Source organism: Akebia trifoliata, chromosome 4, assembly GCF_017979445.1.
Source record: "Akebia trifoliata isolate Shusen 1 chromosome 4, ASM1797944v1, whole genome shotgun sequence".
NCBI lineage: Eukaryota > Viridiplantae > Streptophyta > Magnoliopsida > Ranunculales > Lardizabalaceae > Akebia > Akebia trifoliata.
In genome coordinates this window covers 27,056,869-27,128,957 of record NC_141378.1, presented here as the reverse complement: position 1 = coordinate 27,128,957, position 72,089 = coordinate 27,056,869, and the positions used below count along the sequence as shown (strand labels likewise).

Below are 72,089 nucleotides of genomic sequence, written 5' to 3'. Positions count from 1 at the left end.
ATATGGGACGTGTATGAGAGTGGAGTCACAACTGGAATTCAGATTTATTTCTTTATGTATTTACCAATGAACTAGCAATATAAAGGTAGTCGTACAAGAATGGGGATGTATAATGGGAATGACATGCACGCTTGATAGGCATAGACGAAGATGATTGATCAGTGATCACTAACAATTTATAGTAGTCGAACATTTTTACATATCGAAAAGAGACCCATTGCTTATGGTCACATCAAACGACTAGCCTGAGCCGAATAAATGGTCACCTAAGCGTGGTAAGTTGTAGCGACCTGTCACAAAATCAAAAACTAAAAACCAATAAAGTATTCCAACAACATGTCCCGACTAAGAACGATACAGTCATAAAATCCCAACTCTTTAATTTAATTACTCCACCATTGTGTACTATATATCTATTGCTTTTATTTTGAATTATATAATGAGAAGCATGTTTACTGTTTCAATGTTACCAAACATAATTATATAAAAAGAAAATGTTATATTATAAGTACTACTAATCCTTGTTATATGAATTTTAATTGTTTAATTCCTCATCCCTGGTTACATGTACCAGTTAATCATAATTTATCTTGTAAAACTATACATGCATTGAAATGATTGAAAATGCTTACTCGTTCATGCTAGGAGAGGTTATTAGTGGAAATTGTTTGGTTACCCACTAGGTAACCATTATTACTCACTCTTTCCTTTTTGATTTTTTAGTTTCAGAGCTTGTTGTTATTGAAACGGGCGTGAAGCCGACGAGTGAGGAGAATCAGGTTGGTCATATAAACGACAAGAGTCCAATACCTAGTGAGCACTTGGGCTATACCTAGCTGTGTCAGTCCGTATAGGTTATATATATATATATAAATATATATATATATATATATATATATATATATATATATATATATATATATTTTGGGTCAAGAGTTAGGATTTTGTTAGCAAGAAGGCATTTTTGTAATCTTATATATTTTCACTCCTTTCGTACTTTGATCTATCCTTACGTTATTCGATGTTTATAGTCTTCCACTACTTGTACATTTTTGGCATATATGTATATAGGATTTGTGGGTTATGGTTTATCATGTTGTCGTGTGCTTTGAAATGCTAATAAAAATAGAGAAAATCATACGGAAGTCTCGAGGCGCCACCTAGTACTTTGAGATCTAGCATAGGATTTCGTGTTAGTGTTCGTAGGGCACCTCATCATGCTTGCTTTATTCATTGATGAGTGGATGGTTGTTGTACCATTATCTTGGTTTATGTAAATAATATTATTATGACTGGTGATGATGCACAGTGGATTGACAGAGTTAAGATATTATTGGGTTATGTTTTTGAGGTTAAGGACTTAGGTCAATTCAAGTATTTCTTGGGGATAGAAGTAGCCCGCTCTTGCCGTGGGATTTCACTATCTCAATGTAAATACATGTTGGATCTTTTTCAAAACACTAGTATGCTTGGTTGTCGTCCTACTTTGTTCCCTATAGATTAGATTCATTGTCTTCAGGCTAACTCTAGTGATCTCTAATTAGATTCTTCTTCTTGTCAGAAATTTATAAGTCGTCTGATTTATTTGACTAATACTAAACCAGATTTGTCCTTTGTGGTTAGTGCAGTCAATCAGTTCATGCATACTCCGCGTACTTCTCATCTTAATGTTGTTTATCATTTTCTTCACTACTTGAAGTCGCCTCTTATTCTTAGATTTTTTTACTTTTTCACTGTTCAACCACGTTTTCTTATTTTACAAATGTTGATTATGGTTGACCTCTTATAAATAATAGATCTACCTCTGATTTATGTACTTTTTATGATAATAATCTTATCTCGTGAAAAAAATAAGAAGTAGAATGTGGTTTTCTGTTCTTCTGTTAAAACTGAATATCATGCATGTGTGAGCTGATATGTGGGTTCAATCTTTGCTAACAGAGTTGGGATTTCTTCTTTTTGATTTTTTTTACTTTATTTTGTGACAACAATTTTACTATCATGCTTGCTTTTGACCCAGTCCTTCATGAAAGAACTAAGCATATTTAGATTGGTGTTCACTTTCTTAGGGAGAAGGTTCAATCTAGTGATCTTCAATAGTCTTCATCTCTTCTTTAGATTAGCTTGCCGACACTTACAAAATCTATTGGTACTTCTATCACAAATTCTCATCTTGTCAAGCTAGATTTAGTTGCTATATTTCCCCCCAGCTTGAGGGGGAGTATTGAAAATAATATAGTTATTTTAGCTCAATTGTTTAGATATAAACTTTATTTAATATTTCTTCTTATAAGAGTTTTTTAGTTTTTTTGACTGATTGGTTAATATAAATTCCTACCAAGATCTCTATTTGAGACTTGACGAATATAATCTTTTCAGTAGCCATTTGGTATGTCTGAACAACGATATTTGATTCCATCACGAACAGTTCATTCTAAACTACACAAGTGACCCAATCATTGTCAATGGAATGGATCAAATCTACGACTTGTGCGTCAGTCACACCATGAACGATGTCGTCCAAGTCATTGACAACATGCTAACGGTTCTTCCCCCAATGCACTATCCAATAACACCATATTTTCTTCAAGGTTGGAATGAGAAGTTCTTAATCTTCTCTTATGATGAAGGTGTGAATCTTGATCGACATTCGAAAAATTAAAAGGTGTGCCCTGATTGAAGGGGAACTCATAAGTCTTTTGTAAGGTGTCTTATAAAACGGAAGATAACATTTGTTCATATGTATCAATGACTGACATTTAAAGGAAAAAAAATCACTTAAGTCCACTCACTATTGAGGAAGGTAGAAGGTCAAGAAGCTTCTTAATGACACCATCAACAATGGTTATACTGACCCCTTTCTTTACACGATTGAGCTTGTCCCACACATAACTTGTCATCTCCTCCCGTATTGATTTCTTCCTCGAGAGACTTATTGAACTGAGCCATAGATGCTTCTACATGGAGGGGACCTAGACTAGCAAAAAAATCTTCAAAACCTTAAAGCAACAAGGCCCTACCTTGGCAAACGTCTACTTTCTACTCTTATTGGTCGAAAGAAAAGTTTGTTCTTTCCTTGGGTTTATGTTATTACCTTGGTCACAATCATCTTTCTTTGTCAAAATGACGTGGTATCGGAGGTGTGGAGATTACAACTGAGTCTTTAAAGGAAACCTTCCTCTTTTTGCTTAGTTCAACAGCAAGGCATTTGGGGGCTTTGACGTTTGAGATTTTCCTTTCCTTTTTCAGGCTCTTGATATTTTGAGATGCGGAAGTGTAGCCAATTCTTCCAAAAGTCTTAAGGCAAAACACTTAGGTAGGGAGCTCAAAAATTTATTGAACATGTTCATGGTACTTCTCTAGAACTCTTGAGCCTTTGGCGTAATGTAGCATGGCCTTGCACCTTTTAGAAAGGGAAATGTACAAAACTCAATTAAAAAAAGCTTGCCTACTACAACACGTGATAGCGATCCACGACCTCCATTGAATGAGGACATTTGGGAGCAAAATCGGGTATCCCTTGGTCAAATGAGCTTTAACGAGCACATCTGTTAGAAAATTAGTGTTGGACCGACCAACGCCCATCCAAGAAGGAGGGTAGGAAGCTAGTGCATGTGCTAAGGAAAAAAACCTTATGCTTTTTTCAGATATTGCTTTGATTTTCAAGAAGCATCTTGTTATTTGGCCTGCTAACGAATGTAATATCTTGGGCCATGCCATAAGGTATAGCAAAGTAAGGACAAAATTTCACCTTGTCAATAACATCTAAGAAGGAGGCCATGTTCCTCGTGGTCCTTGAACCACACCATCGCTAAGCTCTTGGTGCAATTGAAGGGACTTCCATTTTAGCTTTTGAGCGATCGGGTAACAATCCCCCCTTTAGCGTTGTTGGAAGAAGTACGATGGGAGGAGGAGCATAATTCGGGAAATGTTCCCATAACCACATTTCCAAAGAAAAAGTATTGACGAAAGTCTGAATGGAGTACACACCATTGGTAAGATTTAAGTCTTCCTCAAGATGATGTTAATTCCATATTTTTTCAATTACAAGACATATGTTGAGTGTCGGATCGATTTACCATTGAAAACTAACGAAGACTCTGGTAAAGCTGCTCAACCGCACGTGGCTCGACAAAAACCTCCATTGTGTGTACAAGAAACCCAAAAGGTAATGAGACCACCCAAGAATTTTTCCCAACATTTAGATGAGTGATAGGTCAACCCATAGTTATTAGGGAAACTCGTTCTTCGACCCGTTCTCTCATCAGACTTCTCGGGAATCGAAAATTGTCACAAAGGGGACATTAAAGATTTGATCACTCTAAATTCATTTTCTATCATTGATGCTTTATAGGTGTCATTATGTAGGTAATATCTAGCACACATTCGAATTGTTTAGGCACTGGCCTTCCCGAAAGCTCGATTTGACCCAAAAGGGTATTTCGAGAATAAAAAATGATCACAGAGGGGACATTAAAGATTTGATTACCCTAAACCCATTTTCTGACCTTGGTGCTTTCTAGGTGGCATTATATACATAATATCTAGCACAACTTAAAATCGTTTCGGCACCGGCCTTTCTGACCCGAAAAGGAAAAAATGATATTTTAGTTATTTCACTCATTTATTCTTTAATCTAACCATTGGTGGTAGTTTGGGGATATTCTACATAGTAAGATCTTTCATCTCCCAGAACGACATGCGAAACGGACTTACCGTTTGAAAGTTATGGCCAAAATACCCCCCAATGGCATTTCTATAATTTTTAGGTGGCATTGTTCATTAGGCACGGTGGCACCGGCAGCAACTATCATTTGAGCACGGTGGGACACTTTTGGAGCACGGTTTCACTGTGAGAGCCGTTGGAGATCCGAAAATTACTTTAAGAAGGGATTTTTGGCTCATTTCTCACTTGGATTTGATCCCTAAAGAACTTGTACTCTCCCCTATTCCATCTAGAGAGCTTTCTCTACACTTTGGAAGGTCCAAACCTTAGTTAAAACCCCATTCAACCTATTCCCTTCCTTTAGATCAAATCCTAGAGAAGATTGTCTCTCCTCTCTCCACACTTTGAGAGTGTTCTCTATTCTCATGAGAGTCTAACTTAGGTGAATCCCTTCAACCTTCCTAGACTTCTCATTTGATCCCTTTCTAACTATCAAACCTCACCTTTCACACACATTGGTACATTCATGGAGTAAGGAATAAAATAAGATGATGGTAGGAATAATCACAAGGAGCCGACGAACTTGAAAGCTTTATTGGAATATCCAACCGTCGAGACGTACTTGTGAGCTCAAGGACTCAAAGAACTCAAGATCTCCATTGGTGAACCTTATAGAGTTGAGTGAGTATTTGATTTATTTTTAGTTTTAAAAACATATGTAAGTGATTACTTAGTTTAGCCTTCAAAAACCAAGCTCTTGTTAGAATCGAGGATTCTTGACAAGAGTAGTGGTTCGTAAGTTTTCGAGGAACGAAACTCACAATTTTGAGAGGATGCGTTCTCTCGATCTTAAGGTTTCAGAATTTAATCTAGTTATAAAAATTCTATGTAAAAGATTTGAGGTGAACCACAAACTTTTTTGATAGTGAATATCAAGTTCCTAGGTAAGAACCTTGGGAATGGATGTAGGCATGTTGCCGAACCACTATAAAATGTTTGTCTCGTGTTTGTGAAAATACTTCTATTAATTTATACCTAGATGAATGCATGTTATGAATGAATACTATGCTAAAATACATCAAATACTCCTCCAACATAACATTAAATTGCTCTGTTTGCTCATCTGTTTGAGGATGCCTACTTGTCGAAAAGTAATCTGAACAGTTCGATCTAAAACTTTCCTGTGAATCTTGAATATCTATCATTGACAATATTTTTGGGCACACCCAATATTTGATGACATGCTTGAGAAATTAGTGAGTGACTTCTTCTATAGAGAAATGTGACGATGCCGTGATCAACGTGGTGTATTTGGAGAAATGATCCACAATTATTAAGATGGAACCATACTTTACAACTTTTGGCAAACCTGAGACAAAGTCCATACAAACACTTTCCCAAGGCCTTTGAGGAACTGGAAGAGGTTCTGACAATCCAATAGGTTTGTTCTACTTAGTCTTGTCTTGCTTGCAAATGAGGCAAGTCCTTACATTTCCAACGCCTCACCTCAAATGTTTGGCTAGTATTATCTTCATTCTAGAAGAGCCAATGTGCAGTGCTAACCTAGATGGCCAACCCATGAAGTGTCATGACACTCTCTTATCAGTTCTCGTCTTTGTCCGTCTGTCCGTGAAACATATAAGCTACTCTTAGTGGTATATAACAACCCATCCCAGAGTCAAAAATGATGTGTTTACCCCTTCTTCACCATATCAAGTAAAGTCTTTCCTTGGAGATCACTATTCAAACCATTCTGAATTCTCTACTATAAAGTACTGGTGACTTGAGAAACATGACGTTGAAGGGTTACTAGCTCTACTTTGCAACTCAAGGCATCGTCCACACTATTGATTTTCTCTAGTTTATATTCCACGACTAAGTCAAACTCTATAAGGAACTCTCGCCAACGAGCTTGTTTTGGGGTCAACTTCTTTTGAGTCAAGAAATGGCTTTATGGCCACATTATCAATCATCACTTGAATTTGTGATCCTAGCAGATAATATCTCCAAATTCTCAAGTAATGGATGATAGCTAACAATTATTTCTCTTGGGTAGTACAACGTCTCTCGGCATCATTGACCTTATGATTTTTATAAGCAAGTGGATGCCCATCTTGTAACAACACTCCACCAATAACAAAATCAGATGCATCAATCTAAACTTCAAATGGTTTGGTAATATCAGCTAGAGCTAAGACAAGATCTTGTATGACAAAAAGCTTGAGTCCTTCAAATGCTTCATGGCATTGGTCTGACCAGGATCAAGTACAATATTTCTTTAACAGGTCTGTGAGAAGTGTGTCATGTTTGGAATACCCTTGGACAAAATATCGATAGTAATTCACAATACCAAAGAATGACCTAATTTTTGTGATGGTTGAGGGGGTGTTCCATTCATTAATAGCATGCACTTTCTCCATATCCATTTGAATCTATCCACTACCCACAATATGACCCAGAAAGATAATTTGTTCTTGAGCAAATGAGCACTTTTTTAGATTGACATAAAACTGATTGTCATGAAGCACTTGGAACACTTAGGGTAAATACTGAATGTGCTCTTCGAGAGTGGAGCTATACACCACAATATCATCAAGATATACCACAATAAACTTATCGAAGTACTATCTGAAAATATCATTTATCAAGGTACAAAACGTGGCAGGTACATTGGTTAGGTCAAAGGGCATGACTTAGAACTCATAGGCACCATACTTGGTAGAATAGGTAGTTTTGACTGATGACCTTCTGCAACCCGAGCTTGATAGTAACCTGATCTCAAATCCAATTTCAAAAAGTACTTAACTGCCCCAAGCTAATCAAATAAGTCAGCAATCAGTGGGATAGGATACTTATTCTTAACGGTGACCATATTCAATACTCGATAATTAACACAAAGTTGCAATAACCCATCATGTTTCTTCTAGAACAAAATAGGCACTCTATAAGGTGTCTTGGAAGGTTTGATAAACCCAAACTCCAGAAGTCCATCAAGTTACTTGCGTAACTCAACAAGTTTCGGAAAACTCATCCTATAAAGCCCCCTCGTGGGAGACATGGTACCAGGTACTAGTTCGATCTGATGGTCAATCAGCCTACACAAAGGTAAGGCCTTAAGAAACTTATTCGACATCACATCATCTAATTCTCTTAATATCTATCGAACTGGAGTGGGAATTGAACTATGGTCCTGATCATCAGGTTCAACTTGTAAGGTAGTAAGGTAAGTTTGCTGCCCTTTCTTCAACCCTTTCTTTAGTTGAAGGGTTGAGACCATCTTTCCCTCTTTGTTGTATGTGGATATGGGAGTAAAGCTTGGGCATTCACCTAGTATGCCCAATGTGTTGGGAAATAACATTGGAACGACCTTGCTTTGTCGCAAGATGTTCACCTCAATGATGACTTTGAATTCATCGAGTAGAACTATGAGTAAGTCAAGCTTACCCCTCCATGTGTCTATCCTGATGGACACGACCTTGGCCGACCCATGGATATAAGTGGCCTGGGAGTTAACAGCTTTCATGCGACTATAATCTTTCTCTAGTCGAATATTGTAGTGTTTCACCTCTACAAGGGAAATAAAGTTTTGTTTAGCTCTGTATCAACTATTGATTGGGTGTTCTTAACACCAATTTCGATGTCCACATACATAAGACCCTTTCGTTGACGGCTCTGAGTCTCAGAGGTCTGTTTGAGTGCATTCAACAAATACATGGCTTTTCATGTGAGGAGACTTGTCATCATCTCATTCACTTGTACTCTCATGACTAAGATCACTCTAGGAAGTTAATATTACATTCATCTTGGCTCGCTGTGGGTACTTGAATGTCTTTTGAGGACAACCACACAAAGTGCATTTAAGCTTGTTGTGGCGATTATTAGGCAAAATACATGGGTTCTTCGAAGGAGAGGAATCTCGTTGGGATCAGAACTATGTCTAGGTTTTCCATTCTTACCTTTGGAGGACTCTTGAGTGTGCTCACGCTACAAGTAGCACCCCTTTGATTAAGGGTGTACCTTTTTTTTTTCCTATCCAAGGTCGGATGAGATAATCGACCAAGTGAAACAAATAGAAATTGACTAATCTCTTACAATGCAACAAACCCCCTCCTAATTTCTCACAAGGTCATCAAACAAAACCTCCCTAAGCTCTATAAAGACTTTGGACCAAAGGAAAATTAAACTCAAAATAGTAAAAATCATAGGATGATGATTGAGATATTTCCCTTCAAAATTCTATTGTTACACTCCTTTCAAATGCCTTGCGAACACAATATCCTCTTGACCCCGGAAAAAAAGTTCCCAAGTATAGTCCAAGATTCGAGAAGATGCCGCACTGAACTTGTGGTAGGCATGACAACACCCCAAACAAAGAGTAGAAGTGAGCCCAAACCTCATATGTGACCTTTCAATGCAAAGAAACGTGATCAGCTGATTCGTTATCGCTATAACATAGAACACAACACTCCAATCTTTTTTTTTTTTGTAGTTAAATATTTAAAGATTTTGGTGTTTATGTGGGATATAAATAAATACTTATAGAGAGGCCAATTTTTATAGTTGGCCATGTCACATATATGTATGCACTAACTTTTAACATGATGCAACTTGGTTTGGGACTGCCTAATCAATCACACTGAGTATATACATAAAAATTTAGATTCAATTGTTTACTTTTTCTTTGACCTTCACTCATTTGTACTTTGCATGTTGTAGCTTTTTCTTTGTCTTAGTATTTGAGATACATGTCTCAATAGATGCCACTTTTTTCCATTATCCAAACCCATTTCAATACCAAGTAATGATGACTTGTGGGTTCTTGATATTGTGTAGGTATTTCTAAAAAACCTAACAAGCCGTAGGTCTGTCTCTGTTCTTTCTGAATTAGAATGGGAAACAATGACTCTTTTAGGGGTAATTCTTATTAAAAGGGATAAAATTGTCCACATATTATATAGAAAAATGCTAAACTAACATCGTACAACACTTCCCCAACACTATGCTAATGTGGTAGTGTTCACGGAAAAAGTGTTGTAGAATGTCAGTGTATCATGGCTTTATCATATCATATTATCTCAAGTTTCTTATCTTGCCATCTTGTGTTTTATTAATTTAGGATGCCTTAATCTTATTACAATATTAAGCTTACCACCTTTGACCTTGTTAAGGTCTGATTGCAACTACCCATAAAGAGTTTGAGGGAATTGTGGGGGGAAATAAGGAGAAACAAAATCAAAGCGTCGGTACATGAACAATACTAATATTTTTTTCCACTATGAAATTTTTTTATATTTTTTTAACATTTTGTGGATTTGTGGTTCTAGTATAAAAAGGATACATTATTTTTATTGATAAGAAAGATTGATTTTTATTCTCAGAATGCAACAAAATGTTTGGCCATTTTTGTATTCTGAGCAAAGAAAGAAATGCTTGCTTGGGGTGGTAACAATGAGAAGTCTACCTGATGCAACTTTAAGGTAGTTTTCTGTTTTCAAATTTTTTTTCTTGTTTTTTTGTAATCTTTGAAATTCATGTTTGTGTCTTAAGGTTTAAAGTTGTATTATTGTTGTAGACACCCTAAAATTGCACGATTGTAAAGTTCGATTCCATCTCAAGAATTTGGTTGCTACAATTGTGATAAAGTTGTTGCTCTATTGTCCACTCCCACAGGACACAAATATATGGATGCTAGAATTTTATGCAATGTTTTGATAGCATGCTTCTAAACATTTGTGAATGCACATGTATTGCCTGCTTTTTGATGTTTTATATCTCCATATGCACTTAAAGTAACTAGACAACTATCTAATGCTTCTGATTATGCTAACCAATAAAAAGAAGGGTTACATATGAATGGACCCAAAGGCATGGTAAACCATCCATATTCTCCACTCTTCTTTCAGTTTTATTATTGTTCATTTCAACTTAGATTAGTTGGCATGAAAATTTTAAGTAATCAAGTTGAGAAACACTTCCAACTCCTCAAAAGTTCCTTTTAAATTATTTATCATCTTAGTGCTATATATGTTTTGTTTCACTTGGCACCAATCATTGGAGCACTCTTTCAAACTATGCGTGATGTTGGGTTGTTCGTCTCACCTTTAACTGTGTTGTCACATAAGATTCACAGATAATTGAAAGCTATCTTTTCCAATCATTTCTTAACGCAATATTTTGTGCTAATGCTTCTGCTTTGTGCTTATTCAAAGGAGAAGCCTTGACTGTTCAAGCTCCAAGAACACAAATAAGGAGTTTCTATTATGTCTCTGACATGGTAAGAAGGAGTTTGTTATTTTCCTTTGGAATTTCAAAATCATAGAAAAATCCATGATCTGGGTCTTCAAAACCATACATTGCCCCTCACTTTAATTTTACTTTTTGAATGTTGTGGGTTGATGGAATTCAAATCATACATTGCCCCTCACTTTCATTTTTATTTTTCAAATGTTGAATATTGATAGACTTGTTCAACTCATCGAAGGAAAAAAGTCTTTTAGATACTATACTACTAATCTTGTTTTCTTCTTCTTTTGACAATTGGTTATAATCTACAAATTCCTGAGTTGGTCACTTTTATTATCTATGAATTCATAGATCAAATCGGTCTAGTTGATAACTTATCAATGAATTCGTTGATTATAAAAATGACAAATTCACTAGAAAACATGTTTCGGGACTTACAAGGAACAGTACCGAAATATTTTTCTAACATAATTTTTTGTTTTGTTATAAAGTTCAATGATATGTTCTATTAAGTTCCGTTACAATGTGAGTTGTTTTGGATTATTTTGAAACAATTTTAACTTTATATCTTAGTTAGAAACATCAATCTCAAGGATAGTTAAGAGATAGCTTGTTTTAATTTAATGTTAGTAGAGTAGTTATTTTAGAGCTATGTTATTTGTTCACTAGATTGGAATATTGATTTTGAACCTTTTGTTTTAAAACTTACATTCACTGATTATAGTTGTATTTTTTTTTTTTTTTTACTTTACAATAAGGTATGTTGTTATAAGCTATTGGGTTGAATTATCTTCTCTATTTTTTCTGTTATGAATTCGTGAATATCATAAATTAGAGAAAACTTATTGAGTTTGTAGAAATTGGAGGATGCGTTGGTCACTCCAAATAAGCGCTCTTCTCAATATACAACCCCCCTCCCCCCCCCCCCCCCCACACACACACACACGTTGAATCCACTGTTAGGTAATGCTTATCTCTTGTTAAGTTTTTTAGAATCATAATTTGTCTACTCTACATGAGAGTTTCTCAAGCAATAGTTTTTTTTTTTTTTTAATATGTGTTTCCTAATATGTAGGATCATTTTTGTTTGGGCCATGATCTGATACTTTATCTTAGACATTATTTAATTCATTTTTATAAGTAACGTCACTAAATCAATCATTTCCCCCTAGTTTTAAGTTTTCAATATTCTGGATTATATTAAATGGGCTGAGTAATCTGTGATTCTTTACTTGATCCTTTTCAACCTTTTAGAGCTTCTAGTAGCGTTAGATATTGGGAATGCTCTGTTTTGGGTTCTATAGACACCCCAATTTGCACGAACCCATTAGAAAAATTCAAATTTTGTCAAATTGATTTCAATTAAGAACTTAAGCCTTTCAACGGGCCCGCATTGCCACTTAGCATCATTTTCATGCATACATGCATCATGTCATATAATTTTGCATGCTCAACCTTGTCCTTAATCTAATCTAATTCCATACCACTTCCATGATCCAATCCGGATCCATATCGGTTCTCCATTAACCGATCCACCACCCATACCTTAACCCGAAGTCCATAATACCATTATCCATAAATCAAGTTCATCTTCAAACCCAGTAACCATAAACTAAGTCTATAGTCATAATACCCATTATCCATTAGCCAAGTCCATCCCCTAAGCCCAATACCAAGTTCATTATAAGCCCATTCTCTCACACCCTCTAAAACATGACACATGTTGACCTCCCATAAGTCCTCAATACCCAATGCTTTAATCTAATTGGAGAGTCAACTCCCCCTTGTGAAAACTCAAGAATACATTTCTCAAAAAGTGCAGTAAAATCACAAAGTTTTTTGATCTTTGATAATAATCCATAAAATTGTGAGAACTTCCAATCATACCCTTAAAAGGTGAAAATCTTCAAGTACATACATAGAGCTCTCCCATTAGTCCATTTCAAAAATATACATCTACCCTTACTTTATAAGTTATTTACAAATGAACCAATGTCTACTTTTCACCTACCACTCCACCTTTACATATGTCACTCCCCTACTCACCTTCCCAAAAGTATTTTTTGTTCTCTCACTTTTATTTATCAAAAAATCAAATATCTGTAGACACCCCATTTTTGCATTTGCCTGATTAATCAACTCGTCAACCCGATCGCAACGGTTCCCAATGATGGATGTTTATTCTATTGCTTTATTTTGTTATCAGATATGTTTCAGAAATCCGGATGAGGTATCTCGAACTGACAAAACTATAGAAATCACGCTACACTAGAAAAATATAACCCCAAAAGCTTAGAAATAATCATTTTTCAGATAAAAACAAACTTCAAGATAAAAATCACTAAAAAATGACCAAATTACCAAAATACCTCTAACCTTAAAACATCTCTAGAGTCTACATTACGCTTAGGAAAACCCTTTTGAACACATAAAATAATAAATCTAAACCAAATAAATCATTTCGCCAATTTTCACATAATTTTACAAAATTATGAAAATGCCCCTCATTAAGTTCACGACCATTTCACACAAAAAAAATTCATAAATGACACAAACCAATATTTTCATTGAATTTCTTATAAAAAATTGATTCTAAAACATCCTAGAACATCAAAAACTGACTTGAAACACAAAAAGTCCTCTCCGAGGGTAAAACGGTAATTTTACAATTTTTATAATTAAAAATTTTGAAATTAATAAATAAAATATTAAATAATTAAAGTGAAAAATTAATAAAATTAATTTAAAATTTTAAAATAAAAAAATCGATTAATCAGGCTCTCAAGCAAAATTGTTAATGGTTGGCAAGATATTTATTCAATGACCCCTCCATTTGGCGGTCCAAAGAATTAAATATGTAATAGAGGGGGGTTCTCCAAAAAATTAAAGTCAATCAAGTAAGACTAAAGTCAAGATATTAAAGTCAATCAAGTAAGACTAAAGTCAAAATTAAAGTCAATCAAGTAAGACTAAAGTCAAGATATTAAAGTCAATCAAGTAAGACTAAAGTCAAAATCTTAAAGTCAATCAAATAAGACCAAAAGTCAAAACCTTATTAGAGTTCTAATTAAATAATAACTTTATTTAATAGAATTCTAACTAAAAAATAATTATTTAATATTAAAATATAACTCTACCTAAAATAATTATAATTAAAATATAACTCTACCTAAAATAATTCTAACTAAAATACAACTCTAACTAAAAGAATTATAATTAAACACTAATTCTATCTAAACAAACCCTTAAAAAAATCTATAAATAGGGGTCCTCACACCCTATTTTCGTATAAAATCATAAACCTGAGAAAAGTAGGTCAAAAAGCTTCATAGACTCCTATAAACCCTAATTTTGAAGTCCCAACTCTTTGCCTAACACCCATACTTCGATTTTAGCTTGAAAAATACCTAGAAACCCTTCAAAAACACCCCAAAATTCATAACAAATTCGAAGGATACAAATCCAAGAAAGAGATACCTTTCCTCGGAGATCAGAAATCAGATCCGGAGATAGAAAGAAGCAAGAAGTACGGTACAAGGAGCGATTTTATCAGATCTAAGGGAATAGAATCTTTGCGTATCGAAGGTAGAATTTCTTTAATTTTAATCTAGGTTTTTTGTTAGTAATGTAGTCTTATTTGGGATAAGTAGAGACCGGCATTGACCGGACGGAGTCAGTGCCTAACACCTTCCAACCCCGTAATGTGATCATCGGATTCAATTTTTCTTCAGTAGATTAGTTTTTTTTATCCGTTTTGAGTCAGTATTCGGTTCCTAGACCATAATAACTAAGTAGCGACTCTCAAACCTCAAAGGTCAAAAGTGGATCTGCGTACCCCGCGGATCAACAGGCCTTATTCCTTCTACTACAGGGTGATCTGCCAAGTATTCTACTATAGCTCTCCCCTTGATAGATTTATGTGTAACATACGTGATGTCAAACTCTGATAGTAACAATAACCATCGCACGGTTCTCCCTGTCAACGCCGGTTTCTCGAAGAGATACTCGAGAGGATCCATCCGAGATAACAGGATAATTTAATGAGATAACATATAGTGCCGGAGTCTCTGAGTAGCCCATACCAGTGCTAAGCAAGTTTTTTCGAGGGCCGAATACTTTCGTTCATACTCTAACATCTTTTTGCTGATATAGTATATAACCCTTTCTTTGCGAGTATCTTTGTCATACTGTGCAAGCATGCATCCCATAGCTTCTTTCGTGACTTACAAATAAAGAAGAAGTGGTTCACTCGATGTAAGTGGAACCAAAATAGGTGGGTTTAAGAGATACTCCTTGACTTGGTCGAAAGCCTTTTGATATTGCTCATTCCAAACTGTTGGTTCATTCTTCTTGAGAAACTTGAAAATAGGTTCGTAGATATTGGTGAGTTGAGCGATGAATCTGCTAACATACTAGATTCTGCCCAAAAAATCTCGAATCTGCTTTTCAGTCACAGGCGGTGGTATCTCTTGGATAGCTTTAATCTTCACAAGGTCTACTTTGATCCCTCTTTGACTGATCACAAATCCCAATAATTTTCTAGAAGTTACTCCAAATACGCATTTCTGCGGGTTGAGACGAAGTTGGTACTTTTGAATCCTTGTGAGAAATTTTCTAGCGCAGCAACATGCCCCTGTCGTTATTTGGATTTGACTATCATATCATCTACATAGACTTCTACTTCCTTATGATCATATCATGTAGTAAAGTCGTGACTGCTCTTTGATAGGTGACTCCGGCATTCTTCAAATCAAAAGGCATAACCTTGTAGTAAAAGGTCCCCCATTGTGTGATGAACGATGTTTTTTGCATATCTCAAGGATCCATTTTTATTTGATTGTACCCTGAAAAATCATCCATGAAGGACAACAAAGCGTGCCATGTTGTACTGCCCATTAGAACATCTATGTGTGATAAACGAAAACTGTCTTTTGGGCTTGTTTTGTTTAGGTTTCTGAAATCCACACACATTCTGACTTTTCCATCCTTTTTCGGTCTTGGGACGACATTAGCAATCCACTCAGGGTATTCTACTACTTCTAAAAATCCTGCGTTAATCTGTTTCGTAACTTCTTCTTTAATTTTCAGAGTCCATTCTGGTTTCATACGTCAAAATTTCTGTTTGATTGGTCGAGCATCAGGATATAACGGAATCCGATGTTGAACAATGTCTGTGCTTAATCCTGGCATATCATCGTAAGACCATGCGAACACGTCTTTGAACTTTCTAAGCAAGTCTAATATCCCTTTGCATTCATCGGGAGATAAAGTACCCCTATCCAAATTTCTTGAGGACTTTCTTTTGTTCCGAGGTTGATAACCTCTACTTCCTCTATTAGAGGTTGAGCCCGACGTTCCTCTTCTTGTTCAAGTAACTTGATTATTTCAGGGGGAGGTTCTTCATCAGAAGACTCTCCTTCCAAAGCAAGATTATTAGTTAAATTATTATTGCGCTCGGGGTAATCAAAAATTCATTTCATTTCATTAAAAAAAGATGGGGTAACAGGACTTATTGTAGACTTGATAGACTCACTTGACTCAGTAGGAAAAGAAGACTCACTAGAAATAACAGACTCAGTAGAAACAACTAACTTATTCGACTCAATAGAAAAAAAGGACTCAACTGGCATGTCAGACTGAACAGGACTAATGGGACTGACAGACCCAGCCTTGACGTGCAACACAGGACCAATTACATGATAGGTAGAGAGACACCCAACAGCGGGTTTGATTACAGACTGAGGATTTGGGATCCCCTTCTCAACTAACAACACTAGGACACAGTGATCTTCAATGAATAGCTGATCAATGTTGAGGAAGTCCAAATCGAGCTGCCAGTCTTCAACTTTCTTCTCTTTAACTTCTGCGCTTGCTTCCTTTTTAGGCCACTCCATGTCAAAGAAGATTTCAAACCCCGGCAGACGAGTACCTGTGATGTGATCAATGAATAGCTCTAGGAACCAACAGTAACGGAAGTCTTCTCCTTCTTTGACAAAATAGCCATTGAGGGTCTTTCGATAGGGTTTCATTTTAATTGAGATCCGTGGTGCGTCTTTGCCCTTTTGCAAATACGTTGTCCCGCTTTGTCTTCCAATATTGGGTCCAATCTTCCTTAGTAGGCTTATATCCTAATCCAAATGTGCCAACGACTTCTTTAATCATTAGTGTCTCTTTGATACCTTGTTGCTTGCGACCTAGGCCCATACTCGGGAAAAATCTCATTTTTTTGAATATATTGGCCATATAACAGTTAAAGGTGTTCTCAATAGGGAAATATTCTTTCACCGAGTGATCCCATTGAACTGAGCAGATCTTCTCGAATTCGAACCCGTTAAGTTATATCCCCTTTGTTTTGGTTGAATCTCAAGTAGTAGCTCATTCTTGGCCTCAGCACTGTTTACGATTCCTACAATTTCAGCATCTCCATAAAGAGTAATCACTAGCCCATCCTTGATAAACTTGACCTTCTAGTGTAGCGTGGAAGGGATGGCTTTGATCTAGTGTAACCATGGTCTCCCTAACAGTAAATTGAAAGAAGACTAGATATCAATAACTTGAAATTCTACAGGAAATTCTATTATGCCTGTGGACAATCGAAGGTGCAAAATTCCCAGTACATCCCTGTTGGTGTTATCATAAGCCTTGACTCCTTGATTAGTGGGCTTGAGATCTTAAGTCTAAAACCTGAGACAAGTAGTTGTCTTCAGATGGCGCTTTCAGTGGCGACTCCGTTGGGGACCATTGAGGATCAGACTTGAAAAACCCCAACATGGGAGCATTGCTAAAATGATCTAATTTTTTTAGTTGTTAGTTTTTCTGTTTATTTATTTATTTACTTGTTTTTCATTTTATTTTATTTTTTCTTTTCTCATCTTTTTGTTCAATAATTGATCATGTGTTTGGATCATGAATATTCTGCCCTTGCATGTTCGTATTATTTTATTATTATGATTCAATCGAGGGTTATTTAGAATGATCTTAAATAATTAAAAATATCAAGAAGTTTAATTGAGGACGGAGTGATGATTAATGAATCATGTAGGTTTGTTTTTTTTTTGTTTTTTTTTTATTTTTAGGTTCTATTCTTAACTATCGTTTTTTTTTTTAATTCGTTTAAGGGTTTGTGATGTACCCTTTGACAACATTTTTTATTTGCTTTTTTTTTTTAAAGAAAAAAAATTTTAGCATGCTGTCCATTAACAGCAAGAAAGAATTAACGAAATTTTTTTTAAGGTTCTATCAATAGGTGCTGGTGCGCTTGGTGTGCCACAAATAAGTTGCTGTTTTTTTTTGTTTACACCACCAATACATGATGATGTGTTTGGTGTGCCAAAAACAAAATGGCTTCTTTAAAAATCTGCACATCATCGTCTTCATTAGTTTTATACCCATTCTTATCGATCTCAACAGAGAGTTGAGAGATTTCTCTTCATCTCTTTGTTTTTTTTCCTTCTCTTTGGGTTTCCTCCATCGATTAATCCCTGCCAAACTCTATTCTAAAGATTTGATTTATGGGTTTCCCGATTAAGGAATCGATTAGATGGAGAACAAACCGTTTCCTTCGATTGAACTGATTCATCTTAAAGTAGAAAAACCAGAGAGAGAGAGATCCGATTGAAGTCTCCAAATCTCTCTGCAAAGTAAGAAATCTCAGATCCGATCGAAGTCTCTGTAAATTTACACTCGAAAAATGTCTACGGCGTTCAGCGGTGATGAAACAGCTCCATTCTTCGATTTCCTTGGAGCCGCAGCTGCCCTAGTTTTCTCATATATGGGAGCTATTTATGGAACAGCGAAGAGCAGTGTTGGTGTGGCCTCAATGGGTGTGATGAGGCCAGAGTTGGTGATGAAATCGATCATTCCAGTCGTTATGGCCGGAGTTTTTGGTATTTATGGATTGATTATCGCTGTTGTCATCAGTACTGGAATTAATCCTAAAGCCAAATCTTACTACCTTTTTGATGGTTTTGCTCACCTTTCATCTAGTCTCTCGTGTGGTCTCGCTGGGCTTTTTGCTAGAATGGCGATTGGCATCGTTGGTGATGCCGGTTTTAGAGCGAATGCTCAGCAGCCAAAGCTCTTCGTTGGTATGATTCTCATCCTTATCTTTGCTGAAGCGCTGGCCTTATATGGCCTTATCATGGGTATCATCCTGTCATCCCGAGCTGGTCAATCCAAAGTTGACTAAGTAAAGTGTTGCTTCCACTGGTTTTATGTCCAAATCCTTATGCCTTCAATTCTTCTTGAGTTCAGTAATTGGAGTTCAGAACTTGCAGTGTGCTTCATTCTGAACACAATTATTCCATCACCCTCAGCGAGGGTAGTGGTTCTGTGCGGGTTGTAGAATTAGGAATGAGATTCACTCCAAAATAAAACTTAAGATGATGTTTTCAGTTTGGACTTGTGTTGCTTATATGTTACATATTTAAGTTCTAGGTGGTGTGGCGATTTTTTTTTCTTCCTTTCCAAATTTTGCACTTAGGCTTTTTAATAATTAGCAAAAGTTTTTTTTTATTTTTTATTATTTAGTTATTTATTTTTAAAATAAAAAATATATAAATAAATAAATAAAGTGGGGGAATTGATTTCTCATTTTATCCTCAATTTAAATGTCCATTGAAATCCCAATTTGTTTAGGATCATCCAAAATAACCTTTGATTGGATCATAAAAATTACAAAAATTGTGCCTATTGCAATGATCGAATGTAATTGATTATCATATGCCCTATTCATTAATTGATTTGCCATGATTGATGTATGTAGGTGATGTGCATGTTTAAATATTAAATAGAACCATATGAATATGTTTCTGATCAATGTATGCCTTTACCTGTGTGGTATAAGACATTTGCTTGTATGGTTTAATTAGGCCCATTTGTTTGAAAAAGATCCCGGGCACAACCCACCCTGTTTTGCACACACCACATGCACGTTTACTATTTTGCACGTTTACATATCCCATATAGCCAATGTGACACTAGTACGTGGCCCAGTCTCTTTAGAGATGCGACGTCATTCATGAAAACCACAACTCCAGTCACGTACCTTAGGGTATATCAAACTGCGACATCAATACCGTCTGATCAGGTGACTCTGAAAGGTATATTGATGCACCCAGGCTGGAGCGACCTAAGCCTTTTACCTATTGTGAGCTACACAGTCACATATCCCGATTACCAACGTAATACTAGTACGTGGTCGGTCCCCTCGTGGGATGCCAAACCATTTATGAAAGCTACAACTCTTGACTCATACCCGTAGGTATGTAAAAGATAATCCAAATACATCAATTGCACTTCTTGGTCAAAATCGGTGCCTAAGCGAGATCTTGCCCCACTGTACCTTACTGTACGAGGGGGATAGACTACGTCTATTCTAGAAGAGAAGTATTTAAGTGGGCCCTTGCTCAGCATCGTGCGCCACCTGTCAACTGGAGATCAAACTGACTATTTTTGGCTTCAGATAAGCGAGTTGAGGTTTTGGATTATCACTTATACGGTATATCAAACCAAGTCACCACGTATCGAGAGGTATGTATGTGTATTTGGGAAAGGGTGACCAGATAAAATGCATTGCACGTAGTAAACGTAGAGTCTAGAAACCTTCCCTATAGGTCACGACTTAAACTTATCGTGGGTGTTCCCGGATTGTTTATTGAATGGAACCTTATGAGAATTTGTGATTGATGTGAATGACGTGGATGATGAGATCAAAATGTATGATTGTCCTCAAGGATTAAAGTTTTTCTTTTAACTGATTAAAATGGGTGCACCGACCCAATAAAGAATCCATTCTTTTATAATAATGACCCAATCCAACCCGATCCAACAATCATGATGGACCGGGCCATTTAAATCAAAATAGAAATCAAATTTTGAAAGAAGAAAAATGATTTACGAAGGGAAAGTTTTTTCCATTGTTTTCCAAAAGAAGTGTTCTTTAAAAAAATGTGTTTTCTAGAAAAAGTGTTGTTCTCTAGAAAAAAAAATGTTTTTCAAGAAAAAATGTTTTCCAGAAAATATTTTCCATAAAAACAAGATTTTTCGAAAGGAAAATATTTTCTAAAAGAAAATAAAAGGAAATTTGATATTTTACATGGACCTTGGAAGAGTACTAAAATACCCTTTTGTGTCAAACCAAGATGCTAGTCGCAGGCGATAACCCAATCAATCAGTTAGTCAAAACAACCGTCATAGGGATGCACCCTGTAGAGAAGATCAATTTTGGGAGATTCATGTTGAGGAATGCTCTCTACTTGTACGAGTTTGAGATAGACTGGAACCTCTTACGTGCTATGGCTAAGCGATGGAACCCCTATCTTCATATATTCCATATAAGGCATATGCACTTGTGACTGTGTGACTCACAATCGGGACATGTGACTGTGTGGCTCAGAATAGGTAAAATGTTCAGGTCGCTCCAACCTGGGTGCATCAATATACCTTTCAGAGTCACCTGATCAGACAGTATTGATGTCCCAGTTTGATATACCCTAAAGTACGTGACTGGAGTTGTGATTTTCATGAATGACGTCGCATCTCCGAAGAGACCGGGTTACACACTAGTGCCACGTTGGCTATATGGGACGTGTAAACGTGCAAAACAGTAAACGTGCATGTGGTGTGTGCAAAACAGAGTGGGCTGTGCCCGGGGCCTTTTTCAAACAAATGAGCCCATGGGCCTAATTAAGCATACATTGATCAGAAACATATTCATATGGTTCTATTTAAGATTTAAATATGCACATCACCTGCATACATCAATCATGGCAAATCAATCAATGAATATGACATATGATAATCAATTAAATCCGATCATTGCAATAGGCACAATTTTTGTAATTTTTATGATCCAATCAAAGGTTGTTTTGGATGATCCTAAACAAATTGGGATTTCAATGGACATTTAAATTGAGGATAAAATGAGAAATCAATTCCCCCACCTTTTTTATTTATTTATTTATTTATTTTTTTATATATTTTTTATTTTAAAAATAAATAACTAAATAATAAAAAATAAAAAAAAATTTGCTAATTATTAAAAAGCCTAAGTGCAAAATTTGGAAAGGAAGAAAAAAAATTGCCACACTACCTAGAACTTAAATATGTAACATATAAGCAACACAAGTCCAAACCGAAAACAGCATCTTAAGTTTTATTTTGGAGTGAATCTCAATCCTAATTCTACAACCCTCACAGAACCACCACGCTCGCTGAGGGTGATGGAATAATTATGTTTAGAATGAAGCACACTGCAAGTTCTGGACTCCAGTTACTGAGCTCAAGAAGAATTGAAGGCATAATGATTTGGATATAAAACCAGTGGAAGGAACACTTTACTTAGTCGGCTCTGGATTGACCAGCTCGGGATGACAGGATGATACCCACGATAAGGCCATACAAGGCCAGCGCTTCAGCAAAGATGAGGATGAGAATCATACCAACGAAGAGCTTTGGCTGCTGAGCATTCGCTCTAAAATCGGCATCACCAACGATGCCAATTGCCATTCCAGCAGAAAGCCCAGCGAGACCACATGAGAGACCAAATGAAAGGTGAGCAAAACCATCAAAAAGGTAGTAAGATTTGGCTTTAAGATTAATTCCAATACTGATGACAACAGCGATAATCAATCCATAAATACCCAAAACTCCAGCCATAACGACTGAAACGATCGATTTCATCACCAACTCTGGCCTCATCACACCTATTGAGGCCACACCAATACCGCTCTTCGATGTTCCATAAGCAGCTCCCATACATGAGAAAACTAGGGCAGCTGCGGTGCCAAGGAAACCGAAGAATGGAGCTGTTTCATCACCGCTGAATGCCGTAGACATTTTTCAAGTGTAAATTTACAGGGACTTCGATAGGATCTGAGATTTCTTGCTTTGCAGAGAGATTTGGAGACATCAATCGGATCTCTCTCTCTCTCTCTTTCTGATTTTTCTACTCTGAGATGAATCAAATCAATCGATGGAAACGGTTTGTTCTCCATCTAATCGGTTCCTTAATCGGGAAACCCATAAATCAAATCTTTATAATGAAGTTTGGCAAGGATTAGTCGATGGAGGAAACCCAAAGAGAAGGAAAAAAAAATAAAGAGATGAAGAGAAATCTCTCAACTCTCTATTGAGATCGATGGAAATGAGTATAAAACAAATGAAGAAGACGATGTGCAATTTTTAAAGAAGCCGTTTTGTTTTTGGCACACCAAACACAACATCATGTATTGGTGGTGTAAACAAAAAAAACAACAACTTATTTGTGGCACACCAAGCGCACCTCCACCAACCCTGAACATGGTTTCCCATACCCCATTATTATTCGATCCCGTCTCTCTTATCCATCCAATCCAAGTCAAACCACCTAGTTACCCCCTTGTCGGGATATCTTTCACTGATGAGGTTTTCACTACGACCTATGAACCATTTGATTTAACCTCGGATGATACATATTGTTTATCCCCGCCTCACTAAAGTAGTCCTGTATTTACTAGTTACCTGTTGGCTCAAATGAACCTAAAAGTCCTGTACCTTTGACAGATAAGGATCCATACTTGTTGACTGAAGAAGATGAGCATTTCTCCCTCTCCTGTGATGAAGTTAGACATATGACTCGAGGAGGAAGATTTTTTAAGCCACAAGAACTTTGTGTTGATAATCCTGCAGCCCTGGCAAGAAAAGAATGAGAAGATCCCATCAAAGAAAGCATCGAAGAAGATAACTCTGTGATCAAGCAGTTGAAGAAATCAGGGGCCAATATCTCAGTATGGGGTTTGCTCATGGCTTCCACTGCTCATAAGAAGGCTGTTCTCAAAGTACTAAACACAGCCCAAGTCTCCCTTGATATTTCTCCAGATCAGCTGGCCAGTATAGTAAGGGGAACTTATGTGGAGAATATCATATCCTTCTCTAACTCAGATCTCCCAAAAGAAGGGGCAAGTCACACTAACCTATTGTACATCACAGTTGACTGTAACGGGATGAGGGTACCTCTGGTTTTGATTGATAATAGGAGTGCACTGAATGTTTGCCCTCTGAAGACAGCTACTTGTCTCAGGTTTAAGGCTGAAGATCTCAAGCCCACTAATCAAGGAATCAAGGCTTATGATAACACCAAGAGGGATGTACTGGGAATTTTGCACCTTCGATTGTCCACAAGCATAACAGAATTTCCTGTAGAATTTCAAGTTATTGATATCCAGTCTTCTTTCAATTTACTGTTAGGGAGACCATGGTTACACCAGATCAAAGCCATCATTTCCACGCTACACCAGAAGGTCAAGTTTATCAAGGATGGGCTAGTGATTACTCTTCATGGAGATGTTGAAATTGTAGGAATCGTAAATAGTGTTGAGGCTAAGAATGAGCCACTAATTGAGATTCAGCCAGAACAATAGGGGATGAACTTATCAGGTTCGAATTCGAGAAGATCTGCTCAGTTCAATGGGATCACTCGGTGAAAGAATATTTTCCTATTGAGAACACCTCTAACTGTTATATGGCCAATATGTTCAAAAAAATGAGATTTTTCCCGGGTATGGGCCTAGGTCGCAAGCAACAAGGTATCAAAGAGGCACCAAAGATTAAAAAAGTCGTTGGCACATTCGGACTAGGATATAAGCCTACTAAGGAAGATTGGGCCCAATACTAGAAGACAAAGCGGGATAAGGGAATTGCAAAAATGCAAAGGCGCACCACGGATCTCATTAAAATGAAGTCTTATCGAAAGACCCTCAATGGCTACTTTTTCAAAGAAGAAGAAGACTTATGGTACTGTGGATTCCCAGAGTCATTCATTGATCACATCACAGGTACTCGTCTGCCGGGGTTTGAAATCTTCTTTGGCATGGAGTGGCCTGAAAAGGAAGCAAGCACAGAAGTTAAAGAGAAGAAAGTTGAAGACAGGCAGTTCGATCTGGACTCCCTTAACATTGATCAGCTATTCATTGAAGATCATAGTGTCCTAGTGTTGTCAGTTGAGAAGGGGATCCCAAATCCTCAGTCTGTAATCAAACCCGCTGTTGGGTGTCTCTCTAACTATCATTTAATTAGTCATGTGTTGCACGTCAAGGCTAGGTCTGTCAATCCCATTAGTCATGTTCAGTCTGACATGCCAGTTGAGTCCTTTATTTCTGTTGAGTCGAATAAGTTAGTTGTTTCTGCTGAGTCTATTATTTCAAGTGAGTCTATTTTTCCTACTAAGTCAAGTGAGTCTGTCAAATCTGCAATGGGTCCTATTACCCCATCTCTTTTTAATGAAATGAAAAAAAAATTTGATTACCCCGAGCACAATAATAATTTAACTAATAATCTGGCTTCGGAAGGAGAGTCTTCCGACGAAGAACCTCCCCCTGAAATAATCAAGTTACTTGAACAAGAAGAGGAACGTCGAGCTCAACCTCTAATAGAAGAAGTAAAGGTTATCAACCTCGGAACAAAAGAAAGATCTCAAGAAATTCGGATATGGATCACTTTATCTCCCGATGAACGCAAAGGGATAGTAGACTTGCTCAGAAAGTTCAAAGACGTGTTCGAGTAGTCTTGCGAGGATATGCCGGGAGTAAGCACAGACATTGTTCAACATCAGATTCTGTTATATCCTGAGGCTCGACCAATCAAACAGAAATTTCGACGTATGAAGTCGGAATGGACTCTGTAAATTAAAGAAGAAGTTACGAAGCAGATTAACGCAAGATTTTTGAAAGTAGTAGAATACCCTGAGTGGATTGCTAATGTCATCCTAGTGCTAAAAAAGGATGGAAAAGTCAGAATGTGTGTGGATTTCAGAAACCTAAACAAAGTAAGCCTAAAAGATAGTTTTCCTTTATCACACATAGATGTTTTAATGGACAGTACAGTAGTGCACGCTTTGTTGTCTTTCATGGATGGTTTTTCGGGGTACAATCAGATAAAAATGGATCCTCGAGATATGCAAAAAACATCGTTCATCACACAATGGGGGACCTTTTGCTACAAGGTTATGCCTTTTGGTTTGAAGAATGTCGGAGCCACCTATCAAAGAACAGCCACGACTTTACTACATGACATGATACACTAGGAAGTCAAAGTCTATGTTGATGATATGATAGTCAAATCCAAAGAACAACAGGGGCATGTTGCTGCGCTAGAAAAATTTTTCACAAGGATTCAAAAGTACTCATGCAAGCAAGACAAACAACTATGATGACCAGGTTCATGGTTATCGAAGTAAGTTTCCCATACAATGCTATCCTGGACAGGTGGTAGACACATTAGATAAGGGCCATTCCCTCAAAATACTACCAAGTCCTGAGCTTACCAACGTCGCAAGGGATGTGCCATATACGAAGGGATCAGGTAGCAACCCAGATGTGTATGCTAGACAAGGAGGAGCTCTCTAAAGATAATGTACAACAATAATAGTTACAATGGGGGAAAACTTAGCTTGGAGAACCCCCATGCCTAGAAAATATCCAAATGGTGGATATAGGAGAAGGTAGGCAGATCGGCGTAAGAACAGAGTTGGTGTCTGAAGAGCTGAAAGAGTTAATAGATTACTTGAGGAGGAACCGATATGGTTTTTCCTGGTCCATAAAAGAGATGTCGAGGATTAGCCCAGAAGTGACCTGCCACCACTTGAATGTGGAATCAACTATAAAACTAGTAAAACATAAACCAAAGATATTAGCACCACGATTCAAAGAAGCGATAAACAAAGTGGTGAGCAAGCTAATTAGAATAGGATTTATCAGGAAAGTGCAGTTTCTTGATTGGATAGCAAATATTGTAGTAGTGCCAAAGAAGAATAGGAAAGTTAGAGTTTGTATTGACCTTACAAATCTAAATAAGGCCTGCCCTAAGGATAGTTTTCCTATGCTGAGGATAGACAAGTTGGTAGATGTAACTTCTGGTCACGAAAGACTGTCCTTCATGGATGGCTCGGGCTACAATCAGATACAATTAAACCCTGCAGATCAGGAGAAGACAATCTTCATCACTGAGCAAGGACTTTACTACTACAAAGTTATGCCCTTCAGGTTGAAAAACACATGAGCAACTTATCAGAGGCTGGTAACAAATCTCTTCAGAGATTTGTTAGCGAGGACTACAAAAGTCTATATTGATGATCTATTAGTGAAGAGTAAGAAGAAGGAAGATCATGTTGTTGATCTAGAAGAGGTCTTTTCACGAGTAAGGAAAGTTGGGATGAAGCTCAACTTGAATAAATGCACTTTTACGTTAACTTCAGGGAAGTTTTTGGGCTACCTAGTAACAAAAAGAGGTATAGAAATCAACCCAGACTATATCAGAGCACTACTAGAGATGCCCTCCCTAAAAATGCATAAACAAGTCCAAAAGTTAGCAGGAAGGGTAGCAGCCCTAAACAGATTCATTTCTAGGTCTTCAGATAAATATAGGCTACTATACCAGCTATTGCGAAAGAACACCAAGTTTGAGTGGATAGAGGAGTGAGAGCGAGCCTTTACAGAGTTGAAAAAATATCTGGACAGACTGCCTATACTCTCCAAATCAAAAGTAGGAGAGGAACTAGGATTGTACCTAGCTATTTTAGAATGCACACTTAGTTCAGTCTTGGTTAGAGTTGGGATAGCGGTAGAGCAGCCTATCTACTTCTTGAATAAGACCTTTACCGATGCAGAAATGCGTTATTCTAGAATTAAGAAGATGGGATTAGCATTGGTTTACTCGGATTTGCGTTTGAGACCATACTTCCAAGTACACCGAGTACAGGTTATCACAAAGTACCCCTTGAAGTCTGTCTTAGGAAAGACAGAGGAATCGGGTAGAATGGAAAAGTGGGTTGTACACTTAGCAAAATTTGGACTTGAATATAAGCCCAGAATTTCACTAAAAGGTCAAGCAATGACAGATTTCTTGGCAGACTTTCTAGTGGAGGAATAAGCAGATCTGTTGGTAAAAGAGCTGAAACAGGTTGAGTAAGGGCAAGAGTAAACAACCATGCAGGCTGGAAAGTCTACGTGGATGGATCTTCAAACCTAGAAGGATCGAAAATAAGAGTGGTGCTAATCACTTATAATGGTTTCAGGATAGAAAAGAAAGTTAGACTGGGATTCAGAGCATCAAACAATGAAGTAGAATATGAGGCAATGTTAGTCAGCCTCAATTCATTTGCAAGGTTGGAGGTAACTGAGGCTACAGTCTATAGTGACTCACAGCTAGTAGTAAACCACGTCAACGTGATGTTTAAAGAACGAGATCCTAAGATGCAGCTCTCTATCTGGAGAAAATCAGGTCTGTCATACTTCAAACTGGAGAAGTCATAATAGAGCGCATACCAAGGACAGACAACAGACATGCAGATGCCCTAGCCTTCTTACCCAGGCATCATAAAAATCCCCCATCAAAACCCTTTTTGAACAAGATGCCATTTTATAAAGTGAAACATCTGATATCCAAAATTGATCCATCTCTGAGTTCTTCCTGTTTGTTGGTGAGGGCATGAATGTAACTGTCGCGCCAATAATCCTCCTCTTGTATATAGTAGATTTCTTGAGCTTGGACTCGAGGGTATTATTTCTCAATAGTTTGACATTCTTGTGCCATGACCAACGAAAAGTGTCATCGTCGTTGGATTCGGTGGTGTAATGGTATTTCAACTTCATTTTCGAGGAACATGTCGTAACTTTCATCGATAATACTTACGGCTTCCTCTTTGCTGACACACCATGCTAAGATTCCATCTGGAGCTTCATAGTAAAGTTTGCCCTCGATAGTAATGAATGGCTAACATTCCTTTAATGAGAGTATTCTTTGATCATGTGGCACTATCAATTCTTCGAAAATGACTTTATGTTAGTTATCTGTTTCCAGAATCTTGACATTATGGTGACCATTGTCATCTAATAGCCGCATACTTGGGACAATTCATCATATTACTAGTATCTTTTTTTCCTCCCTATCAAATGCCAATTTCGAAGCCAAAGTAGCTAAAGCATTTGCATGTCAATTTGAAGTTTACTCCATATATAAGATAGCACAATCGACGAAGAAGCATAGCTAGTGTTGAGCTTTGACACAATACGGTAGGGCTTAAAATGGTACGGATTTTATCCAAAATTTAAGTGATTCGAATCAAAATTTAGCCGGTTTGATTTTATAAGTAAATCCGAATTAAAATATGGTTCGGATATGGGTAGGTGTTCCTTGACCCGAGTCAGATCTAGGTCGGATATAGTTTCATCCCTATATCTACCAAGATTCAAATGACATATTACTTTGCAAGTTGTATTATTATATTTTTTTAAGTCATTTTTCATCAACCAATAACGGTTGGGTGTAGTTGTCAAGGCCTCTCTTCAAAATAGAGAAGTCTTGAGTTTAAGTCACTATTTATCACATTTTCATAATTTTATTTGAAATCATCTTAAACGGTTTGACATTATCCAACCCGATCTATCCGAATCAATTAATTTTATCGGATTAAATCCAGACATGATTTTAATAAAATTAAAATGGTTCATATATGGTCTTAGTTAATATGATCCTAGTTAGATTTGGATATGGATATGGACACGCTTATATTCGGCCTATATCTAACACATTTTAAGACCTATGGTACAGTGCCAATGTCAATTCCTTCAACATGAACACCCTTGTCATTTAATTAACCAGAAGACGGGAATCTCCTCTTACATCCAAATGCGTAATCCCTATTTTTTGTGTTATAGATAAATGCAATAAAAATGCCTCGAACTTGGCGACATTATTCATGCAAGGGAAATCCAACTTGAAAGATAGAGATGTCGAGGTCAAACACCACCACCAAGGATGGTTGATGATCGATTGAAGTGCATGGTCCACCTAGAGTCTAGTTCTTCCATAAACACTTATTCTAGGAAGTCCCCAGGTAATTGATCACTAACCAACGTATGATCTAACCCCGAGAAGGCCACCAGCAAATCAGCAACTGTTTGTCCCTTAACTGTTTTAGGACGAAAGACATCAATGTTAAAATCAAATAGTTGTAATAACACAACAACAAAAATGGAAATTAGGAACAATTTGTAACCGTTCCTAAGACTGTCTAAAATGGTTGAACGGCCGTCTCTTATGAGGTGTCGTTAATGAACTTAAACGGTTGGAAGTCATTCTAGATATCAGGATTTGGAATGGTTAAAAACCGTTCCAAATCTGCATTTATAAAACTTAACGCATTAACACGAAAAAATACCTTAGACATCGATTTAAAATCCGATGTCTGAAAGACTGATGTCCTAAGTTTAAGACTTTAGGCATCGGTTGCAAACCGATATCTAAAGTGGTCATAAATCGATATCTAAACATTAAAAAAAATTAATTTGTTTTTTCTTCTACGCACTTATTACCCACGGTCAAAATAAACCCAAATAAAGAACATCAAAGCTCTCTATCATATTAATTTATACACAAAAAGAGTTACCATGAGTCATAATTTACAAAATTACCATCAATACTCTTAACCAACCATGCTTACAAATAAAAAATGCAAGCTTGGCCTACCTGAAATGATTGCCTTTTTTCAACTAAGATCAAATCCTTTAAACTGCTTAATGAAAATATAAAACACCACCAATAGAGTCAAAAAGCTTGCAAATGATAAAGGACACCAATAGAGTCATTTGGCCGATCACCCATGCGTAATTTTCTGCTCGATTCTTAAAACATCATCTTTCAGTTGCTTCTAAGAAGCCTCCCTTGCTTGAAGATCCTTTTGTAGATGATCTAATTGCTCTCCTAGCCTATTAACATGATCCTCATGTTCTTTTAGCGAACTATTCTTAGCATCTAATTCTTTTAACTAAGCCAAACACTGAAGCTGAGCTGACTGTGCAGAAGCAGAACTTGCATCTACAGTTGCTTGAGTGGCAGAAAGTGTCATCTTCACATCATCCAACTCCTTGAGGCACTGCATTATAAAAAACAATGTCCAAGGTAAAGAAAGAAATTTGCAGTACTCTAAACAAAACAAAAACAGACACAAGGGGCACATTTGAAGTAATGCTTCAAAACTCAACTTAACGTTTATAATCCATATGACAAAGCATCATATATGAAACTAAAGAAGAAAGAACACCCAGAAAGAGAAGGTAACACTACGAGAAAAAGCAGTTATACCGACAGTTAGATCCATCGTTATATGATCATAAGGCCGTCGTAGAATATTATACTAACGGATAGGTTTTTCGTCAGCACTCGTCGGAGTTGAGTGCATCGATAATTGTTTTAGCGACAGCCACATAAAATTACCGTCGTTATATCCCTTATTTTCTAGAAAAATATTGGTGTGAAAAATTAATTTTTCGTTAGTAGTTTACACATTTATGGACAGATATATTTGTCGTCGCTATATCTAATACCGACAGACTTGGTAAGTCCATCGGTATATGTTATTTTGTTTTTAAAAAAAAAAAACAACCAAATTCTGAGCTTGTGCAGGTCCGTACACTAGATAAAATTAGTTAATTGTGCTGATATATATCAATAAAAGTAGTTAATTGACATAACAAATTGATAGCACCCTAAATACCAAGTGGGCAAAGAAACAAAGAATATTTGTTATATCAAATCTCAAATTCTTGCCTTGAGAATTTCATCTAAATAGAGTCTAGTTAGCACCTACTATGCAACTTGTAGCAATTTACAATGGAAAATGGTTTTTCATATGGGAATGAAATGGAAAATATAGCACAAGAGGAGAATATTAAGTTGACAAAAATGGAAATTTAACATCACGGCTACTGAAATTTATAAAACACCAAAAATATAAGAAAAATCATAGCACCGCAAACCTCACGAATTTCCAGTGTGGAGCAAATGTGGCAGGAAATCATTGCCAACAAAGAAACACATGAAAATAAAGTCGTCCACAATGCATTCAAAATCAAACTCCAATGGAGGGTTAGGGATTCTCATTTCATATTCCAAGTACTCTCAGAGAGTCCAAATGTTGAGAAATTGCAAACATTGCATAAGTTAGGGAAGGAAGAACAACACAAAATTAGACAAATGCAATCATATGTACAAGACTTACCATCCTAAGAAAATTTCGGACCCAAGCAGGAGTATAAATTAACCTGATAAGGCTTTTTAGCCACGGTAGAATCTTCACCTTTCTCATCAAACTCTCCAGACTTTCTCTTTGCCTTACCTTCACAAGCTACTGCTAAATGACCCATCTGACTACACAAGAAGCATTTGTCTTGTTGTGCGGTGAATACAATATGCAAGGGTCATTTGAGAATATAGTTATCAACAGTTCAGATGGGAGAAAAATGTAGTATAAGAAAAAGGGAAAAGAAATGAGTGCTTCAAACACGACATAAGCAACCATCAATGGACTTGAAAGCATAAATATTATTTAGCAGCAAAAATAAGATCTGGAATGCCTCTTTTATTTACTGAAATGGCACCTATTCAACTAGAAATCTAACAAAAAAGAAATAATTTCTAGGCAAAATATCTTATTTCTTTTGATTAAACTAACATGTATCATGTATATCAAGCTAATGCATAACCACCATCAACCATGAAAGTCTAACTAAAATCTGAATTCTCACGCCATCAAGCACTTCGTGTAGAATGGAGGCATACTGACCTCTCTCAAGATTGAGAAATTCGCTTCATGAGTAGCCAGCGCCAACATGATTAAATATTCATCTTATGGTAAAGGACCATTAAAAGAAAATATTTAATGACAATTAGAGGTAAGAAAAGACTGGAAGGATATTTCCTCACCATCTTATCATGATTTACATTTCTGAAAAGAAACCAGATTTGCATGTGCATTGAAACACTATATATCCATGCAATATTATAAAAAAAAGAAGGGGTTAAGTCTGTACCAAACCATATAGGCAATGGCGCGTATTTGGATCATAACTATGAAGATTTCTTTGAAGATGAATGTAAGACATAACCTTTGTGATCCCCTTCACCAAGAACATTGGCATCAGATAGGATAACCCTCAAAGCAATTTAAATGATAAGCAAACACTAGGGAAAAAATTCATTAACCATAGTTAAAGAAGCATCACAAAAGAAAATGAAAGCATATAAATCTTACTAAATGTGACACTTCTAAAGTTGCTCAAACACGAAGTCATGCAAAGTCAGATTCACGTGCCAAAATGACCCTTGCTTAAGTTTATGAGTTACTAATCCCTACAATCACTTAAACTATCACCCATATTTTTACCAAAATCCTCTTAAATGGATCTTTTTTTGTATATTAGTTCGACAATCTCCTAGAGACAGGAAATTCGTTAACTGGTGGAAATTGGCCTCTCTACGTGTCAAATGTCCAGATATTATGTATGTAAACGTGTCAAATGTCCAGATATTATATACGTCATCCTACTACAAAACAATTCTTTGCTCTTTATTTGTTTTTCTTTTTTATTATTTATATTTTATCTCCCTCACTATTTTTAGCGAGATAGTCCTTACCTTATAGTACTAATCAGTCCAATACATTCACCCCCTCTTTTATATATTTCATGCCTATATGATGGCTCTCAAACCAACAATGTTTTTCTAAATTTCCACAACCATATTAATGAAAGAACTCTATTGCAACTGCTTTTTGGGAGCATAAAATTTTTCATATGATGCAGACTGACTTATCTACAATTAACCTTAACAGCTCAATAAGAGACATAATAGGTATGATTAATTTGGTAAGCATGAGGTAAGCAGTTTAATGGTTTCTGTATACAATTTGAAACCACATGACAACCCACATTCGATATAAGTTCTTAAAGAAAACAACAAATCAAACTACAGGCTTACTCTTCATTTCTACAAAGAGAAGGATACAAAACTGAGGAGTTGGGCACTTAGAACAATGTTAAAAGGGAAGCAACAAAAGTAGAACATGTTAAAAGGGATTACATTAACAATAGTTTGGGCACTTAGAACAGTTATTATGTCCCCTCAAACCATTAGATGGTCTGGTGAAATAAATTCTTCATAAACCTGAATGAAAAGGGAGAGAATATCTTCCACTTCTGCAATATCTGCTACCACCTGAAATAACTCCAGCCCTTTAGTAAAATTCTTCACTTTATGATTGGTTTAGCTTCAAGGTACCACCTTCCTTTACCAGATTCCATCTGAGGACCTAAATAATACATATATCAAAATAAATTATCTTAATTAACTAAAACTTCCTCCTCTTTGAGTAAAGAACAACATAGAGGAAAGCATTAGAAAAGAAAGATAACTATTGAAAGGTTTAGGACCCACAGACCCTTTGCTCACCAAGAAAATAGGATAGATGTTTCTATCTTAGAATGTGAGGATGAAGATGTTTGAATAACATGAGCAAAGTTAAGTACTTAAATATGAGTAAACTTTATCAATTTAGAGATTTTAATTCAGTTTGTTAAGAATTATTCCATAAACATTCCTCATATTTTCATTGGAAGATCAATAAGCTAGGCTACCTCGAATCAACCTTCTTTTTCTCTGTTTTCATATATTCTTTAATATATTTTCGCGACAATCCTATGGGAAATATACAGTCAAAACCCTAAATCCTAATTTTATTTAAGATGCAGCCTCAAACCATAATCTCACACAATCCATTATATAGAGCAAAGCCAAAATTATCTAACAATGTCAAAACCCAAAACCCTAGCTTTCTTCCCCAAATTAAAAGTATCTGTCTTCCTGATCAGAACATGGAACAACAATATTTATAGCTACTAATCTTTTCAAGATTGCATAAAATTTATTACGAATTCGAAGAATCCATCAAAAAATTACCAGATTTAAATCTAATTAACTTTAAAAGAGAGAAAAAAAGGAAGAAATCTTAAGAGAAGATTGAAGGATCGAACCTGCATAGATGTTGGTTGCATCAACAATTCCTTTGAAGAAGCTCTCAAGTAGAAAAGAGAAATCAAGCTGAAGAATGGAGAAATCGACAGAAAAGAAGCGAGATATAGATGAAGAAGGGAGAAACAAGTTTTAAGGTTTTGTGAGGATGGTTTTTGAAACATCGAAGATGAAGACCTTTGCGAGCTTTTAAACTCCCGTTCACATTTTTCGTTCCTGTGAGAATGTGAGACCCAAACCTATTATCTCGATTTCTTCTCTTAAAAAATACAAATTAAAACGGTTTTAGGTACTAAAACGGTTTAGTACCGTTTTTACTTAGAAACGGTTTTTAAACGTTTGAGGCCCTCATTTCTAACTAGCAATTTTCTTGTAGTGTAACCTTCTTTTCATTCGACCTGTAAGTGATGGTTTGGATAGTAAGTATCTAATCAAATCAGCCTTGGTGATGAGTTGTATCTTCCCCTCGAGTAGATAGTGTCGAAATTTCTGTACCTCATACATCAACAAGAGGCACAGGCGCTGGACTTTTGGGTACTTCAGCTCAGGTCCATTCAATGTTTTTCTTAAGGAGTACAGGGCGCTCAGCTCCTTCGTGTTCTTGAGTAAGTAAAATTTCCATCGCTGACTTGGTAGTGGCTATATACAACAAAAATGAGCAATGAACATCAAGGGGTGCCATTACTGTTGTCGATCTCATTACTTCTTGGAGTCATACGAAAGCTCTTTGATGACTATCCTTCCAAACAAAATGAGCCCCCTTCTTCAAAAATGAAGACATTGGTGTCGTTAATTGAGCTAAACCCAGTATGAACCACCAGATGTAAGAAACCTTGCCTAGAAAACTTTTCAATTCCTTGATGTTCTTCGGTGTAGGCATAGTAGATATTGCAGAAGACTTAACACCATCGACCTCGTTCCCTTTTTTATTGACAATGAATCTGAGGAAATGCCATACAGACACTCCAAATGCGCATTTCAAAGGGTTCATATGTATGTCGTATTGCCTGCATCATAGGAAGACTTTTCTCAATGTTTCCTTGTGTTTGTTTCAGCATCTACTTTTAACGACTATATCATCGACATAGTCTTCAATATCCTTGTGTAGCATATCATGAAATATCTGTCATTTCACATTGATATGTTGCTCTAGCATTTTTCAATCCGAACGGCATCACCGTGAAGTAGTAAAAATTCCCAACAGGTGTGCGAATGTTGTTTTTTCGGCATCCTCTTTTGCCATCCTGATTTGGTTGTACCCACTATAACCATCCATGAATGGAAAGATCTTATATCCTGCGATGGCATCGACAAGCAAGTCGATATTCGACGGTGGAAAGTCCTCTTTGGGGCATGCTGGATTTAAGTCCTGAAAGTCGATGCAACTTCGGATTGTCCCATTCTTCTTCTTTATAGGAACTATGATAGTCAACCATGTTGGATATTGAATGGGTTTGATGAAGCGACTTCTAAAAGCTTATTGATTTCTTCTTTGATCTGGTCATCTATCTCATGCCTGAAACTACTAGCTGCCTGCTTAATGGGTCTGGCATCGTTCTTTATGTTCAGCTTGTGTGTGGCAACTTCTATGGTTAATCCTAGCATTTCGGCATAGTCCAAGCAAATACGTCCTAAAATTCTTTCAACAAAGTTATTAATGAACCATGTTCCTCAGTGGACAAGGTTTGTCCAATGAAAATCGGATGGGGTGACTCTTCGATGCCAATGTTCACTTCTCCGTCATTGTCCCGATGTTGTTTTGTAATTCAAAAGTTCTTCTACTAGATGTTTAGCATCTAGATCGTTCGGGGGGAAACTAAAATCCTTTTTGTAGTCATAGCCAGTATTTCCTGGTTAGTCCCCCCCTCTGACCGTCATAAATTATCTACAGTTTTTTCCATTCGGGAGAGCAACTCTTGTCACTCGTCCCCTCTTACAATTCTCACCCCTCTGGGATACTTTCCTTTTCTATAAAAATGCATTTCGGTTTTGACTCCATCCTAGTAGTGGAAAAGCGTAAATCTTGTCTTCGCTTTTGCCCGTAACCGTCGACCCTTTAAAGAAAGTGGTTTCATCCAAGTGTGCGTCTTCGGGAGCGAAAATCTTATAGGAGGTGGGAATTTTGACCATTGCCTTGACACATTGGTGATACGTCAAACAGACAATAGTACATGATACGTGGCATCCAATTCCAATACGTGGAATCTAGTTGTCCCCTTGGCCAGTCCTCTAATTGGATATCTGTTTTTATTTGAGTTATCTTGCGACGGGGGATTCCAACTGCATCCAAAGTGGATAGTGGCATTAGATTTAGAGAAGCATCGGTGTCTACAAAACCTCTTTTCAGGTTGGGGCCATTAATGGTGACTTGTCACATACAAAGGGCGCAAGTGATCTCTACTTTTAGGGATATCTGCCTCTAAGAATGATATCACCTTAGAGTGCTTAATGTTCTTCATCACTAATTCTGGAGCAGGAAACTCTTGCTTCCAATTTGGATTCGCCATTAAGGTTAGGGCCATTGCTGCCTCAAAGCATTTTTTCTTCTGTGAATTCAAGTTGATCGAAGAATTGTTTGAACAATATCGTTTCTTGGACGTTTTGAAATGTTGCTCAGCTCGTTGTTAACTTCCACTCCCCTTCGCCATATAAATAGTATGAGAGTTCCATACCATTGTTATTTCCTCCATGGACGGTTGTAATTCGCCTGACGCTTGCTTCTCAGAGAAAATTCACCTTAAAGCCTTGAATTCTTCCATAGGATGTCTGACAATATGGTGAAAGCGACAGAACCTGGGGGGGTGTCCTTCATCCCTCAAGGAAGGCTCTCGTCTTACTGGGGGCAAACGGACGGCACCATCTTGTACCCAAGCTAGGAAGAGTTTCTCTACTTAATCAACACTACACGGAAAGTCAGGGACTTCAAAACTGTCTATATCTCTCCCCGTATTACGCCACATCCATTCGATAGCTTGCTTTCCTTATGTGGTCATTTGAGTGTTTCCCTAGCATAAGCTTGTGGGATAATCTGCTCCTCCCCCGTTGTTCAGTCCATCTTCCATTTTACTTCGTTGCATTCAAGTATACCCGACGCGGCTGTCCTTTTCATCGCTTCAAGTAATCTCAAGAAGCTTGGGATTTGAAAATTTTCTAGAATGGCTCTATATGTGATCATCAGCACATCTCTACCAATCGTGATTCTGAGACTGATTCGTGACAGTCCATTGCGATACTACGGAAGTGTTGAACATACTCTGTCAGGTATTCTCCTTGACATTGTTGCATCGGTCCCAAACCGACTAACGTTATTTGCTCTGTTACTAGAAAGAACCTTCGGTAGAAGAGATCCACCACCTGTCTCCAAGAGTGTACTGACATCGGTGTCAAGCTATTATACCAAGTATAAGAGCGGCTAGTAAGTGACTACCAGCCAAAAGGGTGAAAAAAAAAAAAAAAAAAACCCTCTTCAGCATTAGTTCTCCTATTTATAGATTTCCTTTATCTCTTAGATGCAATTCCTCTTTCTTTTATCCTCTCTGATTCTCCATCTTTCTTTGAGATCACTCTTTCCTTGTGCGCCCACCTTAGTTATTACAAATGATATCAACACGAAAGGACACAAGTTGCTTCACCAAAACCTTATTCATCCCATTCACCAGGTCTAGCTATTGTAACCATGCCACTCACCATCCACACCACTTCCGGAAAAAAAAATCACCATTATAGAATTATGAGTTTACAAAAATTACCCACGCACAAGACGACAGATAAACTCGAATCCATGATCTACTTATCTCCTATAGTCTCAATCTCGACACAATCTGAATCCACAAACCACAACACAGACTAAGAACTCTGACTTCTGTTGCTATGAATTTCTCAAATACTCATTAATATGGCTTGAAGTATAGGTTTGTGAAATTCAAGGTTTCTCAAAAAAATATAAAACTCTTTTTATTCAAAAAAAGTGAAATTAACTCTGAGATAACCTTCTATGTGCCTTTCTCCTCTCTTAAAAATGTAGCCAAAAGTCCCTTTTTATGGAAAGAAAAAATAAGAATATTACATGAATTACAATTGTTTAAATATTAGAATTTTCTGCATGAAAAATCATTATAACCGATTGATCACAGTGAAGATCAATCGATCGGAGTTTCTTGGTTGATCGATCGGTATACAATAAAACTTATAACCGATTTTTTCTTTCTTTCTTTCAATGAATTAAAAGTAATGGACCTTTTGTTTTAAAAACTTCTAATCACCCACGGTCTAATTTAATTCTACAAATCACTTACCATCCTAATTGGAATTGAATGGTGTTCAATAAGATCTTCGCTCTTCGACTTTGAGCTTGTGTGAGATTCTTGAATCAATAGATGACTAAACTCAAATCAGAAAAGAATCTCATTATAGGATGATTCTTTCCCTTCGGATAATTACTATATTTAGATAATGATAGATATAAAAATTGTAATCTAATTAAGATTAAATTTTCTCTTCTAATTTTAAGATTTTTATTTATTTAAAGGATTAACGACAATTATAAAACGAGAGGGAAAAAAGGCATTTAGGAGGAAATGGGATATGGACAATAGGAAAGTGGAGATGGACAATAAATAGTCCAAGGGATGAATACAATCATGTAATATTGGAATATGGATTATAATGGCATGATTCTCCGAGTCCGTGGATGTAGGCACTTTTGTCGAATCATGTAAAAAAATTTATAATCTTTCTTGTTTGGATTATATATATGTATGATTTGTTAGTAAATAGGTTGGTTTGTGATGCAATTAAAGAATGATGTATATGTTCGTCTGACTTTGAAGCAACTAGGCCGCTTCAAAATTTTGGTAAAACCCTTACAAAACATGACATGTGGTTTTTTATATTTATTTCACTCTTACATTTTTCGTTAATATTTGGGACACTCCTTGGAGACCCAATGTGTAATTCAAAGGAGAGGGTTCTACCGAAATTTTAAAGCGGGATGGTCACTTCAAAGATTTTTCCATGCCTAATGCATGAATAATATAATCAGATTGACACCCACATCCGATGTAATAGTCCCTATCCAACTCAATTTTGATTAGACTAAAACATCAATTGAAAATTATGTATTGGTTATAGAATCAACTATTTTATGTTAAAATTCAAATTAAGGAGAGCTACGATCTCAAATTCTCTCTCTTCTTTTAATATTATTCACAAACATTTGAAATATTAAAAGTCTAACACAAGTACGGGAAAAAAATCAACACAAATCGATTAAGATATTTTTTATTTTTCTTCTTAAGCACAAATCAATTGAGATATAGACTGTGATGTTTTCTCCAATTTGATGAACTAATCAAAGGTTGATTAGGGAGTGGTTCTATCCAAGAGAGTTTCAAAAACCGGACTGACCCAATAATCAAACTGGGTTAACCCGGATCAGGTAAGAGCACCCGTTCGGCACCCATTTAAGAGTTTAAAACAAAAAAAAGAGGGTGGAATGACCAAATTGATCCTAAAAAACATTCGATAGAAAGCTACCAAAAAATTTCATTATATAAATTGGTAGGGAACCTACTTACCAAGTATTTTAACAGTAAAAATCTAGGAGTGCAACTTGTTCGGTTTGATTCGGTTTGAGGTCAAATTGAAATTGAGCCGACATAGATCAGTTCCACAAAATAAGAATCAGAATCAAGCCAAATTCCAATGGAACTAAACCAAACCAACCAAAACCGAAATAAAATCGGTATGATCCGGTTCAATTCTATAGGTTGCCAATATTCTATAAATTGTAAGTAAAGTTTTTTAATGAAAAAACAAACATATAATGAACAAAAAAAAATTCATACAATAAATCATTAATCTATCTACAAAAAGTCATTAGTTTATTCATATAAAAAAATCATTAATCTATATCCCAACTCCTAAAACAATTCATAATTATTATTATTATTATTATTATTATTATTATTATTATTATTATTATTGCATAAGGGTTTGATTCTATAAAAGTTTGATCCGAGAGTTGAACCAAATTTGATCGATTCCCCATTTCCGTAATTCAGAACCAAACCGTAACTTGTTCCAAACTGAACCAAACCACCTCAAAGCTATCAGTTTGGTTCGATTCTCGGTTTGAACTGAACCAAGTTGCACACCTATAAAAATCTACCGAGTCCTTTTAGGTATCAAAAATTCATTGTAACTGAACAGGAGCCTACCTAACAATAAAAATCAACCAACCCCTTTCAGGTACATTTGATAAGATCCTACCGAATCTCAATTGGAGAACACGTACTAAGCTACCGAATGAAACTTGAATTTTGTTTTCTATTGCCGATATTTCATAACCCCTTCGATCAGGAATTGAGGTTTCCAAGACTATTTCTAAACTAATTCGCAAGTTCTAAGGCCTAAGAGTATTATTGCTTCTTATATAAAAAAAAAATCCCCCTTGAAACACTAGTTGATGAAAAAAGAAGAGAAGTTCAACTGGGGGTAGTGAATGTGTTCAAGACCCTTGTTAGCTAGCTTCCATTTAATTCTTGAAAACCTCACAAATTTTTTATTATTTTCAATAAAAGTATTATTCTCCAGGTTATAACTGTTTTGAATAATTCACAAATTTTAAGTTTGAAAATAATAAAAAGCATTTTTTTACTTCTATGAATTTTTATAAAACTCTGGAAAAAAAAATGCTACTATAACTTGTTGTATGTTACAAATTGTAAACTTGTAAATAGTGATTGTAACAATACTAGTCGATTTTGAAGCAGCCATGCTTTAAAATTTTGGATTATTCCACGTTTTTACGTAACAAATGTCTCTAAAATAATAATATGGCCCTCTACATTTATTTAATTATTCCTTAATTTTCAAAACTGGTGATTTTTCCCTTGACTTTGGTCTTCTTTTAAAAATCAATGGAACAATAACCTTGATGTCCACATTATCACCACCATCACCATTGACATCACCATCACTATCATATGACCGAACTTTTTAAATGAAACGGATAATACATGTATGAAACATATGCCGCATATTTTCCCTTTATCTACTTTTTGACCAAATTTTAGAACGGAGCTTTTGCAATCCAAAATCGAATAAACTCCAATTTTCCACGAATGAAATTTTTGCAATATTCCAAATTGCTAACAAGGTTCGAGTCAATATTTTGGAGACTAAATAAAAAACCGGCACAAAAGCATGTGTTGGGTGCCAATAGCGTGTGAAGAATTCAGTTTGTTTCTATAGAATCAGTGCCTCAATCATCAAACAGACTTTGAGGCCAGTTCAGAAAGCCAATTCAAATACAAAATTTTGAAGAAAATATAAGATTTCAACAATGAGATATCTTTGATAAACAAAAATTAAAAGCAGAGTACTGTTATCCTGCCACATAAAATAAATAGTTCTTTACCTGGAATACAAGCAAATTATTTTCTACCCCTAGAGACGAAAGAAACTATATATAATTGAACATTTAATTGTTTCAAAAATAAACAAATCATATTTTTAAATTTATATAATAAATTCAAATCGACCACATTTTTAACAAATTGTTGCTACTTCTTTGAACCTTGGTTTTTTAAATTTTTTGTTACAAGAAAATTTCCTCATGAAACAGAAATTGAGATCATAAAGACGATTTTTGTGCAAATTGAAGGTACACCACCTTACTAAAAAAATTATTTGTTAAAAAATAAATAAATAAAAATAAAAATTGGCAAAACCCAAAATGATTTCCTTTGGATCAAAGACCATTCCTGTCGTTACTTGGGAGTAAAGTAGCATAAAACTCTAGAGAACCACCATTGCTGTTCTCATATTTAATAAGAGTCGTGATAATAGGACTCCCCCACATGGTATACCCTCCAGATGTGGAGATGTGGCATGTGTTAGAACCATAGATTTTTGCCTCCCATAAATGTGTGCAGTTGTGTATCCCAAGGCAAAAAAGATCTATGATTTTAACACAACACATCAAAGAGTTTTTTTTTTTTTTGAAGTTTACCACATGGGGGAACCAGAAAACCATTACTCTATTTAATAAATCGTTTGAAGACTCCCTAGTCCCAACCAAGATTTATGGGCTTTGGTCCATATATACCGTGCATCATTTGGAACGTGCACATCACAAGAATATTTTTACAGGGCAAGGGGAGGCTAACAATGTCAAATCATAGGAAACAATGGCCGCAGGCAACGGCAAGAAAGAGATACATAATCAACATGGAGAACTAAACGCAGATAGAAAAAAAGACATGCCAGCATTTAACACACGCAAACAAGCTGGGTTGATCAGTATTATTTTGCCGAATATACAAGGATTAGAATGGTGTGTCCAACTGTGGTAGGCAGGTGATATTGGGCACCACAGCTTGGAAGGTTCAATTGTTCGCATTGGGTGTGACAATACACATAAATCTGTTTGGCTGACCTTTTATGCTCCCATGTGGAGCACTACCCACTACAGATTATGATCCGAACATATGAGCCAGCCAACTAGTTTCTCAGGCAATGAAGTTTTAGATATATTTATAATGCGCCATCAACAAATAAGCACTCAAAATGATTCAAATCTGCTAAACATAATAAAAGATTCAAATCAAACCAACCATTCATGCAAATTCAAGGATGTAAAAACCGACAGTTTGATCCAGACATGCATTGCAGGCAAATGTGTGCCAATGAAAAACCAGTGCTAGAAAAGATTCACCACAGAATAGCCGATAAGTTAACACCATGGAACAGATTGACCAATTCTGAAAAAGTACCTCTAGATTTTTTTTTTTTTTTTTTTTAAAGGGAGGGAAAAAAATACGAAACCTCAAATAGTAAACTACCACTAGACTATTATAGAGGTTACTAAATTACCTGAGCCTTATATAAATCTGCCTAGCATCAAATTCCTTAGTGATGAGCACCGTACATCTGAGTTGAGTCATATTGGGCATATCCGGGCTGTGGTGATAAATTTTTGACATAACCAACTGGTGCACTTCCAGGAACACCTCCGTAACCACCTGATTGAGGCATTGGTTGGTCGTAGCTAGGTTGGTTTGAGGTCGGCTGCACATAACTAGCCTGGCCACTTGGTTGGTTCGAGGTTGGTTGAGCATAACTTGCCTGGCCGCTTGGTGGTGCACCATAGACTGGTGTTGGGGCACTATTGTAACCTGAATCAGCAGGTCCTTGGTAACCATAACCCACATTGTTAGTAACTGGCTGCTCACCATAAACCGGTTGGGAAGATCCATATGAGCCATAACCACCACCAGACTGACCTACTTGAGCATACCCAGGAGCCGGCTGACCACCTGGTTGACCATAACCAGAAACAGGTTGGCCACCTGGTTGACCATAACCAGGAGCAGCAGTGAGAGGTGAAGGTTGATTGTACCCATCGTTTGCAGTCGGTGCGACCCCATATGGATATGTTTGTTGTGTAGGCCCACTCGATGCATATGGGTACGTTTGCTGAGATGACACATTTGATCCATATGCATGGGTTGATTGAGGACCCTGATAAGGTACATCACCAGGTTGACTACTCCTAGGTGGGCCATAAGTTTGAGGAGGGGGTCCCTGTGATGGCATGCCATAAGTTGGTGGTTTAGTGTATGGTGGCTGCTGGGGATAGCCTGATTGAGTGTTAACTTGTTGCGGGAAAGCCCCGGGCTGAGCATTTCCATGTCCTCCGTAATTGGGTTGTGTCAAAACTTGGTTACCGTATTTCGGGTCATCGTACCCATGCCCGTAACTTTGTTGTGGAGGTGCTGATTGTGAATAAGTGGAGGGCTGCCCATAATCTGGACCGTGTGGCTGTCCATAGTTGTAGTTCACTTGAGTAGGAGCAGAAGCGGGTGCAGGGGCACTGGAAACTGGGACAGCCGGCGGAGCATCGGCTACATGGCTGCCTCCTTGTCCATAGTAATCATAACCACCACTTTGAGGAGCTTGAACAGGGCCTGAAGGTCTTTGATCCCAACCACCAGCATTAAAGCCACTCCTTGGAGGAGGTTGCTGTGGAGGGTAGCCACCATATGTTGGAGGTGGAGGATACTGAGGATTCTGAGATGGATACATTCCTCCTCGCTGTTGATAATCATGGCCTGCCGTTGGTGCAGAATGGGGGGCACGAGGGCCCCACTGAGGTGGACCAGTGGGTCCACGAGGACGATAGGTCTGCTGCTGGTTATACCCGCTAGAGAGAGGTGAAGGTCTCACAGGCTGATCAAAACAAATAACCAAAATATACCGATCAAAAATAAATTAAATTATAACAGATAATTATGTAAACAGGCGAATTTCCTTGGGAAAATGATTCAATGAAAAAAGATAGGGGACATGAACTTCGGATTTACTGCTCCTGGTTAACAGCACTGAAAAGCTCTGAAATGGCATCTTCGTTAAAATCGAAAAATGAAATGTAAGTAAAAAATCAAATGAACAGCATTTCATGACAAGATTGTCTTCTAGTTACCGTCCCACAATTAATGAAATAGTATGGAAAACAAAAAGGCATGAGTTAATTGTAAGCAATCTTAAATGAAACATTAAAATGGATTGATAAATCCTGTATGAACATCACATAAACAAGTGTCTATCCCCAATAAGAACTTCAATACAGAAAATGTGGAACATTATCGATCTACGTTATTTCATTAGCAAGCGCCAATGTGCTCAACATTCCTCTGAGGTGCAAGACCAATTTTTCACCCAAAAAAAAATCTAATAGGTTGAAAAGTATTGAGAAAGATGGAGTTGATTTGGGAATCTTTAAGATACTTCATACCTAGAACATCATAGTTGGTGGCATAGAGAAAATAACGTCATGTTGACTTATGAATCTTCAAGATATTTCTACTGATGTCCTACAATCTCTTTGGGAATCATCAATTCAAGATTTCTTAACTGCTCCAGAATCTTCAGAACTCCCACTTGCAACCATAGTTGCCAGACAATCATTTATCATATAATTAACTCCATACCTTTTGAGCTTGTCAGGGTAAAATAAATAATTTTTACCAAGGGAGAAAGGTACATGAGAAGTGGTTAAAAACTCACAATGAGTTCTAGCCTGTAATTAGCAACTTTTAGGGTTTAAAGAAAAACTTGAAACATAAGGTGCCAACCTCGGTGAGGTGGTAAACTGTGTGGCAATACCACAGATATGGCATCAAAACCCCACTTTCATACGTAAAACCTATAAAAAGAAGGGCATAGAACATCTAAATTCAATTCTTGCTTCATTTCATACACAAATTCCCAAACTCTTCCTAACTACCAGGCCACCTTCCACAATTGAACACCCACATAGGAGAGAAATAATTCAGTTACTATTTTTAAAAGAAAAAGAGAGAGCAACACCTTTAAAAGAACAATACAATCGGGAGGTGGCCAAGGAAATCGTCCTAAAAAAGTAACTCTCCCATAATGGTCATAACACAAGCAAAAGAACCGACTCCCACCTAAAAAAGAATCTTGCACCAATAAAACAATAACTCCAAAATATTTATGGTAAACTGCTTTTCTTTGCATTCTTTGTCAGTAAACACCCTGGTATTCCTCAAACAAAATAAAACCCCATAAGATCCTCTTTTGCGATCCGAATAGAATAGGAGTCCAACATAGAAGAAATCCCAAGGCTTGATGAATACAGTTTCCAGTCAATTTTCTGTACTGTACCAAATATAAATACATACTTCAAATTTATTTAACAATATTTATTGGCACCTCCTTGGCTCCTCTTTTTTTTCCTACCTGTTCTGTCTCAGTTCATGTGTCCACAACTCTTATACTTCAAAAACTTTAGCCGGGGAAAGAAATTATCCTTCTCATTCAATTTGGATCCACTAAAATTTTCCCCCACAAGCATTGTTTTATTGAAAGCAAATCTTGTAAATCTACAGTGTCTTCCATCAAATGGAGGGAAAAGTTTCATTTTTTTTTTTTAATAGGTAAATGCAACTTATATTAAATGTGGTCGAGAAGACAAACAAAAAGAGTACACAAATGAAAAAGCGGACCAACCTAAATGACTAGGACAATCTACATACCGAATTCCATCTCCCCATGAAATCTTCATAGAAGACTCCTTTAAACTCCACAAAAACTTTACACCAAGAAAAGAGAACCTTTAAGGTATGTTTGATTGCATGGAAAGTCACTTTCCATGGAATTTGAAATTCATGGAAAAATAATAGTGGAAAATAGGTAGGGCTGGAAAATCAAATTTCATTGTTTGATTTTACTTGGATAAAATCATGGAAAAAATATCTAAGGAAGATGAAAAAGAAGAAGAAGAAGATGAGAGGAGAGGGAGAGGCTTGGGGGCGGAGAAGAAGAGGCTTGGGAAATGATAAGAGGGATGGGGGGAGGACGTGGTGTTGGTGGCGGCGGAGGTAAGTGCGGAAGAAAATGATGAGGAAGAAAAGGGATGAATGTGCTAGTGCTGGTGGTGATGATGGTGGTGGCAGCAAAGGTGAGGGAAGGAGAAGACAACGGAGACACAGAGAAGGTGGCTGGAGATGGTGATGATAGTGACGACAATGATGATGACGGAGACGGCAATGGTGACGACGGCAAGGTTAGTGTAATGGTTGTGATTGTGGTAGTGAAGAAGAAAATATTTTGGGAATGAAAAATATGGGTTGATTTCACTTTCCCACCCATATGGGTGGGAAAGTGAAATCCATGTTCTGGTAGACTTTTTGATTGGGGTGGAAAATCAATTTCCATGGAAAAATGCAATCAAACACATGAAAAATGTCATTTTCCATGAAAATTGATTTTCCACCCTATTTTCCATGTGCAATCAAACATGCCCTTAATAGAAACAAAAATCTCCTCTAAGGAAACTTCTAACCCGTCAAAAACTCGGCAATTTCTTTCTTTTCACAACCCCCAACACACCACGAACAGGATGATGGACCACAAAATTCGTTTTGTCCCTATAAAAGAAGCTCCCAAGCTTGGCCAAGAATTGAAAAGGGACTCCACAGAACTAGGGAGCCTAAAACCCACGACACCAAATAAACCCCAAAAGTAGTTCCAAACCTTTGAAGCCCATGCACAATGTAATAAAAGATGACTAGCTGATTCCCCATCCCCATCCCTTCTACACATAACGCAAAAGTTTGGTGCACATTCTTAGAATAAGGCATCAACATCAATACTTCTTTGATTAACATTCTTTGGTCTTTTATCCTTGTTCCTAGAGTACTTGTTCTTCGGGTAGTCCATCAAACTTTGTTTCTGATCCAAGAATTATTTCTTGAAAAAGAATAAAGTCATTAACATTATTACAAGTTAAAAGGGTAGCATTTTGCCTATCTCATTTTTTTATTTTTTTTTCAAAAGTAGTTATCAAGAACTCCTAAAGCATTTAACATCATGATACACTGATTTCCACACAGAAATATCAAAAAATGATAAGACATTGAGAAGAGGAATATAGCATCACCAACTGCCATTTCCAATGACCTCAATAAGTCTGACATTTAATTGAATTACAACTCATAACATGTTTGCATATATTGCAGAAACCAAGTAATAAGATAAAAGGGAGGACGAAATTTGACAAGTTAACATATAGACAACACATGGAGAATATGCATTTCATGATATTTAAAACCCGAAGTAAGAAAATTATAGAATGCACATCTTAAAAGACATGTTCACTTTCAAAATTTTCATGTATCTCAATGACGATCTAGGGGTCATACAAGTTATGCTAGATGTATAGCATCAGATCACATGTTGCACATTCTTATCATAACAGACATATTCTTATAGACTAATCTTAGTTGGAATACCGAATATTTCACAATTTGAACCACACTTCAACACAAATTCTAGGACAACATATAACATGTTGGAATGTTTCAGCATAGCAATAGGAAGATATTTCGTGAAGTTTGATCCCAAACACACTTTAAAAATGATGACCCAAGTACAACATCTCTCTTCTAACGCATGGCTTATGCATAGAACATGTGGGCACTAAGGCGATCACTATACAGTCTTAGTACATCATGATTTTTAATTCTTAAATCTAAAAGCAATCTTACCCACTATAAAAATTCCGCAATCGTGAGGTTTAATGCCAGATACCTCTCTTCAGTGGATGAGAATGAAGAATGGATGCCTATAGGTACACCATGAAACCAATGTTGACCCCATGTGAAAGGCAATAGCCAAATCTGCATTGTGAAGCCAACCAATTCGAAATCGGCACCTTCAAGATAAATAAACCATGGCAACCGATATCTTAGACTGAACTTAAGATCTTCTTAACTACATTCAAGTGACCTTCACATGGATCATGCATCAATATGGCAAACCCTTGTTAAGCGTGTTATTCAAGGAAAAAAAAAAAAAAAGCTCCCATGTCCCATGGTAAAGTTATGCAATATTCTCCCTTCATCACATAAAATAATGCCAAAGAACAATGACAAGATGAACAAGTCATCAAATGTATGATGGAACTATGTTGGGCATGCTAGTCATGTCAAAGTTTGTATACAACCACATTGCTTTGACAACAACAAACACATAGAAAGTTTCTAACTTAACCAGTCCAAGAAAAACTCATGAAACAAACTGAGGCCAAAATTTTCAACCAACAGAATAAGGTAGGACCACTAACATTCAGAGTTGCATTTTGTTTTGCGTGAAATGCACAAATTAGATTAATGGGTAATATCTAGAATACTCATTTACAACCCCATAAGTTCAGAGGTTAAAAGAAACGTAATATTTCAACCGAGAAATGTTTCATGGTAACGGATCTAGTTTACGTGAAATGCGCAAATTAGAATAATGGGTAATATCTAGAATACTCATTTGCCAGTATCAACCAACCCCATGAGTTCAGAGGTTAAAAGAAACGTAATATTTCAACCAAGACAATGTTTCATGGTAATGGATCTAGTTCATGTAACATTTCCAGATGATTGAATAAAAAACAGCCTTTGTCTAGCATATGTCAGCAGAATCATGTCGTTCACGTAACAAGCTTCATGATCAAGGTTACACTTTGCACACGCTTCATAGCAATCAGAAACTCAAAGTTATATAGGGCCCACATATCATGTTTCTTTGTTTACCTATGTGAGTCCACTGACAGCTACTCACCTGATCTGAAGTTACAATATACACAGATCTTTATTGTGAAAACCTACTTCTAAATAAATGTTATAACACGAGCTAAGCTGCAAAAAGATGGTGACGCAATGCTAAAACTTATTATTCAGTCACATAAATCAGCAAGGCCTTGCAATGTAATTAGGAGTTAGGACCATCAATTTCAAGGAAGCGAGATGTCAACACTTGATAGATGGACGAGTATAACATGAATCAACACAATGCATAAACAATAAAAGATAACCAGAAGTAATAAATAATCAAACTATCAGTTATGAAAATAAGAAAAATACACAACAATCAGCATAAGACATGCAAGAAATAACTTATTCAAATTTATAACCCAATAGTCACACTTTACTTGCTTTTGATATAGATGGTACTGATCGTCACAATTCAACATGCACAGAACATGCATTCAAAAAGGCAATTCTAGTTTTGATAATAAAAGAAAATAGTAAACTGCACTATCGTCCCCCTGATTTTCCTGGAATTTCTGGTGAAGGAACATATTAGGCCTTTAAACGAAAGAAAGAGCAAAAGCATATAGAAGCTCCATGATTCTGAGTATTCTTCGGCATGCTGTGTTATTTAGTTATACAAGTATCTGAATAACACTATACAAATTCAACTAAAGATATTTTTGTTATAATCAACACAAGAAAAGGCAACAGATAACTTGTCATCAATCAGAAATACAATCACAAGAATGTGTCATTCACAAAACAAACCTGATTCATGACCTCCTTTATCATTTCTCTTGCCATCTCAATCTGTTTTTTATCTCCAGTCACTCGCACAGTTCTTTCCTTTGATTGATCACCTTCAGGAAGATGTTGCGGTATGAGCTAAAGAAATAAAAAAAGGATGGTTAGCATTTGAATTACCCTATCACTCTAAAGCATATTCAATGTATCAAGCTTTATTTTATACTTTTCAACAATAGCAATGTCTCACGATATCAACTACCTGGATGCGTGCTCCTGATCTTGTTTGCAGGTTTTTAATGGTCTCTCCTCCTTTTCCAATGATCAAACCTACCTGTATCAAAGATATAGATGAATATGTAAATGATCCAAGGAAGAAAGACAGAAATATAGAATGATAATAACCAGGAATACAAAAGTCACCTTTTCATTTGGTACTTGTATATGAATTTGCTCAGCAGCTCCACTGGCTTGTACTGTACCAAAACCCCTAGCAACAAGGGAAGGGGAACCCCCTGCATCAGCCTGCAGAAATACATAAATGACTTTGAGAAGAGATCACACACACACACACAATAGAATCCTTTCTTCCAGGAAAGGGCTTGAACCGGTAGAACTCAACCTTGTTTAGAGTTCAGACGATATGGATTGAACAATATGGCTAAAAAATATCACGACAATGCTACAAAAGAAGAGAAGTGAGAAAGTAGAGATAAAGCTTAGTCAAACAAACAGTATTGAACCTCTGCAATAACATCCTTTATCAGTTTCTCAGCTTTATTTATGTTCTCCAAGGTTCCTATCAATTCCACAGGCCGGGTCGTAGCATAAGGATCAGCTTCAGCATCCCTTGTGATTTGAATCTTTGCTCCTGAATTGAATTGCAGGAACCGGATTGTATCCCCAGCTTTTCCAATGAGAACCCCAACCTGCATCAGATGTACCCCAAGGTGATCCTTCAGAACATTCTTAGTAACAAATAAAAGGCAGAAAACAATTACCCATTGATCGATGACAGCAAAAAATCTGAGGAGTTTAAAGGCTTGCTCTTTCAGGATTAGATAGGGCCTTGCTTGTAGTGGGAGATTAAGAGCTTTTTTTGTCTTTCATAGAGACTACCTTGTCCTCACTTTTATCAATAAAATTCTTTCACTTATCAAAAAATCATTGTTTATTTATGTATTCTAAGTACTCAAGTATTAAGTTCTAACTAAACTGTTCTCTGTCGTGAAGGATTCAATATGGATTAGAACCAAGTTCCTAGGTTTGGGGGCATTAATCAAGAGTGAAGGTAAATAGTCTACAATAGCATTGAGAAAAGCATAAAAATTAAACAAAATAAATAGCATAGCACAACTTTACCCATAAAAATTCACCTTATTGTTGGGAACCTCCATTTTACGAGACATAGTCTGAACCTCCACTAGAGGAGGCTGCTGCTGTTGTTCAAAAGAAATATCTCCTTGTTGTTGTTGGGGAATCTCTGTAATACGCTGTTGAAGATCCCCTCCTGAGGGATGTTGTTCGTCCACTGTCTCAAGATTCTCAACAGAGACTTCTTGAGCCTCTTCTATCTGGGGATCCTCCATGGACGGATGTCCCACATTCTCTGTATGAAGATTCTCCACTGTCGTAGGCTGAGTATTTTCTACCTCAATATTTTCCATAATTTGGTTTTCGTCATTCTCTATCGGTGTCACATCTAATTTCTGAGTTTCATGACCATTCTCTACAGCTGAGAAAAAGAAAAATCTTAATACTCGAATAAGTGAAAATTTGGTCCTTAGTAATAGATAACTAAATCTTAGAATCATCTTAATTCTTGAAAGTTTTTGCTCTCTCCAACCAATTCAATACAGCATAGTTACAAAAAAATTCCATTTTTTCCAAAAATTCGTAAAATACTCCGAATAAAAGGGACTAGCCAATAAAATCGACAAACGAAAAAATTAATCAATGACTTAATCATTAATCATGGAATATGGTTACATTTTTACCCTTTACCCTTGAAATTTGATTTTCTTTAACATTCAAATCTCAAGACATAATTTTTAAAGAAACCCAAAAACATTATATTCCTCAAAATTGTCCCAATTTTCTTAGTAAACTTTCCTGAGTTTATCCTGATTAACCGAATTGAAGCCTGACCGGAAAAAACTATAACATTTAATTTATGCGTGAATATCTGGTCACTATTCCAAATGTGAAGGCAGGCAATGTGTACAATAGGGTAATTGTTGAACAGAAATATTTTATAAATATGCATTTTAACATAAACAAAATTATAAACAATATGCATACATATTGCTACTGAAAAAAAATAGAAGAACAAAGGTTTTATGGATCAACATTAAGGCAAGCCTTACTACCTTAGTAAGATTTCAAATCTTACTAAGGGTTGTTGAGCTCACCTTGTGGCCTCCAAAAACACGATCCGATGCCATAGGGTTGCAGAGGACAAAATTCTATGAACTTTGAAAAAATATGATATTTTTCACTGTTAAATTTTAATTTTAAATTTGGGAGATCGGTAGGCATCCATTTTCAAAACCTTGGATCAAGACCAAAAAAAAATTGGATTTGAGTTTTTCCATTAAATCTAGGTATTGCCAATGTGATCATCCATTTGAGCTTAAGGACCCTTAGTTAGATTTGAAATCTTAATTACTAAGTAAGGAAAGTGTTTTTCATCAACATTCCATACCACTTCTTTGGAGTGGCACATATTTCTCTCCGCGTCCAATTTAGACCCACCCATGGACAACAACAGTTTTAATGCCATTTGTCCACATCACTCCTCTATGTATTCACATCCACATCCACTGAATTTCAAATCATTTTTCAGGAAAAAAAATGCTAAAAATTCGTCTCTTCTTGTCACAATGCGGGGGCTTTATTGTGCTAAAATTCTCCATACAAGATGCAGAATCCAAATCCGTACAAAAACCCTGAAATGAAAGTCTAAAAACCTAACAAAGAATCTGATAAAATCCGCAATAACAAAACAACATATCATATCACAACAAAATCAAACAAATAAACAGAACGATACATAGAGATATAGAGCGAAAGAGAAAGAAAAATATACCAGAACCATCGGATTCTTCCACCAAACGAGGTCGTTTCACTTCAGGGGAAGATTTCAGAACCTCGTTCGATTTCGAGTCCTCTTGAACAGGATCGGCTTGCAGCGGAGGACTCGACACAACAGCAGATTCTGATGGAATTTCTTGAGCCTCCAAATCTTCGAGCTTTCTTTTGTGATCCAAAGCAACAGGGCTCACCGCCGCTTCTCCTGCTACTTCTACTGCTACTGGTACCTCTTCTTCCGCCATTGATGTTTTCTTTGTACCTGTAAAGATCAAGGATATACCCTAACCCTAGAGAACAAGAATCACGATGTAGGGTTTCGAAGGACTAAGGAGAAATGTTGGGATTAGGTTTTCGAAGGATTCCGAGTGTGGTGCTTTGTGCGAGAGATAAGTGAAAGAAAGGAGGAAGACAAGAGAGAACACCAATATATAGGGTTTAGAAGATTGCCTTACAAAGGGAGAAAACAGACCGTAAGATATTTTGTTTGTCCCCATCTTGGGGATAAGAGCATCGGTTTTAGAAACCCGGCATCACCGAATTGACTCGAGCGGTACATCTAGCTTTGGACGAGCCAAATCATTTCCATTGCTTTAAAATTATTTATTTATTTCAATATCTTTATTTTTCTTTTTGTGAGTGTAGGTTGGAAAGATTACCTCGCCCTGACTAAAACCTCAATGAAAATCTCCATCCTAACTCTTGTAAAAAGTCTCAAATCTGAAAGAAATTTCCAGATTAAGACCTTTTGACTGAGTCAGAGATTGAATCAAAATTCCTTTACCTATGTGTTAATTTTAATATTTATAAATTTGAAAGAGTTCATACTCTTTTAGCAACTTCCTTGGCTTGGCGAAAATCATGAGATCTTCTCTTATCTTTAATCCCCTTCTTAAATTAGGAAATTTTCTATTTTTATCTTCTTCTTTTTAATCTCGTATTGTTTTAGGGTTTTTTCTTAATTATCATTTAATAATTTGACCTAGGAATTTAACTGAAATTAGAATCCAAAAGGTCCTTGGGAATCACGTATTTGGATCATTAACAATCTTCCTCCTTCTATTTTCAAAATGTTTCCCCAATCATAAAGATTACTCGATTGCGTTCAGTCAAGTGTTTTATTGATGTCATATGTTACTTTAGTTGTGTTCTACCAAGGACAATTAAACTGAAAAGTGAGTCTCTCAGCTAAAACCATTTGTTCTCCGTGTTATTCTCTAACTTGAATAGTACAACATGTGTCTTGCCTAACAACCTTTTTATGTGTTAATGACCACATGGGATTCTTTTGTTAGTCTACGTTATTAAACGTAATAATACATCCACAATAAGATAATCAATAGATGCCTAGCCATAACTCACTAGATCTTTATTTAATAGTGATAACAAACATTTAAATCATTTAAAAAGTTAACTATTTTGCATTAAAAAAATTGATTGACTCACCAAGCTTCCATTAACTTTGACAATATTTTCAAAATCTCTAATGAGTCATCTTGGATCTTGAATGATTCAATGATTCAATGCGATGGTATTTTCAGGTCGGTCGTTAGCCTCCTAGATTGAGAAAACTTAGTCTAAGATGAGTTCTAAAACCATGGATGAGTCTTATAATAGAAATTGAAGGTATTAGGTATTATCATCATCCTCAAATAGATGTTCTCCCTAATGTCCAAACCTATAAAAATCTGAACCGATGTCCAAACCTATAAAAATCTGAACCAAATCTAAATCTCTATTTTTCAACTTGTTATACACACAATCCCTCATCATCTAGATTTTAAGGTAAACATTTGGATTCTTCTCCATTGTCATCTTCAAGTATTAAAAAATCAACCAACAATCGAAACTATCGTGATTGGCATCATCGTAGTCCAAGCCATACGATTGGCATCATCGACGGAAGATTCCATGCACACCAATGACAGATTAGGTATGATTTCTTTATCTATCTATCTCCCTCTCTCTTTCTCTATGTTATGCACCCTTCGAACCTTTTTGGAGTCAGGAGATAAAATAGAAAATAAATAACCAATTGTTGCTTAGGGCATTTTTTGAAACCCTAACTTGCTCCATTGTCAATTCATCCCTTTGGTTCCACACCACCCTCCTCTTCTTGCGGTCTCTCTGATTTCTTTTCTTTTTTAATGCCTTCCATTAATTAAATCGTGCATTACCCATTTATAAGATGATACAGAGGTTGAATTGAAATAAACCTCTTCTTTCCTCTCTTTTTTTTCAACAAGTTGTTACTTCTCCACACAAAAAATTATTTCATCGAACTTATTTTTTTTGGTTTTTTTTAAACGTTTCCTTAATCGTCTGATTCAGAGAAAGAGATATCTAAATCCCTAAATGCCGCAAATTTTATCTAATCAGTTTTGTAGACACGCCAATTTGAATGGCCCCCACTCGAAAGGACAAAAAAAATCAATTTTTTTAATAAAATCCGTCAACGGGCCTAAAAAGCCCAAATCATCAAAACTCAACATTTTGATCGAATCAAAGGTTCCTAAGACCCATAAAGATCTCATAGACCCACAATGAGATTTTGCATACTCCCCACTTTCTCCATCTATCATTGTTTCATTCTCGAATTTGAAATTATCCCAAGCCCGCTTAAAGCCCACCAACCTTAACTAAGGTCATAACCTAGCATAACCCTAATCCCATACAACCCAAACCCTAAAACCCACTTACCTTCAACCCATTAAGCCCCATCCTAAAATAAATCTTAATCAATTTTAAATCAAATCGAACAACCTAAACTTTTTCAAAATCCTAAGTCCAACTAGGGTTTGGAGTTGCCACCATTCCTTTTTGTAAAAGGGTGTGAATGATCACCTAGAATGCATTTTTTTAAAAAGTGCCATTTTGGCATTAGTGACTCTCGTATGGATAAAAAATCAATCCACTTAAGATCTAGGTAAGCGGTTCAATTAGAGAGAGAAGAAAGTGTTAGGCACCCCTCTCTCTCTCTCCATCAAATAATAGTAACCTTAACAACGCGATCATTTTTTGTATAAAAAAATAAATAAAAAAAGGTCGAATGATCGATGATTTGTACCCTTAAAGGCAAGGGATTTGTTATCGACTTAGATTATAAGAATCATCTCATTGAAAGAGATGATCCTCATCAAAATCTTACCTTAGGAACATAATTTTTGAAAATTATTGGCTAATGGGTTATGGGCCCATTCTCATAGGTTGAGAAGGATCGAATTATCATTTGCTTCAAAACGAGTTGATTGAGATGTGTGCAAAGGATGTTTAAAAGTTTAAAATGATTTTCTTTTGAAGGTGATTACAACTCGTACACTTTTAATTGAATCAAAATTCGATCTACCATAGGTAGGTGAGGGTGAGCATTACGTCTTAGAAACTTTCTAAAAGAAAATTAAAGAAGTGAGAGGGGTGGTAAAAAAATAAAATGGAGAGGGGGACAGAGGGGAGAATTATGATTTTTCTAACCCACTTTGAGGTATTGACTTCTTCTTTCCTTCCTTCCCTCTTTTTTTTTTCTTCTTTTTCTTATTGAGTCCTTAGTAATATTATGTGAGATCCTTTTAGAAGAGAGGATGTAGTGAAATGAAGAGAGTCGTAAAGAGGAGTGAGAATTTTTAGTATTTTAGGATTTAATATCCATTTTGAAAGGGGAAGGGGGTATTTTTAGGTATTGAAGGTTACTTTTAGGGGAAAGATGGGGTGAAAAGGTATAAAAGTAAGAAATGACACGAGGTTTGAAGGTGAGAGGTGTGAAATTTATGGTTGAGATAAGGGTATTTGTGGAAAGAAAGGTAAATGAGTAGCTTTTGATCCAAATGGGTTGAATCTCTCAACCTATTTAGGTTGGGTGTTAGGTGGGGTGAATGAGTGTAGTATTTTGGTTAAGAGAATTGGGTTGAGTGTTAGGTGGGATGAGGGGGTGTGATGTTTTGTTAAGAAAATGAGTTGTGTAAGAAATTATGTAGTTAGATTTTAGGAAGGTGAAGATAGTGGTAACATGTGTCCAAAAGATATTTAGATGAATTGATTGGAGAGAAGGGGTGTGAGGATGGCTCGTGAGAATGCATTTAAAGAGAATGGTGTGGATAGGTGATTTTGTTAGAGAAAGGTGGTGGGGGTAAATAGTTGAATGAAGGAGGTGTGTTGAAGTGGTAACATGTGTCTCATTTGATGATCAAATATTGATTGGTTGATGTGAGTAATGGTTTATGAACTATGAATATGGATATGGATATGGATATGAGCTTGAATGGATGTGGGTTTTGACATGTTGGGCTTAGGATTTTAGGAAGGTTTAGATTGTTGGATTTGATTTTTTAAAATTGGTTAGGACTTATCTTAAGATGGGGCTTAATGGGTTGAAGGTAAGTGGGTTTTAGGGTTTGGGTTGTATGGGATTAGGGTTAGGTTAGGTTAGGCCTTAGGTAGGGTTAGTGAGGTGGAAAATATTTTTTTTTTAAATGAAGGGTTGGTAGACTTCAAGTAGGCTTGGGGTAATTTCGAATTTGAGAATGAAATGGTGAGAGATGGAGAAAGTGAGGAGCATGCAAAACCTCGTTGTGGGTCCATAAGACCTTTAAAGGTCTTAGGAACCTTTGGTTCGATCAAAATGCCGAGTTTAGGTGATTTGAACTTTTTAGGCCTGTTGGCAAATTTTATTAGAAAAGTCCATTTTTTTTTTATCCTTTTCAAGTGGAGGCATGTTCAAATTGAGGTGTCTATATGTTTGATTTGATTTTGGATAGAATAAAGATTTAGTTGAATCAAATTTGGTTTTATATTTTATTGATCGGATCGGAAATGGACATTAGAATTAAAAAAATGGATCGATATTGCTATGGTATTGATTTGATACTGAACTATCCATAGCCAACCCTACCTCTGGACATAATAGGTAGTGTCAATGCCATACTCCTATCAAGGTTATGTTGTTATACTAAGTCAATATTGATATGTCACATTGATGTGGTTAACTAGACAGGAGATTTTTCATTGTTACAATTGAAAAGTGATTTTAGAACCATTGATCATCCACATGTCAAAATGATTGGATGGCCCATCATGGCCAGTGTTAGGATCTCGCATGTGCAATAAAACAATATGCCTTTTTTGAATGGCCTCCAAATCTGTTCACTATTTGTCATCATTCAATCAAAGATCGGATATTTGATTCGATCATGCATAACTTGCATTTAATGCAAAATCATGATAACATATAAACGATTTTTCAAGTTATTCGCCTTAAAAAAATTCAACAAATAAGAGGCGGTACCCTATTGGAATTTTCATTACGAAAACCTTTGGGAAAGGTTTAAGAAATAGCCCTTAGAAGCTTTTAAAATCATTAGACCAACAATTATGTTGAAATATCTTTTCATGAAGTCCTTGAAACCTTTTGAAATATCAAAGTTATGCTAAAATCTCTTTTTGAAGTCTCAAAACCCCCTGAATTATTGATGTTTTTCTTTTGTAAGACCCTGAAATCCCCAAAGTCCTCAAAGTATCAAGGTTTTATTGAAATATTGATTCCTAATCCCCCAAATTACTGAGGTTGTACTAGTTTCTTCATTCTTAAAGTTCCAATAACCCCGAAAGACCAAGATTATGTTAATTTCTTGATTGTTAAAGTCATCTGTCAATATTCCAACTTCCAAGTCCTTGGATTCCTGAGGTACCAAAATTCTGTCAATATACACCTGTAAAATATATTATACTAAAAACTTTTCAATTATGTAATTTTTATTTTAACTTTGTGATCAAAAGGGAGAATATGCTAGTTAAAATATTAAGTGATATAAATGTGGGTAATTGCGAAAGTGGATGAGGTTACATAACACCTTCCCTAATTCCCCATTTTAATCCTAAAACTCGAGTGTCTGATTTGAATACCAAATTTGAGAATCACAAAATAAAAGTGATTTAAATGTAAATATAAATTTTAGTGATCATTCATACTCACTTCCAAATCAAGTAATAATAATAACTTTGAAAAAATAAATTACGAAATATCTGGAATCTTTGTTTGCGATTGACATTAAGATTTAGGAAAATTTTAAAAATATAAACAAATACCGATCAAAAAATACATATAATAGACATTTGTGAAACAATAATACCCCGAGTTTTTAATTTATATCTTAAGAAAATTAAATAGTGAAATTTTGAGAAAATTCTAAAAGTGAAACTTAAGGTAAAACACTCAGATTTTGTTATGCTCATTTGTAACAAAATTTGACTTCATCATTAGATTGAAAATAGTCAAAAACATATACTTTAACTTGTGAGTACACTCAAATTCGAGTTCGAACAGAAAAGTTACAAAATCATTGATTTTCGTGTCTAACGAGATCTAAAAAGGTGAATTTTTTGTTTGAAAGAGAATTAGTACAATCTAATTGTACCATTGGATTAAGAATACAAATTTATAAAGAAAAGAGTATTCATTCGTCGATTTCCAAGTCAGAAAAGTTGAAATAGTGCTAACGATAGAAATAAATGAGAAAATACCAAATATGCCCTCAAGTCTTCATATAAAATAATTATCAAGATATTTTATTTCACTCTTTTCTCTCCAACAACCCAAACCTTAGCCGATTGAGAAATAAGGGTTTCAACCCTCTTCTCTTCTAGATCCATCGCGAACGAGTCATTGTTGGGCCTCGTCGAAGAAAAAGAAGTTGCTGGCGTCGACGAGCTCTACAACCTTACGGTCCTTGATTTTAGTTTCTTTTTCGTTTTCTTCGTCTCTCACCAAAAATTAGTGAGTGAGTTTCGACACATTCTACCTGGGATTTTATCTATTTAAACAAAGATGCATCCTTCATCATAGAAGGGAAAGGGAGTGTCATTATCAAGAGTTTCGCAACCACCCTATTATTTTGTATCCAAGTCCATCCAACCTCGACTTTTATGCTAACTCATCATTTTTGACAACCACGAACTTCAATAGGAAACCTCAATTCCAATTGGTAATTGTATATTGTGAAAATTTCATGTAGGACTTTTATTGAAATTACGATGTTATTGTAAATTATAGATTTCTTTTCATTTATTTCAAATTCATGCGAGACTTTCATGTTTATGTGTTTTTATCATATTTTTAACAATTGAATCATGGGTGGGATAATGGATCGAAGAATCAATGAAGAAATTTGAAAATTAGACGAAAACCCAAAATTTTCACGCAGACTACTAGTTCTGAAGGCAAGACTAGCGGTGCCACCGTCAGTTGCTGCCAATATTGTTTTTGACATTTTGAATTCCGCATAGTTTTGGAACCCCATTTCGACTAAATTGCAATAGTTTTCAATTAAATTGTTAAAAGTGAATTTTAAAGTTTAAAAATGATTAGTATTAAAGAAATTTCATTATTTTGATAAACATCAAAAAAGTAGTTTGTGTTCGAAATTGTCGAAAAGTGTAAATACCAAAAAAAAAGAGAAAAATGGAGAAACGGTAAAATGTTAGTCACACCCAAGTGGTGATGTCTGTATTTTACACTGTTGTGCAGTGTATGGGTTGGTGAATGGATATTTTAAAAAAATGATAGATAATTGGATGATAGATAATTGGATGTCCATTCTTAACTCTGTAATGTTAATTTCTCTTTTATTTTAAAAAAATGATATAAATATATATAGTTATTTTGTGAACTATTAAAGAGCTTGTGAATGTCTAAATGAATAGTCTGTTATATCATCCAAAGTGACGTACTATCTTAGGATGTACGATATGAATAATCAAGCTCATAAGTAATATTAGACGCGTATAAGAGTGGACTCACAATTGGAATCTGAGTTTATTTTTTTCTCTTTTTACTAGTGAATTTGTAATGTAAAGGTGATCGTACTTGAATGGAGATATATAATGAGAGTCATATGCACACCTGATAAGTATAAACGAAGATGATTGGTTAGTAATCACTAACAATCTAGAGCAGTCGAACGTTTTGACACATAGAAAAAAATCCATTGCTTACGGTCACATCAAACAACTAGCTTGAGTCGGACAAATGGTCAATCAAATGTGATACGTTACAATGACCAACCATAAAATCAGGAACTAACAACCAATAAGCTATTGTAATATCATGTCCCGACTAAAAGAGATTGTAAAACCCCGAATTTTCAATTCGTATCTCGAGAAAAAAAATAGTGAAATTTTAAGAAAATCTTGAAAGTGGGACTTAGGGGTAAAACTTTAGGATGTTCCTGATCATTTTTAATAGAATCTGACCCCACCATTAGATTCAAAATGATCGAAAAATATACTTTAGCCTATAAGCATACTCAAATGCGAGTCCGAATATAAAAGTTACAAAATCCTCGATTACCGAGTCGAACCAGGCTAAAATAGTGACTTTTTGTTAGAGTAAGAATTATTAAGATTCGATTATACCATTGGGTTCATAACGAAAAATTATTAAACATGGACTATTTATTTGTCATTTTTGGAGACCAGAAAGTCGAATTATCGTCAAAAACGAAAATGACATCAAGTTTAGGGGTCACCTTAGGTCAAAAATGCAAATTTTTGATAGAGACATAATTTTTAGAAATTGACTATACCATTAGATTCAGAACTAAAAATTAGACGAAATAGAGTATTCATTTGTTAGTTTTGGAGTCCGAATGGTCAAGTTATTGTCGATTAAAATAATAGGCGAAATACCGATTTCGTCCCAAAGTTTATATAAATAAAATTTTATTTTTTTAATATTTTTTTTATCACCGTCTTCCCCAACCTGTCCAAAGCCGCGATAATTAACGAAATTCTTTTATTTTTTTAACTGATCTTCAACCTCAGATCTCTCACAAACGTCTCGCCGTCGACGAGCGACGTAGAAGGGAGAAATGTTCGCAACCTCGACATCTACAAAACCCACCCAACCTTTCTTCGTTTCACTTTCTATTTCACCCGATATCGTAAAAAATTAGCCGTGTTTATATACGAAAATTTTGAAAACTTCGACCTTGAATTTCATCGGTTTCGGGGTCAAACCGTCCTCCGTCGCAGAAGGGCGAAAGGACGACGGCGTCGAGATCTTCAAAACCACCAGGCCAGATTCAAAAATCAGCCACTTTGAAGTTTGGTCTATATCGATTTTCGTGCCGATCGCCTCAATTTTCGCGCACGTACTTCAATCCTTTCACCTGGAGATTGTAAGGAACTCACAATTTCTATTAATAATCGTAGATTGTGAAAATTGCATTTAGGATTTTATCAGAAAAATTTGGACGTATTTTTAAAATATAGAATTCTTTTGTTATTTCAAAAATTCACGTTAGAAATTGCATGTTTGATATATTTAATTGTATATTTAATAAATTATACGTGGGTAGGGTATTCTAATGGGTTATTTCCATCAGTTGGGTCTTGTGCATTGCTTGGACCCCGTTTTGATATAAAATTTGTATTCTTTTTCAATATTATTGATAAAATAAATAAATTCTACAGTTGGAAAATGTGATTTAATATTTAATGAACTCATATTGAGTTAATGAATATCAGAAAATGGTTATTTTATTAAAGTGATTGAAAATTGTAAAAATCGAAAAAAAGGGAAAAAGGGTATGAAACGGTAAAATGTCAAAATCACACCCGAGGGGTGATGTCTGCATTTTACGTTGTTGTGTTGTGTGTAGGTTGGTGAACAGATATCCAGGGATAATATTGTTGGTTGCATGTTTATTTAAATTTCTGTTAGCGCGAGGCGCTGTTTATGTTTCCGTTTTGTTATTTATTTTAGGCCGGGTGGCCACACTTGCATGGTAGGAAACTGGATATCTATTCTCAACCTTGTATTGTTAATTTCTCTTTTGTTTTCAAATGAAAATAATATATATATATATATGTAACTATTTTGTGAACTATTAAAGAGTTTGTGAATGCCTGAACAGATAGTGCGTCATATCATCCGGAGTGGTGTAATATTCTGGAATGTACGGTAGGGGCCACCAAGCTCATACGTGATATGGGACGCGTATAAGAGTGGAGTCACAACTGAAATTCGGGTTATTCCTCTCTATCTTTACCAGTGAACTTGTAATGTAAAGGTGGTCGTATACGAATGGTTTGTATATTTGGAAATCACATGCACGCCTGATAGGCATAGACGAAGATGATTAGTCAGTGATCACTAACAATCTATAGTAGTCGAATGCTCTGACACATCGAAAAGAGACCCATTGCTTACGGTCACGTCAAACGGTCAGCCTGAGCCGGATAAATGGTCAACCAAGCGTGGTAAGTGCAATGACCGACCACAAAATCAGGAATTAAAAGTCAGAGAAGAATTGTAACATCATGTCCCGACTGGGAGCGATCCAGTCGTGAATCTCAACTCTTTAATTCCAATACTCCACCATTGTGTATTATGTATCTGTTGTCTTATTTTGATATATAAAAATGAAATGCATGTTAAATGTTTCTATTTGATCAATTAGATTTGTACATAAAGAAAATGTTATAGTGAGTACTGTTGATTGATATAATGTCAGTTTTAAAATGTTTAGTTGCTCATCCCTGGCTATATGTACCAGTTAATCGTAATTTCTTCTGTAAAACTTTGATTATTTTAAAATGATTCAATATGCTTATTCGTTCATGTTAGGAGGGTTATTGGCAGAAATTGTTTGTTTTCTTACTGGGTAACCATTGTTACTCACCCTTTCCTTCTCCATGTTTTTTAGTTTCAGATCCGAAGCTTGGCGAGGTAGGTATAGAGCACAGTGAGAATCATCTGGTGGGTCAGATAGACAGTCAGAGTTCATCACTTGGTGAGTATTGGAGTTATTACCCCTAGTGGTATCGATTTGTCCAAAAAAGTATTACAGATTTTGTTCTGAGCGATAGGACTTATGTTAGAGTGAGAAATTTTTGTATAATCCTGTATTATAATTTCTTCTTCCGCACTCTGATCTTTCGTACGTTATTAGATGTATATAGGCTTCCGCTAGTATTATATTATATATATATATATGCAGGATTGTATGTCGTTTATCAGGTGCATGTTGAATCGCCTTGGAATGCTAACATAAACAGAGGAGACCATGCCGAAATTTTGAAGTGCCACCTAGTACCTCGATATCTGACATTGGGATTTGTGTTAGTGTTCGGCGGGGCGCCACAGAGATCCAGTTGTGAATCCTAACTCTCTAATTCCATTACTCCACTAATGTATATTATATATTTGTTGTTTTATTTTGAATTATAAAATGAGAAACATATTTATTGTTTCAATGTCATCAAGTAAAATTGTATAAAAGGAAAATGTTATATTATAAGTATTGCTGTTCATTTAATATGAATTTTAACTGTTTAGTTACTCGTCCCTGATTATATGTACTAATTAATTGTAGTTTATCTTGTAAAACTATGCATGTATTTAAACGATTGAGAATGCTGACTCATTCATGTAGATTCCAATGTTTAGGACTTACCACATCTTTTAGGTTTAGGAACCATAAAATGACTCCGAATGAAATTTAGATTAGTCTATAATAAAAACAATAGATGAGGGGTCAAATTATGAGTTTCAAAAGGTTAGGCATCGAACTTGTCCGATCAAAAGATGATCTCTACTATAGGAATGTAAATTTTACCTGTGATATAAAATCAAAACAAAAAATCGGACCTGTGACACCGCGTCAAACGCTAACACAAAACCCTAAGTCAGATTTCGAGGCACTAAGTAACGCCTCAAAATTTTGGCATGGTCTCCTTTGTTTATGTTAGCATTCCAAGGCGTTCAACCTACTTCACCTAATAAACAAAATCCACAATATCCTCTATATACATACAAGAATAGAATAACAGTAGAAAATCTATATATATCTAGCCACATAAGATAGATCAGAATGACGTAAGGATAAACAATATACAGGATTCTACTCAAAATCCTCACTCTAACAAAAGTCCTAACCTTCAATACAAAATCTATAATACTCTTAGTCTAATCGATACCACTAGGCGTTATAACCCCAGTGCTCACTAGGTAACGAACTCTAGTCGTCTATCTAACCCACCAGATGGTCCCCACTCACTGGTTTTACGCCCGCCTCTCCAACCGCATGCTTTAAAATTAAAAAAAAATATATGAAAGAAAGGATAAGTAACAATGGTTACCCAATAAGGAAAAATAATTTATGCCAATAACCTCTCCTAACATGAACGAATAAGTATACTGAATCATTTTAACATATACAAAGTTTTACATAAGAAACTACGATTAACTGGTACAAATAGTCATGGATGAGCAATTACACATTTTAAAACTCATATTACATCATCAACAATACTCACTATAATATTTTTTTTTAATACAAATCTAATTGACTAAATGAAAATATTAAATATGCATTTCATTTTATATATCAAAATAAGACAACAAATACATAATACACAATGATGGAATAGTGAAATTAGAGAGTTGGGATTCACGATTGGATCACTTCCAGTCGGGACATGATGTTATAATAATTTTTTAACTTTTAGTTCTTGATTTTATGGCCAGTCCATGCACTTACCACATTTAGTTGACCATTAATTTGGCTCAGGCTGGCTGTTTGACATGACCATAAGTAATGGGTCTTTTTTCGATGTGTTAGAATGTTCGACTACTATAGATTATTAGTGATCACTGACTAATCATCTTCGTCTATGCCTATTAGGTATGTATGTAATTCCCAAATATACAATACCATTCATATACAACCACATTTAAATTATAAGTTCACTAGTACAGATAGGAATAAATAAACTCGGATTCCAGTAGTGACTCCACTTTCATACGCATCATATACCACGTATGAGTTTGGTTGTCCCTACCGTATATCCCAGGATAATAACAGAACAGAAAAGTAGTCAGCGTCTCACGCTAACAAAAAGTAAATAAATATACAATCAATATCATTATCCCTGGATATCTGTTCATCAACCCATACATAACATTACCATGTAAAATACAGACATCACCCCTCGGGTGTGACTCTGACATTTTACCGTTTCATACCCTTTGTCTGATTTTTACAATTTTTAATCTTTCAATACGATATTCATTTTTCGACATTCATCAATTCAATATGAGTTCATTGATTGTTAAAACATTTTTCAAACCTTAAAATTCATTTTTATCAATTAAATTAAAAAATTACAAAACTTATATCAACATGGGGTCCGAGCAATGCACAGAACCTAACTGGCCAAACATAACCTGGTGAAATGTCCTACCAACGTATAATTTATTATAAAATATAATTAAACACATCAAATATGTAGGTTTTAACGTGAATTTGAAACAACGAAAATAATTCTATATTTTTTAAATATATAACAAATTTTTGATAAAATCCTAAATGTAATTTTCACAATCTACGATTACTAATAGAAATTGAGAGTTCCTTACAATATCTGTGCCATAGGATTAAAGCGTGTGCGTGAAAATCGAGACAATCGACATAAAATCAAGATGGATCGAATGTAGAGACGGTTCGAAGATCTCGATGTCGTCGTCATTTCTCCTTTCTGTGGCAGAGGACAATTCAACCCCAAAATGAATGAAATCCGAGGTTTAAGAATCAAAACCCCCGTATCACATATGATTGATTTTTGACGATACGATATAAAAGAGAAGAGAAAATAAAAGGAAATTGGGTGGATTTAGTATAGAATGACGTTGCGGACGTTTTTCCCTTCTACGTTGAAGGTTAAAGACGGACCGTTCGTAGCGAATCTGAGTTTCAAGATTGGGAAGAAAACTAATTTTTCGTTAAACCCCTTGGTTGGTTTTTAACGATTTAAAATCACGATGAATGGTAAATTCATTTAAAAAATTATTTATATAAATTTTTGGGACGAAATTGATATTTTACATATTGTTTCGTTTGACGATAATTTGATCATTTAGACTCCAAAAATGATGAATAAATACCTTATTTTGTCTAATTTTTTATTCGAGATCTAATGATGTGGTTAAAATTTAAAAATTATGTCTTTAACAAAAATTTACTTTTTCAGTCCAATGGGACCTTAAAATTGATGTCGTTTTCGTTTTTGAAAATAATTCGATTTTTTGGACTCAAAAAATGACAAGTAAATAGTTCATTTTCTATAATTTTTCGTTATGAACCCAGTGGTGTGATCGAATTTTAAAAATTCTTTCTATAGGAAAAGTATTTATTTTAGTTTGTTCTGACTCGAAAATCGAGGATTTTGTAACTTTTCTGTTCGGACTCACATTTGAACATGTTTATAGGCTAAAATATATTTTCTGATAATTTTGAATCTAATGGTGAGGTCGGATTTTATTAAAAATGAGTAGAATAAAATTCGAAAGTTTTACCATAATTCTCACTTTCAATATTTTCTCAAACTTCAAAATTTATGTGGTGCCTCGCCAAACGTTAACACAAATCCCCATGTCAGATCTCGAGGTACTAGGTGACATTTCAAAATTTTGACATGGTTTCCTCTGTTTATGTTAGCATTTCAAGGTGTTCAACCTGCACCTAATAAACGACATACAATCCTGCATATATACATATACAAAATATAACAATAGCGGAAGCCTACATACATCTAATAATGAACGATAGATCAGAGTACAGAAGAATAATAAAACACAGAATTATACAAACATCCTCACTCTAACAGAAGTCCTAACACTCAAGATAAAATTCATAATAATCTTAGGAAACTTGACACCATTAGGGGGTATAACCCCAATACTTACCAAGTGACGGACTCTGACTGTCTATTTGACCCACCAGATGATTCTCACTCGTTTTCTACACCTGTTTTGCCAAGCTTCGGATCTGAAACTTAAAAAGTGGAGAAGGAAATGGTGAGTAACAATGGTTACCTAGTAGGGAAGCAAACAATTTCTGTCAATAACCTCTCCTAACATGAACGAATAAATATACTGAATCATTTTAAAATATACAAAATTTTATAGAAGAAACTACGATTAACTGGTACATATAGTTAAAGATGAGCATCTAAACAATTTAAAACTGATATTACATCAACCAACAATACTCACTATAGCATTTTCTTTTTATACAAATCTAATTAATCAAATAGAAATATTAAACTTGCATTTCATTTTATATATTAAAATAAGGCAACATATACATAATACACATGGTGGAATAGTAGAATTATAGAGTTGGGATTCACGACTGGATCGCTCCCAGTCGGGACATGATGTTATAATTCTTTATTGACTTTTAGTTCTTGATTTTGTGGCTGGTCGCTACATTTGCCACGTTTGGTTGACCATTTATCCAGCTCAGGCTAGTCGTTTGATGTGATCGTAAGCAATGGGTCTCTTTTCGATATGTCAGAACGTTCGACTATTATAGATTGTTAGTGATCACTGATTAATCATCTTCGTCTATGCCTATCAGGCGTACATATAATTCTCAAATATACAAATCATTCGTATACGACCACCTTTATAATACAAGTTCACTAGTAAAGATAGAGATGAATAAACCCGGATTTTAGTTGTGACTCCACTCTCATACGCGTCCCATACCACGTATGAGCTTGGTGGTCCCTACCGTACATCTCAAGATAGTATACCACTCCAGACGATATGATGCACTATCCCTTCAGGCATTCACAGATTCTTTAACAGCTCACAAAATAGCTACATATATGTATTATTTTCATTTGAAAACAAAAGAGAAATTAACAATACAAGGTTAAGAATGGATATCCAATTTCCTACCATGTAAGTGTGGCTAACCAATCTAAAATACATAACAGAACGAAAAAGTAAACAGCGTCTCGCGCTAATAGAAAGTAAATAAATATGCAACCAGTAACATTATCCCAGGATATCCGTTCACCAACCTACACACAACACAACAATGTAAAATGCAGACATCACCGCTCGGGTGTGACTGACATTTTACCGTTTCAAACCCTTTTTTCCTTTTTTCGATTCTTACCATTTTCAATCTTTTAAACAAAATATCCACTTTCTGATATTCATCAACTCAATTTGAGTTCATTGAATATAAAATTATTTTTTTAATTATGAAATTCATTTTTATCAATAACATTGAAAAAATTATCAAAACTTAAATCAAAACGGGGTCCGAGCGGTGCATATGACCCAACTAACAGAGATAACCTATTAAAATATCATACCCACGTATAATTTGTTAAAAAATACAATTAATCATATCAAATATGCAAGTTCTGACGTGAATTTAAAATAACCGATTAAATTCTATATTTTTGGAAACTCACCACAAATTTTTAATAAAAACTTAAATGCAATTTTCATAATCTACGATTATTAATAGAAATTGAGAGTTCCTTACTATCTTTTTGCGAAAGGATCGAAATTTATGCACGAAAATCGAGACGAATGGTGTGAAAATCGAGATGGCTCAAAGTTTGAGATGGTTGATTTTCGAATCTAACTTGGTGATTTCGAAGATCTCGACGTTGTCGTCTTTTTTTCCTTCTACGACGGTTTGACCCCGAAACATGCGAAATCCGAGGTCGAAGTTTTGAAACTCTCGTATATACATATGACTGATTTTTGACGATACAAGATGAAAGAGAAAGTGAAATGGAAAGAGGTTGGGTGGGTTTTATAGAGAACACGGCTGCGAACGTTTCTCCCTTCTGCGTCGGTTGTCGACAACTAGCCGTTTACGAGGGATCTAAGGTGGAAGATCAAAGAAAAAATGAAATTTATTTTTTAAAATGGGTTGGCTGATTTTGGGTCGTTTAAAACGAAAGTGAATAGTAAAAAAATTAAAAAAAATTTATTTATATATATCTTGGGACAAAATCGGTATTTTGCATATTATTTCGATTGACAGTAATTTGACCATCCAGACTCCAAAAGTGACGAATGAATATTTTATTTCGCCTAATTTTTTGTTCTGGATCTAATGATATAGTCAATTTCTATAAATTCTATCTCTAACAAAAATTTACATTTTTAGCCTGAGGTTACCCCTAAAATTGACGTCATTTTCATTTTTGACGATAATTCAACTTTTTGATCTCCAAAAATGACAAATAAATAGTCCATATTCAATAATTTTTTGTCACGAACCCAATGGTGTAATCAAATCTTAATAATTCTTACTCTAACAAAAATTTACTTTTTTAGCCTAGTCCGACTCAATAATAAAGAATTTTGTAACTTTTATGTTCGGATTCGCATTTGAGCGTGTTTACAGGCTAAAGTATGGTTTTCGATCATTTTGAATCTAATGGTGAGGTTAGATTCCATTAAAAATGATCAGAAATATCTTAAATTTTTACCCATATGTTCATCTTTCAAGATTTTCTCAAAATTCTAATATTTATTTTTCTCGAGATACGAATCGAGAACTCGGGGTTTTACAATTCAGGATTTTACAGGGTCAAAAATAAGGACTAAACCCAATAAAAATTGATTTGAGTTTGATTTTACCCCCAAATTAGACCGAACCCGAATCTACAACCCAAAATTTTCAAAAAAATTCAAAATATTTTGAATTTTTAAGGTTCCCCCCCCTCAATGGCAACTTGAAACACAGAATTTGAAAAAAATGATAAAAAATTTAAAATTTTTTTACTACTCTTTTAATGGAATTATTACCGTTTCTAAATCGTTGGGAGGAAGTAAGAGAAAATATTGAGTTTTATTTATTTATAAATACTTGAAAATCATTTTCATAATTTACTATAAATTCTTTAAAAAAAATTTCAATCTCTTTAATTTATTTTCATAATTTTATAGTAAATTCTCTAATGTCTATTAAATTAAGATTTATTCTCAATTAATTTGGTTATCAAGTGATCAATATTCTTCTACATGTTAAGATCAATATCAAGTCATTATCAAAGAAATCAAATCATCACTAGGTGATCAAGACCAAGTCATCATCAAGAGATCAAGAATTTTTTTTAGGTGGCAAAATCAATCAATTAAATCGACATGTGGCACGATGAATCAATCAAAATTAATTTTTTTTAACATTAAAATGTAGTAGTTCTAATTTTTTTTCTTAATATTATTAGTAATAGCTTCTCATCCGTTTTTTTTTTGTTTGTTTTTTTTTTGTACTTCCAAGTGAAATCTAATCAACCTCTAGTAATTTTAATTTTAGTGTTATTTTTTATATAATAGATCTTTAAAATATTAATATTGATAATTTTTAAAATTGTGATGATCCTCAAAATTTTAACATTGATTTTAATTTATTTACTTACGATGGGCCTAATAATGTGGCAAAACCCTCTAATTCTAATCCTAGTTATAATCCTAATTGAAATTGTCTCAACCCTTTTTAGCTAAATGGTAAAAAGAAATCTGACTCTAGTTAATTGGGAGTCGCCACCAAGTTTAAGTTTAGAAACTAAAAATAACT

General features: G+C 35.6%; 2 protein-coding genes and 2 pseudogenes across 16 annotated transcripts; 1 reads left to right on the top strand and 3 right to left on the bottom strand.

The window, feature by feature from the left end:
• The first annotated feature begins 18,510 nt into the window (after positions 1-18,510).
• On the top strand, positions 18,511-19,097 carry LOC147404629 (V-type proton ATPase 16 kDa proteolipid subunit pseudogene; annotated as a pseudogene).
• Positions 19,098-22,237: 3,140 nt separating this feature from the next.
• LOC147404628 (V-type proton ATPase 16 kDa proteolipid subunit pseudogene) lies at positions 22,238-22,808 on the bottom strand (annotated as a pseudogene).
• Positions 22,809-30,284: 7,476 nt separating this feature from the next.
• LOC147404627 (5'-3' exoribonuclease 3-like) lies at positions 30,285-37,278 on the bottom strand. Of its 14 annotated transcripts, none has more exons than XM_086440656.1 (5): positions 34,753-35,788; positions 33,803-34,031; positions 32,755-32,841; positions 31,987-32,092; positions 30,285-30,818 (listed from the first exon to the last, which is right to left on the bottom strand). In XM_086440656.1, coding segments are annotated over exons 2-5 (303 nt in total). In that variant the 5' UTR covers positions 33,805-34,031; positions 34,753-35,788; the 3' UTR covers positions 30,285-30,710. The 14 variants fall into 14 exon arrangements, 7 of the variants coding, with proteins under 7 accessions (XP_086296782.1, XP_086296783.1, XP_086296784.1 ...); XM_086440657.1 differs by having other exon boundaries at positions 31,987-32,088; positions 34,753-35,771; XM_086440658.1 differs by having other exon boundaries at positions 31,987-32,088; positions 33,887-34,031; positions 34,753-35,771.
• Positions 37,279-43,388: 6,110 nt separating this feature from the next.
• LOC147404626 (uncharacterized) lies at positions 43,389-54,148 on the bottom strand. Of its 2 annotated transcripts, none has more exons than XM_086440652.1 (7): positions 53,696-54,148; positions 51,984-52,342; positions 51,351-51,536; positions 51,031-51,132; positions 50,867-50,941; positions 50,632-50,748; positions 43,389-44,983 (listed from the first exon to the last, which is right to left on the bottom strand). In XM_086440652.1, exons 1-7 carry the CDS (start codon positions 53,940-53,942, stop codon positions 43,664-43,666), a joined length of 2,406 nt encoding a protein of 801 aa, XP_086296778.1. In that variant the 5' UTR covers positions 53,943-54,148; the 3' UTR covers positions 43,389-43,663. The 2 variants fall into 2 exon arrangements, with proteins under 2 accessions (XP_086296778.1, XP_086296779.1); XM_086440653.1 differs by having other exon boundaries at positions 50,870-50,941; positions 53,696-54,147.
• Positions 54,149-72,089: the final 17,941 nt, after the last annotated feature.

Bases quoted from the DNA above. Each gene is read 5' to 3' on its own strand.
- LOC147404626 (XM_086440652.1), bottom strand. From the start codon at position 53,942: ATGGCGGAAGAAGAGGTACCAGTAGCAGTAGAAGTAGCAGGAGAAGCG. The intron at 51,537-51,983 runs GTGAATTTTTAT...CATCTGATGCAG, and splicing joins TGGAGGTTCCCAACAATAAG to GTTGGGGTTCTCATTGGAAA. The intron at 51,133-51,350 runs GTTCAATACTGT...GTATTTCTGCAG, and splicing joins TAAAGGATGTTATTGCAGAG to GCTGATGCAGGGGGTTCCCC.
- LOC147404627 (XM_086440654.1), bottom strand. From the start codon at position 34,914: ATGTTTCAAAAACCATCCTCACAAAACCTTAAAACTTGTTTCTCCCTT. The intron at 32,842-34,752 runs GTTCGATCCTTC...TTCTTGGTGAAG, and splicing joins TGCAACCAACATCTATGCAG to GGGATCACAAAGGTTATGTC. The intron at 30,819-31,986 runs GTTAATTTATAC...TTTATAATGCAG, and splicing joins TGGCTAAAAAGCCTTATCAG to TGCCTCAAGGAGTTGGATGA.